Below are 72,089 nucleotides of genomic sequence, written 5' to 3'. Positions count from 1 at the left end.
TCCCCAGCTGGTGGAGCCCTAGGGAGGTGAAGCCTTGCTGAAGGAGGAGTGTCACTGAGGGAAGACTTCCAGGAGGCAGTGTAATGTTGGGGGTGGACTTATGGGTGTTAGAGCCAGTTTCCCCATGCCAGTTTTTGGCACACTCCCTGGTTGCTATTGCCCACCTATGTTGGCCAGAAGGTGATGTCCACCCTCTGCTCATGCCATCATGTTCCCCTGCCATCATGGAGCTTCTCCTGGAGCCTGAAAGCCACAATAAACCTCTTTTTCCTACAATCTGCTCTTGATTGGGTGATTTCTACCAGCAATGCGAACCTGACTGCAACAATATGTTATGATGGTATTGCACAGCGGATTCCTCTGAATTGAAAGAGGCTTAAGGGATTTAGGAAATCAAGTCTGGGAGACTGAAACTTAAAGGTCATACAACCACTCCCCAAGGTTATGCTAATTAGAAACTGAAACATTACTTCCTAGGAGGGGGAAGAAGGAAGTTCCAGAAACTCAGGAAGTCAACAATTCTGGGAGAGGGTTGCAAGCCCCTCCCCCACCTTAAGGATATATAGAGGGGAAAACCATTGGCTTGAGAGAAGAATCTCCAGTTGAGCTGCCTGCAGGTGGTGCACTGTTCTTAAGACATTATGACCAGTTGAGCTCCCTGCAGAGTATGCAATGTGTTCCTGGGACAGAGCTTCCATGATTTGTTACCCATGCTCCTATAAGCAACCCTCCAACCTTCTCTGTAAGTAACCCTAATAAACTCATTAGTTTGCCTAAACTGGTTTTGGTGTAATCATCCTTTGGTCTGTCATCTATGCATTCACCACTGGGCAGAAGACATGTGATCACCCCAGGGAAAAGGTTTCCCATGACAGATAGTCATTATTCAGTCTTCAATATCATATTTGATGGAGTTCATTTTTCACTCACATACAGGAAAACATGTAGTGGTAATTTGGTTATCAAGTCTATCTGTATCCTTACAAGACAAGGATAGGATACTAGCCTGCATCCCTTTTCCTCCCCACACTCACTTCTTGTTCTCTAACATGTGGCCTTCCTCCCCAGGGCCTCTTTAGGCTGTAAGTAATCCTATGAGTTGGCTATGGGCTGTAAGCAATGGTGTCTTTGGACTCAAGCCACAGGAGTATGAGACTGCTGTGAGCCTTGCACTTTGGAGACTCCTTCTCTGACCTTAGTACTGTAGTGTCTCTCCAGAAGGTAAACTCTACACGACATGAAGTGCTGACCTAAGTTCAAGCCTACCCATCCCATTATAGACTATATTCTGAGCCCCTACAATATTGATGATTTTTGGAAGAAATCCAAGTGTTTTCTCTCAAAGGTGGACACTATTGCCAAGATAGATTCTCACAGACCTAGAGGAGAATGAAGATGAGGCTATGTGAATTGAGAATTCACTGGAATGTAGATACTGGAATATTTATACACATGAGCTCTAGGCTGTACAAGATTTGGAAAGAGAAAGTGAGAGTCATGCATATAGACTGGGAGGCCAAGAAAAGGTTGAAAGTAAACTTGACCATGAGGATAGGGAGACAAAGCTAGGAATTATATGCATTGCTCTGAACTAAGTAGTAGCTTTAAAAAAAAAAAAAAAACCATAAGACAAAACTAATTATCAGTGGCATCTAAGTCAAAAACTTACAAAACAATTTATTCTTTCTCTTCATAGGATAACATCCAATCTGTATAAAACAGGAAGGAACTGTAACAAAGAGAGTCTGTTCTCTATTAAGATGTTTCCCTTTTTTTGTTAGTACTTTTTACTATTTTTTATCCCTTTTTATCTATTAATTGTACAAAATAATGGGTTTGATGATGGCATTTTCATGCATGTAGATTTATACTGATTATATGCATGCACTCACATGTGCATGCACACACACACACACACACACATACAAACACATCATTAAGTTCTCTTGTGGTATTAGACAAAAAGGTAGAGATAACTGGAGTAGCTGAGCAACTATCCTGTTAATTTCTAACATGATAAAAATACATATTACTTTCATACATATTTGGCTTTACTGTTTATATTTTGACTCCATAGTTTCTTCCTTGAAATTTAATCCTTGAGCATATTTTAAAGTATGGAAATATCATACACAAATTTTTATTTCCAAATTGCTTTTTATTTTCTTTTAAAAAGATGAAAAGAAAAACCTCCCAAATGTCCAATAATAGACAAATAACTAAATAAACAGCAATATGTTGAAATCAATATAAAGGGGCTTATAAAAATAATGTTTACAAATTGCTTTAATAATATGGGAAATCCTTATAAAGTTGAATAAAAAACAAAGCAATAAGGTAAAAAATTATAAGTACAATATGGTCTTAACTATGTAAAAATTAATTCTAAGGGAAAATGACTTCACGAAAAGAACCAAAATGTTAATTGCTCCCAGAAAGTGAACATCTGGGTTATTTTTATTATAATTTATAATTTAATTAACAAATTGTCTACAACATGTATTATGTTTGCAACCAGATATTTTTAAAGCCACACTAAAGAATAAAACGCTGAAGCCAATTACAGATGGCAGATTAAACACACATGTTTATTGGGTCCTTCCCTCAATCCCAGTGGATAACAGTAGAAGGGTGTTTGCAAAGGCATAAAACTTGAAAAGGAGAGGCCAGGACAGAAGACAGCAGTAAAAACAACTTTGGAAACAGACCTGAGCAAGGTGACTTTCTACCAGCAGTATGGGTGGGGGTCTTGGCTGACCCTTAGGCAATATAAGGATTTGGGGAATGGGGTTATTGTCTAAGAGCAGAAGAATGACCATACTGTATAAACAGAGATCAGGTGAAAAATCTCACAACACCAACAGAAGACAGCTTCACTCTCCAAGATTAAGTTGGAGATTATAGACTGCACAATAGGAAGAGCCCAGGAATGGAGCATAATATTGAAAAACATGAGTAAAGTAAATGGTGAAATTCCTGCTCATTCACTTCCTACAAGATACGGCATAAACCTCTCGGGCAGAAAGCTGACCAAATCAAGGAGAAAACATGTATTTTGACTTGTGGAGAGTCTGTCACAGCTGATCATTGGCACATCTTTCATATCCATGCACAGTGACTGACCAACCTTTATTTACTCATTCTTTTTGTAGCACTATGTTATATTTTCTTCTTTTTATATATTTATTGTTTTTATTTGCAAGACAGAGAGAGAGAGATAAAGAGAGAGAACTGGCATGCCAGGGCCTTCAGCCACTGCCATTGAACTCCAGATGTGTGCACCATCTGTTGTGTAGGCGCCACCTTGCATACATGCATCACCTTGTGCATCTGGCCTACATGGGTACTGGGGAGCTGAACCTGGGTCCTTTGGCTTCACAGGCCAGCATCTTAACCACTAAGCCATCTCTCCAGCTGGTGTTTTCTTTTATTTTTAATGTTTTACTAATGAATGAATTTATTTGAGAGTGAGAGGAAAAGAAGAGGCGGATTGAGAGAATGGATGCACCAAGGTCTCTAGCCACTGCAAACAAACTCACAACATGCACCACCTTGTGTATCTGGCTTACTTGGGTACTGGAGAATAGAATCTGGGTCCCTGGTCTTAGAAAGCAAGTGCCTTAACTGCTAAGCCATTTCTCCAGCCTATGTTTTTTTTTTTAATAAGTAATTATTGTTAATGTCTTACTATTCTTTATTTCTAAATTAAAATGTTACTTAGGTAAGTGTGCATAGAAAAAAATTAATATCTATATATACCATTCAGTACACAGTTTTAGGTGTCCACCTGGGTTTCTAGGAATATATGACTTACAGATAAGGACTAATGTATGTGATTAACAAGTCTGCACCTCTCTTGCAATTGTGGTTTTGATTGTCATGATTGATTTCCTTTTCCCTGCTCTCCTTCAGTGGGTTTTCAGAAGCTAAGTCCTTAGAGAAAAGTCCCTAGTAGGAATTGAAGAACATGTGAAGTGAAAAGAAGGCCAAGAATGTGGAGACATGGATCAGTGGTTAGGGTGCCAGCCTGCAGAGCTTTACAACCCTGGTTAGTTCCCAGAAACCACGTAAGGGCAGACGCACAATGTGGTGCATGCATCTGGAGTTCATTGCATGTCCATTCCTTTTCTCTTTTTCTCTCTCTGTCTGTGTTCTGTCTCCCTGTACTTGAGAATAAATTTTTTTAATTAATTTAATGAAACAAAACTTTGTGGTATATAAGTAGAAATTTCGAATAATCACTGCAACCCTCACAAAAATGTTAACACACTTAATCCATAAAATAAGAAACGAAGACTGTAAATAAGAACATGGGAGAAAAGAGAAATCTTTTAAACTTAAGACTAGTGTAATAGCAAGATGAAAACCTTCAGGAGAAGTATGGAAACAAAAGTAACCTTTCCAGATACACCTCAGAAACAACTTAAGTTTAAAGACCGGAATTCATTGCCCTGTCCTTCATTAATGCCTGTCTCCTGTCTGTTTTCATGGATGTTGCTGTAGTTTGAAGAATATTCAGCTGCAGCTTGAAGTGTCTGTCTCTGGTATGTTCTCTCTCTTTCTCTGTCTCTGAAGTGTTACATCAAAGCACTCACTTCTTGAACCACAAAAAGTTACTGCCAGGCCCTGGCATTCATCTGGAACTAGAAGAACAGTCCCTCTGTTTCTCCCCCCACCCCCGGCCCCATCCTTCTCAAATGTAGTCGATGTGATAATTATATAATACCTATTGCCCACTGTCTTCGTTGTTGCTTCTGGCAGGTGCAGAAATGACTGATTCCCTTTTTACAGCCTATGGAAATAGTAACTCAAATTAGGAAAAACCAGTGCCACGCTCCCTGTTGCAAGACACACCACCCTAGTAACTTCCATTAACACCAGCCATTGCCATCTGCACACAAACACACAGCCCCACCATGAGCCACCGTGTGCTCTGAGCGCTACACAATTTGCCTGAGATCATTAATTAATGAGCCACTCTTTCATCCCTCCGTGCTTCAGTTGTAGGTGCTGACAATACAGGCCTTGTTCCATTTTACGTGATTGTTTGAAGTTCTCACAGTGGCCAAAGCTCAAGATTGGATCTTTTGATTTATATTCAACTTTCTATACTGAATTGTAACAATGTTCAAGTACAGTTAGGACAGGTCTTGGAACTGTGACAAAACTGTAGAACAGGGTCATTCTCCAGCCAGGGGTCTAGAACATTAAAGACTTCTTTCAAAGGCTCTTACACTCTTAATTTGGCTATTCTGGAAGCACTAGCTTGTTTGTATTGTGTCTGAGACACACTGGGGTTCTGAAAAGACCAAACACTGGTATCTAGTTGCACTGAATCAGAATTAGCATGTTAAAAACATCAATTCATTAAAATAAATGTGCTTTTAAATGGCAGGGCAAGTATACCCGACAGTGAGAGAGTTTGAGTCCTGAATCTGCAAAGCCAGCATGCTGGAGGAGGTCATGCATATCACGAAGATGTCCAGTCAGAATTTACTTCAAAAACAACGTCCTTCACCCATCTAGTCCCAGACAATAGTTCATGAAGAATATATACTGTGCAATTTATAAACTACATGCTTTGAAGCACTTAAGTTTCCTTTAAAAAAAAATTTTTATTTACTTGAGAGAGAAAGGAAAGGCAGAGAGAGAATGGATGTGCCATGGCCTCCAGCCACTGCAAACAAACTCCAGACACATTTGCCACTTATACATCTGGCTTATGTGGGTACTAGGGAATCAAACCTGGGTCCTCAGGCTTTGCAGGCAAGCACCTTAACCACTAAGCAATTTCTTTAGCCCCTTAAGTTTACTTTTATGAGAGGTACACTATGGTTTAAAAATATTTTATTTTTATTTATTTATTTGAGAGGAAGAGTAGGCGGAGAGAGGGAAAGAATGGGCATGCCAGGGCACCCAACCCCTGCAAGTGAACTCCAGATGCATGTGCCACCTTGTGCATCTGGCTTACATGGGCTCTGGGGAATTGAACCTGGGTTCTTTGGTTTTGCAGGCAGGTGCCTTAACCACTAAGCAATCTCACTAGCCCTGAGAGGTACACTGTTTATCTGATAGAGTTCACAAAATAATATTGCATACATTATCTTTTTGATCATTTTTTTAATTTTTATTTATATTTTAATATGCAAACATATTGCCATATTCCCATTGGGCTTTATACATCCCCATTCCATTAAGGACCCTCTTCAGTGGGGTTAACAGTATTCACTGTGGGGTAATGACTATACCAGTCAGTCTCTATGGGAACAAGGCTTCTCTCAGAGTACACTTTCCTACCTTATGGCTCTTACATTCTTTCTGCTCCCTCTTCACAATGTCCCCCGAGCTTTGGAGGGCATATTATAAGTCTCTGTTAGTGTTAAACTCTCAGCAACCTCTGGTTTTCTGATTCGATAAGTTTTGAGTCTCCTCAGCGTCTATCATTTGATCCTACTTACAGGCCTTGTGAAGAATGCAACCAACTCTTTACTCTAATTCATAGATGATGAGATGATTTATATTTGTCATGAGATTAAGAAGTCTTCTTACAAATAAGTGCCCATCACATAATACAGTTTTTCTAACACTACCACAAGGCTAGATTAGGAATACCTTACTGAGTCCCTGGGAGGAGCGCAGAAGTTCTCTGAAGAAAAAAGTGAAAACCTGAAGAAAATGTTCATTTTCAAAATTATACTTTACAGAAGAGGTTTCAGGTTGATAGATGGCTCAGTGGTGGTTTAAGTGCTTGCCTACAAAGCCTAACAATCTGGGTTTGATTCCATGGTGCATGCGTCTAGAGTAAGTTAGCTGCTGGAGGCCCTGGTGTGACCATTCTCCCTCTCACTGTCTCTCCTTGCAAATAAATAAATAAAAACTTTAAAAAGAGGTTTTATGTAGAACGTAAGAATAAAATTTACCATAGATGCAAGCAAGGTGCTGTTCTCCTCAGTGAGCTGGAAGAGACAAAGAGCTCCTGATTCATATTCCAAACATGCCATGCTTCAGAGGGAAGGTCAGTATGCCTTGTTCAATCTTTATACTGTTCCTTCACCCAGAATTCAACAAAGTCGATAAATAAGGTAAAAAGCTAGCTGGTTTTGGGCTCCTAAGCAAATCTCTAGCCTGAATGACAACCTAGAAAACCAAAAGCTATTGAAGAAAGAGCCCTACTGTTTTGGGTTACACAAAGCAAGGTAAAGTATGCCAACAAAAGTATTTTAGTGTGGAATTATGTAAGTCTTTACAATGGCTGATTTTGTGTAAGTAGTTTTTGTGACCATGGTGGCTACATTGCTCCACAAGTCATCCTTCTAAGTACCACTGCTTCCACCACCTCAGTGCAGGCTGTGGATGCCATTCATCTTTGTAATGCCACCATCTGTCTCATACATGTATTGTGGGGACTTGATAAATATTTAGTGGAGAAGTAAACTAATGGCTAAATACACTGCTGTTGAATGGTTGCTGGGTGTCTCTTGGCAGAGGAAAGAGCACATGTTTTGTAGTCAAAAGTACTCGGGTTTATTTTCCAGCTCAGCCAAGCACTGGCTGTGTGATCTTCAGTTTCTCAACACCTCTGTCACTCTGGAATATCAACTATAAATGGAGAGTTTGCATGAATGACAATGCCTGCCTTATAGAGTAGCTTTGACAAGCTTATAAGATAGATGTAAAATAATCTACACATAGTACATCATATCTTTTAAAAAATGAATGATTAATTAGAAATATGTACTAATTGAATTTAATAAAAAGAAGAGTGCACGTATGTCATCATCCTCTAAGCACAAAAGAAGACACCTCTATGATTAGGGCTGTGTTGTCAGCTTATTAACTTTATTGAGAATGAAATTCCCTTCAGTTCTTTACAACCAGTAATTTTGTCCCAGTCATTTGTCAAAATTCAGATTCTGGGATGACTTTGTGTCAGCAAGCTGTACATAAGGAATAAATAGCTTGTGAAAAAGTTTGGAAATCATGTTTAAAGCCAAAAATGATTGAAAGAAATCAAAACAAAATATGTGCGAAGCCTCAGTGGGAATTTCCCCTCCATCACTGCGGAGGATAAAAACCTGCCTTGGTGTGATTTGTAATTCCCTAAAAGTCCTTCTGCAATGCAAATGTCATGTGGGGAAATTTGGCAATTGCTTTAGGGAAAGGTAACTTGCCCAGATTGCTAGAAAATGTTTGACATTTCGGTGACCCTTCCATTCTGTTTTACAAAAGAAGTTCCAATTAGGCTTGGGGCTTTCATCTTATTTACTACATTGGCCCTGGAAACGAAGGCCTGACAGCCAAATTCTGTGCTGCTCTGGGAGCCTGGTAGAATACCGCAATCAGGAGTAAGACTTGTAAGCCTTTCTCTCCCCAAGAAGATGAGAGAGAATCAAAACAGTTGCTGAGCTTCGTGACGTTTACCAGTTTCCCCACAGCACTGTTTTTATTTTGTTGTTGCTGTTTCTTTTCCTTCTTTTTTTCTCCCCCCTAAACTGAGGCCCAACACAAATGTTCACTCTGCCTGGCAGTATATAGTGAAGAGCCTAATTCAGGAAAGTTCTGGTTCTGGACTTGCTAATTGATGTAACCTGAACTAAGTCTCTTTGCCCCTTAGAGCATGCTTTTCTGTTTGTTGTTTGGTTTGCTTGTCTGTGTTGGGTGTGTGTGTGTGTGTGTGTGTGTGTGTTTGATGCATATGTATGTGCCCTTATAACAGAAATTGGGGTGTCCTGCTGCATTGCTTGCCTGCTTATTCTTTTTTTATGTTAATTTGTTTATTTGAAAGTGACAGAAAAAGAGGCAGAGAGAGAGAGAAAGAGAGAGAATGGGCACACCAGGGCCTCCAGCCACTGCAAACGGACTCCAGACACGTGTGCCCCCTTGTGCATCTGGCTGACATGGGTCCTGGGGAATCGAGCTTTGAACCGGGGTCCTTAGGCTTCACAGGCAAGCACTTAACCGCTAAGTCATCTCTCCAGCCCTTGGCTGCTTATTCTTATTTGAGTCATAGTCTCTTACCTGTTCTGGAGTTTACTGGTTTTTTTTTTTTTTTTTTGTTTCCAGGAGCTCCTACAATTCTCTGGTTTCAGTTCCCCTACAGGGCTGGGGATACAGGTGCACTTGGTCTTAGAGATATACTCACATGGCCACACCTGGCTGTTCATGTGGCCCCCCACCCCAGGATCCAACTCAGTCTCTCAGACCTCCTCAGTCCCTTATGCTTGCACAGGAAGTGCTCTTGACCACATAGCCATCTCTCTAGCCAGACCTTGTTTTTTTATGTTCTTGTTTTTGTTTCTCAAGATAAGGTCTTGCTCAAGCCTAGGCTGGCCTGTAATTCACTATGCAGTCTCAGGCTGCCCTTCAACTTGCAGTGATCCTCCTACCTCTACCTCCTGAGTGCTGGGATTAAAGACATGCACCACCATACACAGCTTTTGAATTTTTTTATATATTTTATTTATTTAAGAGAGAGAGGCAGATAGAAAGACAGAATAGGAACCCCAAGACCTCTAACCACTGCAAACAGACTCCAGATACATTGGCCACCTTGTGCATCTGGCTTATAAGGATACTGGAGAATCGAACCTGGGTCCTTAGGCTTTGCAGGTAAGTATCTTAACTGCTAAGCCATCTCCTCATCCCAAAACAGGATGAATTTTTGTTTTGTTGGTTTTCGAGGTAGGGTCTTGCCTTAGCCTAGGCTGACCTGAAAATTCACTATGTAGTCCCTGGCTGGGCACAAACAAATTGTGATTTGCCTATGTCTGCTTCCCAAGGGCTGAGATTAAAGGTGTGAGCCACCACACCTGGATGGATATAGGTTTGATCTTGCTTTCTTGTCTGGCAGTGAGTGAGCTGCTGTGGTGGACGTTTTCATGGTCCCTTCAGCCTCCAGGGTACTGTGAGGTGTGCATCTGTTATGTGGGAGGTGAGGCCATAAGCAGATTACTTGCTTAATGATGTGAGTCCCCCAGTGCAATCAACTGTCTCCTGCTTCCAAAAGTTCTCAGATGCAAGAGTGGCAAGACTGCATCCTCACTCAGATCCGGAGAACAGAAACTAGCCGGGGACCTTAGATTTTCCTTTGAGACGATACTGGATAAACACATTCCCACTTCTCTCAGGCTAATCGGTACTCTTGCCTTGCAGTTAATAGAAATCACACCAAGGTGGCTTAAGGATAAGGGTCATGTGGTAATGCAAATACACATGATCATATGCCAAGAAAGAACTGTGAACCGTGAACACCTTGGCAATCTCTGCAGTAGTGTATACTTTGAATCAGCATCTTTCTTTGTATATGGGTTCTGCCTCAACTCTCAATATCCCATCGTCCTTTTCTTCCTTTCCAAACCTGCTCCTCTCTTTGGCCTCCTCTCTCTGTAGGCTTTCTTTACTTTTACTGTCTATCCACATAAAGAAATATGGACCACCACAGTTCTTCTCTTTACAGGAAGGTAACTTGGCAGTCTGAGTCCAATTCCAAATTCCATCAACAGAGAGGCTGAATGGAGCAGATGCCTGCGACTTGTGCAGAGAACTGTAGAAAAGTCGGAGTCCCTCAGGGGCATGTGAGGAGATAACAGATATAAACCTCCAAGTGCAAGGCTTAATCTTACTCCACTGTCTTCAAATACAAATCACACTTCCATCACCGAGCTCCACCTGCCCACTGGGAATTAGTCACATGTGGTAAAATGGTTTTAAAACTGCCCAGGTAGATATGACTTAACTAATGCTATATAATTAAATAGAAGCACATTTAAAGTGACAGTTATTTTATTTAATTTTAGAAAGAGAGAGAAAGAATTGGTGCACCAGAGCCTCAACCACCGCAGTTGAACTCTAGATGTTTGAATCACCTAGTGGGCATGTGTGAACTTGTGCTTGCCTCACCTTTGTGTGTCTGGCTCACATGGGATCTGGAGAGTGGGACATGGGTCTTTAGACTTTGCAGGCAAGTGCTTTAACAACTAAACCGTCTGTCCAGCCCCTAAAGGGACAGGTTTTGAAATGCTTTGTAAGATCTTACTTGATTTAACTGATACCAGTTGGTGGCTGATTTCGTCTGGACTTTTTCTCTCAAAACAATCCATTCCTCGTGAATATAAAATACTATGCTTGGCTTCCCTCATAGGTCACATTTATAGCTTGTATTCATTGAGAACTCATGTGAACATCACATGGGGGATAACTTGAGGAAATGCCTGAAGGAAAAAGGAAAGGACAGAGATATGTCAGGCCTTCATCAGAGGAATGCCATTAGATCCTATGAGAGACAAATAAAGCCCTTCCTTTCTTAACTACCGATTATACCAATTTATCATCTACTTATTCCTTTATTCATCCAACAAGTACTTACATGCTATTTATTCTGCAAATAATAATACTAATAATTTGTAAGATTCTTTCATAGGCTATTAAGTTGGTCATTTGTTACCAAAAAGACTGTTCTCCACCATGCTCAGGTAAGTATCATTAAGCTTCTACAAGAAGTACATTTTCACAATTGTAACAGCTTTTTAATCCCCAGAATTTAAAATCCTACACTGTCAAAGCAAATCAAGTGCTATAGAAAAGGATAAAACAGAATACAAAAGCTTCCTGTTATAACTGTACTAGATTATCCTGTGCATATTCTAACACCAACTACATGTGCATGTAGAGTTCCAGATGTACAAATGTATGTAACACACACACACATTTTATAATAGTGTCAGTATGTACAGATCACCCTACAACTTACTGTGTTAAAAATGTTCATATCTACCTCAGTCTGTAAAAAAAAAAACAAAACAGGTCTCGTTGTAGTCTGTTATTTGGATGTAGCAAAATACCATTCAAGCAAGTGTGGCTAGCCTTCAAGTACTTTTGCTTTTTCTATATAAACAATGCTACCACAAATGCTCTTAAGTAGACAGCCTTGTACACTGGGGTCACTTTTTCTGAGGAAATGAAACAGCACGAATGGAATTACTAAATCAAAGGGCACGTAAGTAACATAACTGTCAAACTGCTTTTCAGAAAGTTTTTAGATAGTTATCCCCTATCTAGACTTCACATCAGTGCCTGCTCCCCACACCTTGGCCAGCCCTGGGTATCTACTAAGTCATCACTTCCTGACCAGATGGGGAAAAAAAAGTGTTTTTTCTCCCCAATGTTTTAGTGTACATTTTGTGGCAAACATATTTGTGTATGCATATTTGTGTTTCTTCTAGAACAAGCAATTTATTATTTTGCTCATTTTTTTTCCCAAGGTAGAGTTTCACTCTAGCCCAGGCTGACCTGGAATTCACCATGGATCCTCCTACCTCTGCCTCCCAAGTGCTGGAATTAAAGGTGTGTGCCACCACGCCCGGCTATTTTGCTCATTTTTTTAGATTAGCTTTTTTTTTATTAATTGACAGCTTCCATACTTACAGACAATTAACCATAATTCCCTCCCCTCTCCCATACTCCATCATATCTCTTTTCCCTGTTCTTAGTCTCTCTTTTATTTTGATGTCATCATCTTTTCCTTCTATTATGAGGATCTTGTGAGGGTAGTGTTAGGCGCTGTGAAGTCATGGATACCAATGCCAATTTCTGCCTGGACAATTGCATTGTAAGCAGTCATACCCTTCCTTCGGCTCTCATGTTTTTTTTTTTTTTTTTTTTTTTTGTTGTTGTTGTTGTTTTTCTGCCACCTCTTCCACAATGGACCCTGAGCCTTGGGAGGTGTAATGGATATTTTTCAGTGCTGAACACTCCACTGTCACAGCTTCTCAGCACTATGATGCCTTTGGGTCATTCCCGTGGTCACTGCCTTAGGAAGAGAGAAGCTTCTCTAACCAGAAGTGAGAGTAGCATTAATATATGTGTATGAACATTAAGTAAAGTGCTTACAGGGCAGTTTGGTGGGCATAATACATGCACTCAAGCACAAAAGAGCAGGCATTATACTCCTAAGACTCATAACCTCCCCCACCACAGACTTTTGATTATGTTTTCAGTACCCAGAATATATTCCCTCCCACAGAGCAAGCCTCCAGTCTAATTACAGAACAGTTGTTTTCCCCCATAACAGACATGCCACTATTGCACCCATTGGCTCATTTGGCCTGGCTGGCCAAACTGAGGCTCGCAGTGTCTACTGTTTTCACCACTGATGGCTTCTGTCTCCTGTTGGGCTGCACTCAGTGCAGCCTTTTCCAGCTTTCAATCAGCTGGTCTACAGGGAGGAGGTTTTCAGCTAAGCCCCAGTTTTGTTTCTTAGTGACCTTGCAGCCCAGGCATGGGGAGTCTTCAGCAATAGGGTCTTATCATTTATTCCTGGTGGGAAACCAAGAGCCCTGGCAATAGCCTATAATGGTTTTGGGGCATCAGGGACTTCCCTGGCCAACAACTCACTGGAAGATATTATATTAGTTTTATATCAATTTTATACTTTGGACATTATTGTTGTTAACCCTTTGTTGTGTGCATATAACCTTCTGTAAATTTTACTAGTCTTTCAGCAGGTTTATGGTATAGAGGTCATACCAAAAATAAGGTGAAAGTTTGGGGCCATGGAAATGGCTCAGCAGCTAAAAGCACTTCCTTTGCAAGCATGTTGGCCCTGAGTTTGATTCCCCAGCACTACTCCGCCCCCCACACACACACCTGTAACACCAGTTCTATGGGGGGAGGCAAACATGGAATTTATAAATCTTATTGGTCAGCAAGTCTAATGCAAAATAGCAGCTCCAGCAAGGCGTGGTGGAACATGCCTTTAATCCCAGCGCTCGGGAGGCAGAAGTAGGAGGATCACCATGAGTTCAAAGCCACCCTGAGACTTCATAGTGAATTCCAGGTCAGCCTGGGCTAGAGTGAGACCCTACCTCAAAAAAAACAGCCGCTCCAAGTTCAAGGAACACATAGATGAGTGATAACTGAGGACGCCCAACCTTCTCCTCTGGCCTGCACTCACATGCACACACACAATGACACACACACATAAGTCCACTACACACACTCACTCACATACACATTCATGCATGGGCATGCAAGAAAGGAAAAACTTTTATGTAGTGAAGAGAATCAGCTTATTCCATGTGGTATTTTATCACACTCATCTGTTAATCTGTTGTAACAAATTATCACATAGTGACTTGAAGGAGCACTGATAGATATTTCAGTTTGAGAAGTCAGAAACATCAGAAGCAATGGCCAAGACTGCATGCTTTCTGCAGGCTGTAGAAGAGACGCCACTACTGTTACTGGGCTCACACGTCACTCTTCGCCAGTTCAGCATGGTCACCCTCTTTCTCTCCAACGTCACTCCTGTGCCTCTACCTCTCTTGCTTCTGCTTCCATTTTCCCAGCTCTATCCCTCTGAGACTGTGATCTTCCTGGTTACATCATAAAGACCTTTGTGAGTACAGTGTGTGTCCCCAAGTTCTCTGGAACAATTTCTTAATGTCAGCACTTTCATTTATTTATTTTTAATGAGAGAAAGAGAGAGAGAGAGAGAGAGAGAGAGAGAGAGAGAGAGAGCATTGGAGTGCCAGGGCCTCCAGCTACTACAATTGAACTCCAGATGCGTGTGCCACCTAGTGCACATGTGTGACCTTGAGCTTGCATCACCTTGTGTGTCTGGCTTATGTAGGATCTGGAGAGTCAAACGTGGGTATTTAGGCTTCGCAGACAAGCACCTTAACTGATAAGCCATCTCTCCAGAACAATGTCTGCACTTTTAACTTCATTCTATTTGCAAATCCCTCGGCTATGTCAGGTAACATATAAAGAGACTCCGACACATCTTTGACAGGCCGTGACACTGTCTATCATACTTATCCACCAAAACATTACCAGTACCCTACTCACACGATCTTATCATTTTTGTTGTGTTAATTTTTATCATTTTAAGAATCTAGAACATGCTTCAATATAATATATAATTTACGTAAACTTGAAATAATAAGCCTGACTTACTGATTTCTCATATTCCTAGTGCCTTTTTTTCTTTCTTTTAACAGTTATATTATTAAAATCTCACACAACAGGCATGATGGAGCATGCCTTTAATCCCAGCACTTGGGAGGCAGGGGTAGGAGGATCACCATGAGTTCGAGGCCACCCTGAGACTACATAGTGAATCCCAGGTCAGCCTGAGCTAGAGTGAGACCCTACCTCAAAACAATAACAACAACAACAAAAATCTCACACAGTAAAGGTAGATGAATAGATGATAGCTAGATGATGAAGATACATAATAGCTAGGTAGTAAGTAGCTAGATTGACTAACAGACAGACAACAGACAGATGATAGATAGATGGAAATCTCTCTGACTATGACACTCTTCAGTTACTGCCCAGCCACTTGGTTTCACAAGGATTTTTCTGCTAAGGGGATGATTGTATATCCTTCTTACCACACCCTCACCTTTTACCCTTCATTTGGCCCATTGAAAACAAGCTCTATCTCTAATCACCTCTCACTTAACTTCCCAAGTGTCCTTCTACCTAAAGTGCCTTTCTCCATCCTAATGCTGCAGCCAGAGTGTCCTTCTGAAAGTCAACCCAATTATGTCACTTTGTGTATTAAATCCTAGAATCCTCCCCACCCCACTATGTATAATGAAGTGTGAACTTCCATGGTACCCAATGCTGCAGGCCTGGACCGGGGAGAAGATCGGCCAACCCTCTGCTCTCATCAAGCTGAGTAACTCATAATTCTGCCACTTCCTGATGCCTCCTTTCACCGGCCTCAGATGCCTGTGATCCTCTACTTGGAGTAGTCTGTCATTTCTCACATAGGCCACCATCCACCAAGACTCAACTTCCTTCATGGAATCTTTTGCCAGCATTCTCCCTACTTCCAAACACACATCACAGAGGAAAGGTAACCCCTTATTCGTACTTGTCCCACTTTCCCTAGATTGTAGAGACTAGTAAGACAGTGCAAAGGGTTGAATGGATTGTACACCCTCTCAAAATCAGTTGTGTTCATGGCAAGGCAATAAAAACCACACATGGTTGGAGAAATGCAAGTTGCTTGCCTCGTGAGTGATTTCTCAAGGACAGTTGCTTGTTACCTTCACTTTCCACCTAATTTCTATTCCTAACCCCCTTTTTATCTGTCCAATATATGGGCAGAGAAAAGGACTATAGAAATAAGGAGGGGACTAGGTTGGAGAGATGGCTTAGTGTTTAAGGCATTTGACTATGAAGCCTAAGCACCCAGGTTTGATCCCCCAGAACCCATGTAAGCCAGTTGCACATGGAGGTGCATGCATCCGGGATTTGTTTGCAGTGGCTAGAATCCCTGGCATGCCCATTCTCTCTCTCTCTGTACCTCTCTCACCTCTCTCTCTCTCTCTCTCTCTCTCTCTCTCTCTCTCTCTCTCTCTCTCTATATATATATATATATATATATATATGTATGTATGTATGTATGTATGTATGTATGTATGTGTGTGTGTGTGTGTGTGTGTTTAAAATATCCCTTTACAAAAAGAAATAAGGAGGGGTCTGGCAAAGAACTAAGTGCTTATAAATGGAGAACAGGGAAGCAGGGGGTGCCTTGGGAACTACTGGGTTCAAGAACATTCTTCCTTAAGAATCAGAAGCACTCCGCCATTAACATAATTGCTGCACTCACCACCACTGTCTTGGGGCTTGCATCTTGCAGGTGACAGGGGGATTTCAGCTGCTGGGACTGCCTTTCACAAGCACAGCCCCAAGCCTTGTGTGCCAGCTTGACCCACATGCTCATGGTCTCCATCTCCTTTCTTTCCCCAAGCTGCAGGTGAATGCACCTATTTGGGAAATCCTTTTATATTTCATTCACTATAAGGGAGTCTTGGAAAGCTCACTAATTTTTCCCCTTTCTTAGCACTTTGCAACACAACCCAAAATATTGAGGAGTAAGAGAAGATATAGAAATAGGTAGAAACAAATGTTTGGCACCAACTGACAACATAAAACTCTTGCCTCTTGTTTAGCTATTTTAAAGCTGACACTGCTCATTGCTGCGTACACAAAGATCTGAAGCTTTATAATACTTCACTGCAAACAGTTACTGTTTGTCTCTTCTTACCCTATTCTAAGGCCTTTGATGAAAATCACCTTCATTTCTTGATCTCACAGTGTCTCAAGAATAACAAGTCAAGCAGCAACTGGTAAGTGTTCATAGAGAAGCAGGCTACCCAACGTGGCAAAGCCCTCTCATCTCCTTACCCACCTCTCACTACACTTTAAAGAGCACGCATCAAGGGACAAGAAATCAAAGTGCTTAAGAGGACTTTATTCCTGGTTTTTCGAGGTAGGGTCTCACTCTAGCCCAGGCTGACCTGAAATTCACTATGTAGTCTCGGGGTGGCCTGGAACTCCTCCTATCTCTGTCCTCCAAGTGCTGGGATTAAAGGCATGCACCACTACACCCAAACAACCAAAAACAGCAACAACAACAACAACAAAAACCCAAGAGGACTGTATTCCTTACTTTTCTCATTGCTGTAACCAAACTGACAAGACGCAGCTTAAGGCAGGAAGGATTTATTTTGACTCACATTTCCAGAAGATATAATCCACCATGGTGTGTGAGAAAGGCATGGGGGGGGGCAGGTGCAGGAGGTAGAAGGTGCACTGTCCCCACAGTGAGGAAGCAGATAGTGAATAGGAAGTGGGGCAGAACTAGAAATCAGCTCTTCCTCCTAAAGGTTCTTCCCAAACCGTGACCCAGCCTGGAGACCAACTATTCAAGCAAACGGGAGAGCTTCCAAGGGACATTTTATATTCAAACCACCAGGGCGTATTTTGGAGCAGAAAGGTCTATATTCACATCCGGGCGTTCCTGGTCCTCATTACCTTTTCTTTTTAGAAAGGCATGGTGGAAATATCGAGGGAGACATACATGGAAACCTGTAACAGATGCTCTGCACGGCGGGTCTTCTCTTCCATCCTCACTGTGTCTTCCTCACCTATCCATCTCTCGCCTCCGCAGTGGAGGGGATAGGAACTAAGCATAATGAGATATGAAAGACAGCATGCCAAACTTTGATACAATTTTTTTTTTCTGTCAAAACTGATATCTTAACCTCTTTGCCCCATTAGAGCCTTTTATCAGATTTCAAAGACTTTACAAGCAAGAATTATGATACATAATTGATAACTACAGTAGCTGGTAACTGAGCCCTAGGGTTTGAGTGATTTGTCAGACTCCTTCCCATCCTCAGAAAGCCACCAGTCTACTGGTGTGTGTGTGTGTGTTAGGGGGGTGTTTTGCTATACTTTTTTTCTTAGTGTGTTTTAATTGTTGCTGTTTAAAAGCCAATTAATTATCTAGAAAGGTCCTTTTAAATTTGGTTGCTGGTAAATGATTTCTGCCACTACTTATTATGGGCAGAAAAGGATGAGAATTGGGGGAGAAAGGAACCAAACTACCAGGTAAATTTTCTGCTTCTGATCTGGCGAGCTTAGGGACAACTCTTGTACTTCATGATACAGTCTGCTTTCCTTCTGCCCCTCAGGCTTCCGTCTTCCACTAGTTAGGAACTAGAGGACTGTGCTGAGCGAGTCTCCAGGTCCAGGTTTTAATGTACTGCCTTGAAATTGATGGAAGTAGGTGAGCTCTGTTCCACTCAATGGCTCAGTGAGGTTTCAGGGCCAGTTCTAGGACCCTGAACACAGAGGTACACACTGTACTTTTCATCATTAGCACATAAGGAGCCAAAGATACCTTCCTTTCTGACCAGAAGTGGTAGTAGGTAGCAACAGCCAGAGATTGCTGTTTGTCCTTGCCAAGGCTCGTTCAGCAAAGTGGAAGGGTTGTGGCTTGAGTGGCAGGCAGAGGCCAAACAAGGCTCAGAAGGAGGCTACAAACACAGCTTATGGCCAAATTGCTGCGGCGCTCAGGGAAGTCTGTGCGCTTCCAGCCTGGCAGGCATCAGATACACACACCTGAACTGCTGATCTGATGTGGACTGTTTGTTATCTTTCTGTGCTTTAGTAAAATGTCAGGTAACTGAGTGGTATTTTCATGCAAGTATTTTCTGTATTATAGCTCGGCTCTTTCAATGGGCACATCTAAACTGCATAGCCATACAAAGAAAGAAAGGAAGGGAAAAAAGAGATTTAAGTAATAACAGCACTGTAAAAGGCACCTTTGAGAATAGCTAATCCAACTTTTATGGCCCTCTCCCTGTCCCAGTTTACGGATAATAAAAGTGATGATGACAATAGATGAATGAGTTTTCTCAAGGTCATCCAGCTTAGTCAGCATCTGGGTTAACGTAAGTAATTTGATTCCTAGCTTAAAGCCCAGTAGAGTGTGGGTCATCACAGTATGAACCTTTGTGAATCACATTTCAAACCCCCCCCCAAAAAAAAATCCCTCTCATACTAAAGCAAATATTCACACTGGCCCTAACCCATCCCTTATCCTATTGGTATGAACTTGTTCCAAGAGGTCCAGGCTGGATGCTCCAGAGGCCCGAGGGGCGCCCATGGATGAAGGCTTCCTACCTCTGTCTTCTTCAGTTTTCTTTTATTTTTTGAGGAAAGCCCAACAGATAGGCCGTGTGTATGCATGTGTCTGTGTGTGTGCAAGAGTAAGAGAGAGAGAGAGAGAGAGAGAGAGAGAGAGAGAGAGAGAGAATTGGAGTGCCAGGGCCTCTAGCCACTGTAATTGAACTCCAGACATGTGTATAATCTTGTGCACCTGAGTTACCTTGTGTGTTCGGCTTATGTAAGACCTGAAGAGTCAAACATGGGTCCTTCGGCTTCGCAGGCAAGCAACTTAATCGCTAAGCCATCTCTCCAGCCCTTTGGTGTTTTTGAACCACAGCCTTTGATAGGTGCTTCTTGTACTTAAAGATTTTCTCATGTAGCTATCACCGCGTGGAACAGTCTAGCTGGGGAATCAGACACTATTTATTTTTGAAATGATGCCATAATAACATTTTTTTTTGTTTGCTTTTTGACGTTGGGACTCACTCTAGGCCAGGCTGGCCTGGAATTCACTATGTAGACTCAGGATGGCCTCAAACCCACAGTGATACTCCTACCTCTGCCTCCCCTCCAGAATTCTGGGACTAAAGGCATGAACCACCACACCTGGTGTATAATAACATTTTTTTTTCTTTATTTACTTAGAGAGAGCGAATGGGCATTCCCGGGCCTCCAGCCACTGCTAATGAACTCCAGACACATGTGTCCTCTTATACATCTGGCTTTTGTGGGTTCTGGGGCTCGAACTTGGGCCCTTTGGATTTGCGGGCAAGCGCCTTAACCACTAAGCCATCTCTCCAGCCAAGTAACAAATTTCAAAAGACTGAAATGTTTATATGACAGCAAGCATTGTTTCTCAGCTATGAATCTATCCTTTGGCTGAGACTCCACCTGGTTGTATAAACAATCCAGATCTAGAAATCCAGTTCACATAGATGGCAACAGAAGCAAAAAGGCTAAATCAAAGCACAAAGTGTATTTAAGATGTCCTTTTAAAGGGTATAAATTATGTCCACCAACATACTAATGATCAAATAAAAGCCTTACAGTCCATGATGAGTATGGGGCAGAATCAAGCCACTTCCTTGGAGTCCTGGAAAGGGTGAGAAGAGAAGACAATCTCACAAAGGGTAGAGAAGATATGTGGGGAAAACAAAAACAATGCAACATACCACTGACAGCAAAATTTTATGCATCACCTTTCCTGGGATAAGGAATACCCAGACAGCTGGTGAATTATTATCTCCAAATGTGTTTGGGTGTAACTTTTAGTGTTTGAAGAAAAGATTAAAAGAATATTTACTCTCATTAAGGTGAGCACAGATCATTCAGTCCTTTGAGTGCCTGGAGTGGGGTGGCTAATGTGGATGCATTATCTCTGCCTCACTTTATCTGTCTACCTTCCCCTGTCCTTCTCCCCATCAGTCTTTCTCTGTAACTGGAGGTCCTGGTTCTCAGGCGTTTGAAAACAGTGACTCACGCGAGCACTGCCCTTTCCAGTTCTTGCGCTTTGGACTGAAACTGTAGAAAAGGAAAATTCCTCCATGGTTGTAGAGCTATGGCCTCAAGAGGAAGAGGGAAAGTCTATTGCATTGTTTTTCTAATTTCCCTGTCCTCACATCTCTTGACTCCAGACAGCAGTGTTCTGTTGGGATTGTATAGCATATTAAGGTAGATAAGAGTCTTATTTTTGGCCAAGGGTCCCAAAGAACTAGAAAATACCATGCAGATCACTGAGCATGGAGTGCTCATGAAATTGACTTTGTTATGTTACTTGTCATCCCTAGTACTCACTCCAGGATCCACTTGTGCGATCTAATCCTAAACAGCATAGCAAAGATCAAGATCTGAACCAGAGTGAAGAAAAAAACCACACAGTGCTCAGAACTGGCTACCTGGTCATCAACTTGTGAAAAAAGATCTAAACTACACAGCAAAGGCTTGAAAATATAAAGACCTTTGACAACACTTCCCATGGAGGGTTAATGAAAATATGCAGCCAAAACCCAGCTGGGTTGATTGTGTTTGGAAAAACAAGGGTCAATATTCTCCAGTAGACTGCAATATTGCATAGTATGTAGTAATATTTCAGTGTCTACAATACCTGAAATTACTCATATATAAAGGACTAGGAAAAATCCCAACTGTCATGGGCAAAGAAAACAAACAGATTTCAATGTCAAGTTCACATAAATACTGAAATTACTTGATAATTTATAGCTGGGAATACAGTTGAATGGTCGGGTACTTGACTGGCATACACAAGGCCCTGGGTTTGATACCCAACATCACAAAACAAAAGTAGATATTTTAACAGTGCACCAGCAAGAAATGTTAAGCACACTTGAAATAAATTAGCAAGAGGGTTTTAGAACAAAAAAAGACTGAGTGAGCACATTGATTTATACATATGATTCCAATCTTTGAAAAGTAGAGGTAGAAGGGTGGTCAGTTGAAGATCAAATGGTCTCTATGGTAAGACACTGTCTCAAAAACCTGAAGTAAATTTAAATAAATAAATGTTGCAAGAACAAAATAAAAATTTGAAGGCTAAAAACTTATCAAATAAATAGCTTAGTATGTTATCTCAGTAAAAAAATAAAAATGATAGCAGAAATCTTCAACAAACTTGAGAACAGATCAATACAAGTAGTCCAATCTGGACATCAAACAGGAGAATTATTTTGAAGAAATCATCCAGCCTATGAGACATGATGACTTCCAGGCCATCCAAGAATATGTGGTGAGACCTTGTATCAAAAAAATAAGAACTAAAGCCGGGCGTGGTGGTGCATGCCTTTAATCCCAGTAGTCAGGAGGCAGAGGTAGGAGGATCGCTGTGAGTTCAAGGCCATCCTGAGACTCCATAGTGAATTCCAGGTCAGCCTGGGCTAGAGTGAGACCCTACCTCAAAAAAAAAAATAAAAAATAAAAAATAAGGACTGAAGAGATTGCTCAGTAGTTAAGGCGCTTGCCTTAACCTGGGTTCAATTCCCCAGGATCCACATAAAGCCAGATGCACAAAGCGGCATGTGCACTGGGAGCTTATTTGCAGCAGCTGGAGACCCTCTCTTTGTCTGTCTCTCTTATCTCTTTCTGCTTACAAATAAGTAAATAAAAATACTTTTTAAGAATTACAACAAAATGACCATAGCTTCATGGACCTATTACCACAACATCAACATATTGCTATTTATGTCATCGGCAACTCAGAATAAGAGGAGAAGGAGCGGAGTGAAGAAAATAAACAAGGGATAAAAGTGTCTTAAATTTGATGACATACATAAGGTACGGTGAGACCTAAATAAAATAAATGTAAGGAAATTTATGTTCATACATACACTCAAACCGTTAAAAAGGAATCCCAAAGAAAATGCCTTGAAAGTAGCAGGGGAAAGGTTATCTCCATGGGAACAAGGATTTGAATCACTGTGGCTTTCTCATCAGTAACCACAGAAAACAAACTTGAAACCACATTTTTAAAGTACTGAGAGGAAAGAATTGTCAATCTAAAATTCTTGAAAATGAAAACTTTCTCAGATGACAAACACTAATAACTTGTGGCCAATGTCCTACCTCGCAGTAAAGGGTATGCTGAAGGAAATACTCAGATAAAAGGGAAAAGAGTCAAAAGGGAAAGCTGGTATATCAGGAACGGCAATTATTCCGATAAATAATTTACAATATTCTTTGCTTGACTTTCTTAAAACATACTTGGTGTTTGAAAAAAAAATACATGGCTGAGAGGATCTACATCAGTAGTTGAACTTTCACCTATTTGCAAGGCCCCTGGTTCAATCCTCATCATTGTAAAATAAAGACCAATCCAATAGGATCTTCAGTGCTTGTAGGTACAATATTTAAGACTAGGTATTAAAATGAGGAAAGAAAACAAAGGGACCCACAGGTGGTTTTCTGAACTATACTTCAACAGAGATTCTAAGCAGAACACAAAAGCTATGTATGTATGCATACCGTAATCCTTAAAGCAACCACTAAGAATAAAATTGGTACTGCATAAACCGTGAAAATAAGCAATAAAGAAAGCATGATCTTAAGTATTTTTAAGTTATTCAAAAAGGATGGAAAAGTGAGACAAAGAGAAAAGACATAAAAATAGACTTAAATTTGAATATTACATTAACATTAAATCTAAATTGTTTAAACATATTACTTAAAGTAAAAGATAACCAGTATTGATTTTTTTCTTAAAAAAAGAAAACTGCCTATATGCTGTCTTATAGAAAACTTGCTTTTGTTAGAATGATATAGAATAAACTGATTAAAAATAAAATGGAGCCTGGACTGATTGCTTAGCAGTTAAGGTACTTGACTGCAAAGCCTAACAATGCAGGGTCCATTCCCCAGAACCCATTTAAGCCAGATTCACGAGGTGGCACATTTATGTGTTCATCTGCAATGGCTAGAGGTCCTGGTACCCCCATTCTCTCTCTCATAAATAAATAAAATTATACAAAGTTAATGGAATGCAAATGATAACACAATAAAGTCAGAGTGACTATACTGATACTAAAATAAATTTCAAAGAAGGGAAAATATGGGACATTTATAAAAGAAGAAATAATCCAACAAATAAAAGGGAAAAAAGTCATCAAGATGTAATAACAGAAAGTGAGTTCTTCTAACACCATAGCTTTAAAATATATTAGAGGAAATTGACAGATTTGGAAGGAGCGACTGAAAAGTCAACATATACAGTTGAAGGCTTCAGTATTCTCAACAATTTATAGAACAACTAACCATAAAATCACCAAGGATATAGGACTCCACAACATCATCAGCCAACAAAATCTAATCACCTAATATTTGTTCAACACTCCACCAAGCAGCACTGTGCAGCAGACAGCTTCAGGTTCGCTGAGATGAACTTTCAGACCAGGTGCAGTTATAGAGGAAGGGCTAATTATGGAAGCTTACAGATCCAGGAGAAGTTCCATAATGACGGAAGAAGCTGGCCTGCCTTCACAGGTCCAAGCACAGAGACAGAAGCACAGGTCTAAAAGACACACAACAAAATATACTTCCGGAACTCCAGCTAGGCACACTTTCCATATCTTTAGATTGAAATCTGAAACCCACCACCTCACCTTAAGATCCTCCCAGTGACACTGCCTCCAGCCAGGTGGCTGCAGATACAAGCTACAAACTAATAAAAAGCTGAATATATTGGGGGCCATCTATTCAAACCACCACACACTGTAATAGAAATTATCTTCCTGTGCTCAGAACATACCATGATAAATCATATGCTAGGGCACGCATTCCACAACAAAGTCTTTGGCATTTGTGTGTGTATATGTAATGTCGTATGTCTGTGTACTGTGTGTGTAAAATGTATGTGTATGTGCAATGTGGTGTCTGTGTGTATGTAATATGCGTGGGGGGTATATGTGGAACATGGTTGTGTGTGTGTGTGTAGTGTGGTGTGTTTGTGATGATCACACATATAGCCACCTGGCAGTGCAACGTGCACATACCTGTGGTGAGGTGTGCAACGCTTTGGGGGACATATCAGAATGTGGGGTTGTCCCACTCAATTGCCCTTCTGCTTGGTCTTTGTTTGAACCCGGAGTCTTAATGATCCCAGAACTTGCCATTTTTTCCCCGGTGGGCTCAGACAATGCTTGGATCTCTGCTCCCCTATAGCAGTGGAGTTACAGGCATGTGGGGGGGGGGGGTAACTGGAGCTATTTATGTGGATCCTGGGAACTGAATTAAAGTGGTTTCTCAGATCTCCTCCGGCTTTCATGCTTGGGTAGTGTTGCAGTTACCTTCTAGCTGCTGGCACAAAGCACCTGACAAAAAGCAGCTTGTGAGGGGAAAGGGGGCGTTTATTTGGGCTAATAGACTCAAGGGAAAATGTCATGATGGCAGGGGAAAACTTGCCGTGAGCAGAGGGTGGACAACACCTCCTGGCCAATATCAGGTGGACAACCACAGAAAGAGATTGTGCCAAAAACAGGCAAGGGGGATCTGGCTACAATATAGATAAACCCACCCCCAAGAACACACCTGCTCCAGTAAGGCTCCAGTTCCCAAATTGCTACCAACTGGAGACTAAGCATTCAGCAGAATGAGTTAATGGGAAACATCTAATTCAAACTACCACATATGGGGAATATTCTTAAATACTGAGCCATCTCTCCAGCCCTGTTTTCAATTTTTGTAACTAATATTGTCTTTATCCACTAGAGTATAATCAACTAGATATCAGATTTGGTAATCCTATATTCAACAGACTGATAACAGGAAAACTCTAATTGAAAATTAAATAATATACTTGTAACTAATTGAAAGGGTCAAAAGTGGTCCCAAGAAAATTTAAAGTATACTTCTAATTGTATGTAAATGAAGATAGAATGTAATACCCACTGAATCACCAAGCTGGACTGTGGCACAATTATTACTTTGTTATTGGGACTCTGTCTTAAGTGAACAAATGTCTACCCATGTCACACCAGGGAAAAGGTTCATACAATAACCATGAATGAGCCCATATTAAGATGTTGTTATGAACAACTGATAATAGCTTAGAGTGGAGTTAATTCTGTGCTGTGTTTTTAGTTATTTTGAAGAAGTTTTATACACAATTATACCACACCCACAATATCTGTAAAATCTTTGACAATGCCCATAATTACACTTGCCTAAATTGTGTAGCAGTGTGATTGCAGTTCCATAGGAATGGACTAGTTCTAGAGGAAGACTATAGGAATAAGCAGTCAGCATTACAGCTTTAAATTGGTTGCAATTTTTTAATGATCTGTGGTGGTTTGATTCAGGTGCCCCCCCCCACCATAAACTTAGGTATTATGAATGCTAGTCTCCCCAGCTGATGGCAATTGGAAATTCAAGCTTCCTGGAGGCAGTGTTTTGTTGGGGGTGAGCTTGTGGGTATTAGAGCCTGTTTCCCCATGCCAGTGTTTGGCACACTCTCCTGTTGTGGTTGTTCTCCTAATGTTGGCCAGGAAGTGATCTCCACCCCCTTCTCATGCCATCATTTTCCCCCTACCATCATGGAATGTGCCCTCAAACCCATAAGCCAAAAATAAACCTCTTTTTGCCCACAAGCTTCTATTGATTGAGTGATTTCTACCAGCAATGCAAACCTAACTACAAAAAGATCATTAATTTAATAAATTATTTCTATGGCTTGAATTAAACTCCTCTCTCCTGCACATACATGAAAGAGAGAGACTGGACTCTCACCTACCAGGACTGCGTAATGACTGTATTTGCAGATTGGGTCTTCCTAGAAGTAACTGAGTTAAAGTGATTAGTATCATTTCCAAATTAAACAAATACATATAGGAATGGACCTGAAGAGACAGATATAGACCTAAACATAGGAGCACCTCTGCTGCTCGGTCTGCACAGCACAGAGGGTCCCAAGGTTCTGGACTTGAAGCCCCCAGCCTCCTCTCGAGTCTTTCTGCCACCACCACGCTCACAAGCTATGTAAGTGAGCTGGACGGTGTAGGTTATTTATCAGGCCGACTGACGCTGTGTGCAAGTTCTCCAGGAAGCCTGACCCTGCTCCCAGTCTGCATGGGTTTCCTTCAGCTGAGCCTCCTCAGCTCTGACTCTCCTTCCATCAGATGAGCTAGAACACATGCCTCTGGGACTGGACGTGTGACTGACCTCCTCGGGAGGTCACGGGGACTCTGCAGATTGCGGCCCCTGCGCCAAGGCCATGCACACATGCAGAGCCATCACCAGGGCCAAATCGTGGGAGACGGGTGATGGGGTCTACCTTCCTCAGCAGATGGAAGATGAGCTGCCCTACCGCCAAGATGCCCTGCTCAACTCACTGCTAGCCACATGGCAGATGCCTTCACAGATGCCAAGGGGAGTGCTGGGATGGTCAGTTTTGTCGTGGTTTGAGGCAGGAACTATCCCTGTAGTCCATACTCAATGGGAATTCACTGGGGAGTACAGGTTGGCCTTGACTTCACAATGACCCTCCTACCTCAGCCTCCTGAGGGCTGGGGTTTTGGGTGTGAGCCCCCACACTCAGCTGCAGGATGGTGACCCCAGGGCCTGGTCAGCTGAAGGCGGCCTGCACATAGAGAGGAGTGAGATGGCCTCCAGGCCATTCTCACAAACTTTTCCATGGGCCTGGCAACTTCAGCTCATGCCCAACCCCAGGAGCATAGAAACCCTGGCAGCACTTTAAGAAACTCACCATCACAGTCCAGTGTGGTGGTGCCATGACCCAGGTCCCAGCGCTCAGGACGCTGAGGTGGGGGATGAGCATGATGTCAAGGCTTAGCCTGAGACTACAGAGTGAGGCCCTGGTGACCTTGGGCAAAATTGACACCCTGCCCATAAAACAAAAAATGGGAAAGGAAAAAAATTACCATCTGTTTAAAATCCTCAGTGGAATAAAAATCCCTGCTGAAGTATCACCTCTTTCAGGTCAAATTATGCAAAAAAATATATGTATACTGTGTAGTGTGTACACACAGCTCTGTGGTCAGGATGCACAGAGAAAGCCACACACAGTGACATTAACCTTGTCTCCATCCCTCCCAAGTGGGAGCATGCCCCAGTTTGACAGAACAAGTGCCCTAAACTATGTTCGAAGTCTCTGTCAATGCGACTGGTTGGCCTGATGCCATACTTCATGTCCTTAACCATTGCGTGCACTACCCGGCCGAGGGTAGTAATCCACTGCGGAGGGCATCTGTGGTCCTTCAAGGCACAGGCTGCATTCTTTCACTCACACATTCCCGTCATGCCCCCCATGACTGCCAACCTCCATGAACCAGGAACTTGTCTTGGGGCAGCAGTCTAAATGCTGACCTTGCTAGAGAATGTGCATGCAAGGAGTCGCTTCATGACCTTGAGCCAGGCAATTAGAGTGAACTATATGATTTTATTTAAAACAATGAATGAATGGGAATACGTCAATAAACTATATAAATGAACCTTACAAAGTAAAATAAGTATCTTTCCTAAGAGGGTATATTGTCGCAGAGGCAAGAACTGCGACTGCTAAGTAGAGGCCTAAAGCACTCAAATATCAACTTTGGGAAGTGACCAGAGGTGATCTGGCTCAAATAATCCTGTCATAGACTGATGGCGCTTCTGAGGATTTTGCGCTTCTAAACGCATAGATGGAGTGGGGGCCAAAGGAGGCAGAAGATGCACTACACCAACGGTCTTCAGGAGAAGTGCTGGGGTACTTGCTGCCGATGTTCCTGCAACAAGATCACTGGATGGTTCCAGCTCCTCCTGGAGTCCTGCTGTTCTTCCATCCAGTGTTTCAGCCATCCCAGATGAATCATTGGGTGCCTGGAGCTCGGCATCTCCTGTGTCGTGGAGCCCCAAAGCTACGGAGAGAAAGAGACTCACTTTAGGTGGATTCACCTCTACAAGTCAAGGTAGTATAGGAGTTCCAGGGTGACAAGAGTTTGTCAAGAACACTGTGTTCCCCAACTTTTTCTAAAGCCACACAAGACCCCTTCCTGCTAGAGAATGTCCAGTCCCTATCCCCCCCACAGGACACCTCACAAGCCTGGGGTCCAGCTCTGGTTCTAGGCCAAATGCCACCTTCAGGTGCCTATTTACAGTACCCATCACTGAACCATCCTCTCACATTCTCAGGCACCTACCACGTGCCGGTTCCTGTGAGGCACTGGTGTCATTGTTCTTTTCGTTTAACACTGGGAATAGAGACTGGAATTGCTTGAGTAGTTCTGAACCGGGCGTGTTGAGGTTCAGGTAGTCCATCAGCTTGTTCACCACGGTCATATCTGGATTCTCAGTGAAATCTTGTGGAAATTTTTCTATCCACTCTGACAGGAAGTAAATGTAGGCACTGTGGGAAGGGAGACCGGAAATAGAATCAGAAGCCTGATCTCTTCCTTATATATCACTGTCACATGGTTCTGCATGGACAGTGACCCCAGGTCATATGCAGCTGGACATGGTGAGCAGGGCTTGGTGTCCATGTGGACACCGGATCCTGATGCCCTCTGTCCCTGGCTTGAACAGAAGACAGTACTGTGCACACTGGCCTGGTTTAGACTATGGTGGGCATGGAATTTTGTTTTCAGCTGCCATCCTCCCTCTGCCCGCTAGCACTGAAAACTCCACCCACAGATCTCTGTTTTTCTTTGCCTTTGTGAAGACCCAGGCTTCAGTCCTCTCGTGGAAATCACGAGAAGAGGGTGAGGACCATTTCCCAGGCCTCCAACAATAGCTCCTCAGCCATCCCACACTGCAAAGGGAAGCTTACCTCTCTCTTTACCCAAAGCCCACTCACATGTTTTGATTCTCCTCAGATTCATTATGAAGCTGAAAACGTGGGTACCTAAAGGATGTCAACAGGGTATCAGTTCATAGATCCTCTGCCCCCTTCTACCTCCCCCCCCCACAAGTCTTAGGACATCTAGAGTCACAGATTAACAGCCCAGAACAAAGACAGCTGGAAAAGTGGTGTGTTGATTATTCTCTGTGTTACATGTTAAGTGCCTGGAAAATTGCAGGCACATGTGTGACTGAGTGTCTGGGCCATGAAAGAACCCAAGCTTCCCCTTCCTAGACATCTCCGTGTGTCTGGACAGAGCTCCTTGGAGTGCCCTAGGTGAACTCTTTGATCATGTAATATTTAGGCTAGGTATGCTAGATGGTATCTGTTATCTTCTTTTTTTCTTATCTATTATGGACTCTATTGTATGAACTAATCACATGTTGGTTATACCTCTCTTATGTTATCCTCTTATATATCCCTCTTCCACACCCCTGTTCCACAGTGGAACCTCTTCAGAGGGGTTACTGTCATTCTCTGTGGGGTAATCAGTCAGTTTCAAGGGAGTGTGTACTTCAAGATACCCCTTCCCACCCAGTGGCTCTTACAAGCTTTCATTTCTTTCTTCCACAATGGGAAAACTTTATAAGTGAGGAAAGGGCTTTTCCTGAGGCCTAATAAAGTGTGGTCTTGAGCAGTGCTCTTTGGGGTGGGGGAAAGTAAGGGGACACCAGCTATGAAAACCCCTGTACCTATCTGACCCAGGCCCAACATTGCCAGTGTGCAGCCTTGGTTATCCCTCACCACAGTCTAGGGGAACAGCCTTAGGATGGCAGAGGCCTCCCAAGACTGCAGCAGGAGGGAGTGGGCTGGGGAGCAATTAAAAATGTTTCCTTGTAAAATTTGGTGGCCCTGGTTCAAGTTCCCAAATAAAACCGGACATATAGAAGTTGTACATGTGTCTGGGGTCCATTTGTAGCCACCACATGCCACTCCCTCTTTGCCTCACTTATCTCACCGCAATAAATACATAAAGTTTTTATTTTAAGAAAAGAAATAAAAAGACACAGGAAAGGGTGAGCTCCTTGGCCCTTGTCCACAGGCACTCACCGCTTCATTATGAGGTCCAACAAGTCCCAAGTGGTAGTGTACTCTGGATAGACAGCCAGGAAATTGGCGACAAACTGAAAATCACTATTCAGGACAGCAGGTGGCAGATAATCGACTAGATTCTTCACATAGTTAGGGTTTGAGGGATCAAACCTGCCTCTCCATTCATGTTCCTCCTGAAGAGGGATCAAGGAAGGATGGTTAGAAAATATTAACAAACTAAATCACTCATTGTTATATACTGAAGTGGAAAGTGTACAGAAAGAGATTTTCCTCCATGTACACACACACACAGAAAGAGAGAGAGAGAGAGAGGGAGGGAGGGAGGGAGGGAGGGAGGGAGGGAGGGAGGTAGGGAGGGAGGGAGAGAAAGAGAGAGAGGGAATGACTGGGACAGCCCAAGGTGCTGAGAGAGTTTTCTTGGTCGTCACGGGCCTTACTTTGGGCCGTCCAGTCTCACTTATATGTCACTTACAGTAGGTGGGGAGAGACATTTGGCGCAGCAGCAGCACAAACACCATCTCAAGAGACGACAAGGGCCCCTTCGCCAGACTCTCCTAAGCCTTGCGCGCACAGACCGAGAGAAAGGGAAGAAACACATCTTTCACTGTCCAGGGTCTCTGGACAAATGTTAGGTTCTCCAGGTAACGCAGTTGCTTGAGGTCACCTCTCCATTGTGACTGCATGGTTACCAGCCCTTCAAGTTCTGATGGCTGTTGTCAAGGAAGTGAGGTCACTCCTGCCCTCCATTAGCCTGAGTCCCTTGCTCACACAAGACCTTCCTGAAGGACCCTCAAACTGCAGACTTCTCTCCTTTGTGTCAGGGATAACAGGACACAGTTACAGCAACATGCCTCACCCCCATGCCACTGTCCTGCTGTGCTTTGAACTTCAGAACTTCTGTAGTCTGTATCCGCCCTTTTTTAGGCAAGATTGTGTGTGTGTGTGTGTGTGTGTGTGTGTGTGTGTGTGTGTGTTGAAGAGGCATAGCTGGGTCCCCATTCATCCCCTCCTTGATACATTTGTCACCATGCAGAAGTCATACTGGGTCTTCGAAGTTCATCACCTGCTCCGGGACATCATTCAAGCTTCTACTTCCAAGTATGTCACCAGCTGCATGTGACTTGTTACCTGTGAAGTCCCAGGGTTGTGTGACCCTCTGAGGCAAAGGCAGAAGCAGGCAAACAAGCACATCCTCATACGCACAAGCTGACACAGGTGACGAGGCTCAGAGGCACATATGCTCATGTACACGCATTCACACAGGTATGGGGACAGTCACCCTACAAGTCCCCCTGAAAGCAGTTAGCCTTAGCTCGTGATAAGAGTTTGTTTCATGTGAGAGTTGGCCAGATTGGGGTTAGGATTGGGGTGTCAAGTGTCAGGAAACAGTATGCATCTGTTTTTATTTTTGCCTTTCCCTTGGGGGAATGAGACACTTTTTTCCTCCCTGTTTCGTTGCAATCTGGGTTATACTTCTCTTGAATTCGCATCTCTGACAGCATGTCTCTCACATCTTCCTGACATAACTGCAGTCTGTCTTCTCACTGCAATACGTGTGTGTCACGCTTGCGTTCACACCTGTTCTACCGCTAAAATGTATGCATCAGCTTTAGACTTAGATCATGTGCCCCAGTGGCTCCCTTATGAATTTTGTGACTCCTCTTGTAAATTCTGGCCCAAATAAACTCAGTGTGTATAAATGTATAATTCAGTGCTGGTACACATTACAGAAGTTCTTTCTTTCTATATGCAAGATTGTGTGTGTGTGTGTGTGTGTGTGTGTGTGTGTGTGTGTGTGTATGCACACACGTGTGTCTATATAAGTAAGATAGGGCCCTAAGAAACTACAAGGTCAGTGTGTCTGACTCCCAGATCCTACCTAGGTCCATGGAAATTTTCTAAATTAATTCTGATTCGTGTACACTCAGAAAGTCTCATGTAGCGAGCTTCATGCATTTCTAAAGTTCTTTCCTTTTCAGAGAAGTATCTTTATAAATAGAGAAATATTTTTGTGCAGCTTTCAGATGCCCAGGTTAGTATAAGATAAAAAGAAGCAGAGACATGGCTGGGCCAAGTCCTCCAGGACCATCTATCATTTCATCACTTTAGCACAATGTTAAGAAAATGAAACTAGTGAAGAATGGTCACAGTCCTCAGGGGCTGGAGACACAGCTCTGTGTTAAAGGCACTTGCCTGCAAAGCCTGAGAACCAGTGTTTGATTCTCCTGTAGCCACATAAAGCCAGATGTACAAGGTGGTGTATGTGTCTTAAGTTCCTTTGCAGTGGCTTGAGTTCCTCCCACACTCATTCTCACTCTTTCTTTCTCTCTCTCTTCCATCTCCCTCCTTCTATCTCATTTGCTCAAACAAACAAAACATTTAAAAATAATAAAGTCCTATAAAATGAATCAAAGTATGTTATTAAATTATTGAATTTTAAGTCAATATTGGTATTTCTATGAGTGGCAATTCAGTAGATTCTTAGGTCTCTTCAAGAGGAATCAAAATGTATAAATCTAAAGAACTTGCTGAATGTGGTGGTGTGCACCTTTAATCCCAGCATTCAGGAAGCAGAGTTAGGAGGATCTCTATGAGTTTGAGGCCAATCTGAGACTACGTAATGAATTCAAGTTCTGTCTTGGCTAGATTGAGCCTATACTTTAAAAAATAAATAAATAAATAAGAACTTTGTGATATGGTGCATGCCTTTAATCCCAGCCCTTGGGAAGCAGAGGTAGGTGGATAGACAGAGGTGGGTGGATCACTGTGAGTTCCAGGCCACCCAGAGACTACACAGTGATTTCCAGGTCTGCCTGGGCTAGAGAGTGAGACCCTACCTTGAAAAAGTAAACAAAAACAAAACAAACAGAAAGAAAACAGCAAAAGTAAAAAAAAAAATCTAAACAAACAAACTAAATAGATATTATAAAGTTAAAACAGTACAAAGCAATTTGAATTTTGTTTTCATATTGAGTACCATTCCCATAATCAAAAGCATCACATTTTCTGGATTTAAGCCAATATTAAAAAAAAAAAAATGACTTGTGAAGTCAGTCTACAGTTGTTGCTTCTTCTGAAATCCTTCCTTAAATATTAAGATGAAGTTCTGAGATGGAAAAAAAGAGAGAAATAGACAGAGAAAGAGGGTATGAGAGAGAGAAAAAGAAGGAGAGATAATCAAATACGCCCTATCCACATTCATCGTCTAGACTGAAAACAATTAGAGTACAGGTGGTATGTCAGGAGAACCAGCTGTTACATGCACACTCCTAAGGTTTCACGACAGTAAAGAGGAGGGAATGTGGTAGAAAAGAAGCTAACTGTTGAAATCATTCACCGAGTTACTGTAACAGTCAATTGCCAAGGACTAAACTTATCTTTGCAACAGATGGAAAAATCCCAAAGAGAGAAAGGTCCAGAAAGGGCCCAGAGAGATGATAAGAAGGAAAGACAGTTTAGGCTAAAACAAAATAAAATGGAGTTCATTATTGGGGGGGCCTGACTATAGAAATTATTGATATGCAAATTGCCTTGTTTTTTAAATTACCCCTCCCCTCACCCGTGAAAACTACAAAATGAAAATAAAAGTTAAGTTTGAGGTCAAATTTTCTTTGGAGAGCTATCTCAGGTTCTTTGTCCCCAGAGTGAAAAAATGCCTCTGCTTTCAGGTATCTTGCCAGAGACTTTCTGCAACATCACCTTTAAACTTGGATAGTCAATCATATGCCCCAGTGACCTCCCTCAAAAAAAAAAAAGAATGAATGAATGAACAGATACAAAAATTAAAAAAAAAAATCTAAACAAGCAAAAGATATTATTGACTCAAAAGCAACATAAAGCATTTTGAATTTTGTTTTCACATTGGTCCCATTCCCATAAATGTGAATCAAAGCATCACTTTTTCTGGATTTAAGACAACATGAAAAAGTGAATTGTGAAGTAAGTCCCCAGTTTTTCTTCAGAAAGCCTTCCTTAAATATTAGGAGGAAGTGCTGTGATAGAAAAGGGAGAGAAATGGTTTCTATGGCAAAAGAGAAAATATACACAAATTCATTATACACAATAGAAAAAAATTCAATGACCAAATCAAAGGCATGAATGTTTAGTCTGTGAAATAGACTATTGAGAAGGAAAGAAATGCTACAGAGTAGCAAAACAGTATTTGCAAATCACATATCTAACAAAGAATATGTAACCATAATACTCAAAGTACTAAATGCCCCACAGTTTAAAGAAAGAAAAGAAAACAAGAAGACCAGTTCTCCTATGAGAAAAAGATGTCATACAAGAGGATGGAGGATGTACAAATGGCAGTTAAGCACCTGAAAAATATTCAACATCAGGCTGGGGAAATGGCTTAGTGGTTAAGGTGTTTGCCTGTGAAGCCTAAGGACCATGGTTTGATTCCTCAGGACCCACATAAGCCAGATGCACAAGGGGGTACATGCGTCTGGAGTTCGTTTGCAGTGGCTGGAGGCCCTGGCATGGCCATTCTCTCTCTCTCTCTTTCTCAAATATATAAAAAATATTTTTAATAAATAATATATATTCAACATCACTAGCAATTAAGGGGATGAACATTAGAGCTACAATGAGATATTGTTACACATCTATGAAGAGACATGGGGTTTTCAAGCAGGCAGAGTAACTGGCATGCTCAAACATGGCTCATGGGAATGTCAAACATGACAGACTCTCTGGAAAAGGGTCTGGCAGCTTCTTACAAAACTAGACTTACACTTGCTTTGCAACCCTACATTCCAGCTCAATTTAGGCTCAGGAAACAAAACTTGGGTGCATGTACACACACATACACACACACACACACACACACACACACACACACACACACTCACACCCCAAACATATGTATAGCAGTGGGACAGGAGCTACATGGGAGAGAAACAAAACAATATGCAAAATCCCAGATGCCTTATTGCCAGGCTCCTCCCTGGCAGGTAGGTGGTGCTGAGGAGGGACCAGGCTTGCTGGTTCCTCCCAAGGGGTTGAGGAGAAAGATGAGCATTGGACAACTCAGAACCTCTCCTAGTCACCAGAGAAAAACCACACTGAGTCAGGAGTCTTGTCGAAGCAGGAACTCGCTTTATTGTTACAAGCAGTTGCCTATATAATGTTGGAAACAAAGGTGGGATTCTCGCATGGGGGAAGAGGTAAGGGCCAATAGCAAACCATGACTTTTGAGATGATTGGTCCCAAGCATGGCGGGAATTCCAACTCCTATGTGGAAGTAGCAGGCCAGAAGCCATTAGGCGTAGCTGGCCGGAGGCAGATCAGCAAACTTTAGCTAGGCTCAGGAAGTTCCACTAGGCCTCACTCCGGGCTTCTCAAGGCCCAACACATTATGCTGAATGAAAAAGCAAGTCTCAAAAGTTACATCTGGAATGATGCTATTATATGATTATTTCAAAGAGAAAAACAAACCCAGCCAGTGACAAAGGAGTACTTAGGGTTTATGGGAAAGGGGCCATGGCTAAGAAGTAAAATCACACAGAAGTTTTGGGGTTGACTACCTTGGTTTCAATTGAATATAGGCCCATGATAAAATTCTCTGATACATCTACCAACGATATACTTCAGTATAATTCATTTCAAAATTGCTTGTGAGATGCCTTAAAATTCATGAGAAGGGCCTCATCTTCAAGTGAAGAGGATATGAACATCTTGAAGACGAAACTCACTAAGTCATTTATTAATTGGTGTATTTATTCATTCGTCAAACACTTATTTTATTTATTTTATTTTTTTCAACAAACACTTATTGAGTACACACTTTTTTTTTTTTTTTTTAAGACAGAACCAATCACTGGATTTAACAGTAAGTCTGTGAAGGCCTTGGTTTGAAACATTTTCAGTGCAAGTTAAGAGCACAATTGTAGAATACAACTTTTGAAAGGAACCTCCATGAGCAAAAATAGTACAATGTAAGCATTCTACTGTCCTCTGTTCTGTCTTGAGTCTAGGACAGGTTTTAGAAAACATAGAAGAATAAGTGGATTGCCTGCACTTAAGAATTGGTTCTCTGAGCTGAGCTTTTAATACACTGTAAGTGGCAGACACTTTGAGATAATACTCCTGGTAAGTACCTGGGGTGCTGTATTCTAAAGTCCCAGATAAACCCAAAGCCACTTACTTTTTGAGTCAGCTCAGCTGGGGGTAGAACTGCGGTTTTCTTACAAAAGCTGAGGACTCTTATAGGTGCTCAAGTCCTAACCGCAGCTCAGAAAGGTTGGAGGAGGTATCGAAGGAGCGGTCATGAAAAGCTGTGTGAAGGACTTACAGAAAGTGCCACACAACGTTTTTATACATCCAATAGAACTTAGACAGTATCAAGTATCAAAAAAGAAACCATAAGCTGGTCAGATTTGAGATCCGTCCCAAGAATTATTGAGGTTTGAAATACTAACTACGTAGTTTGTTCCATGAGTTAAAAGATTTATAAGTCATAATAACAAAGATCATTATCAGCAAAATGCATTTAGTGCTGAAAATATGAAACATCATTTCCCTCAATCTTTTTAACATTTTTCTAAGTTAAGTACTATTGTCCTTCCCATTTCACAAATAAGCATCGTTCTCAAAGCTATATATGTAAGAATAGCAGGTTTGGTCTTTAGAGAGTAGGCTTTTAAGCAAGGCCAAAGACAGCTTTAATTTAACCATTGGACACACATAGAAATCCATCCGAAGTCTTTCCTATTGACCTTGTAGTAAGGTACAAGTTCTAAATTTTAAAAAAAAAAAAATCCATAATTGGGAAAAAGTAGTCTTTAGAGAACCTACATTACTATTTGTTCTCTAGAGAAATAAAACCAAAATATTATGTGAAGGACATGTTTATGTATAGCACACGAGTTCTACCAAAAAAAAATCCAGAAATAACATTATTTCTGAAGGTTTTTCCCAGGTGGTAAAGTCTCACTAATAGATGTTACTAATGGAATAAACTGTGCTTACATTTTTTCCTTCTCTAGATGAATAACAAAATCTGGCGATGCCTCCTAGAGAAAATCAACTAGGAACACACTTGTTGAACAAGCTGGATTTATTTTCCATCACAATAAGGAGCCCACATGCCACGGAGAACCACAGGACATCAAAGCAGGGTGATGCTAGAGAGAACACACTGCAATAGGCAGGCTGCAGTCTGTGATTTAAGGGAAATTTCAGGAAGTCTGAACTGGATTGGATTTCTTAGCATTTCCCTTACACAGTCACCTCAGGCTATTTGGGTGTAGGCAGGGTTATAAGTGGTTGTGTGTGTGTGTGTGTGTGTGTGTTTATGTGTGTGTGTGTATGTTTATGTGTGTGTGTGTGGTTCCCCTCATCCTAGTCTCTGAGAAGCCTTGCTCAATGCTAGTGTTCAATGACTTATTGATGTTTGGTTTTTTGTTTGTTTGTTTGTTTGTTTGTTTGTTTGTTTGTTTGTTTTTGTTCTCAACAGAAGAACAAATACCTTGCTGTGAAGTCCAGGTCAGCTCCTAGCAATATCTAGGCCACCTGGTCAGTGGTGCCAGGGCAACTCCTAGATGTCTTACCATTGGTAAGGCTCTTTATCCTTTATGAAAATATTTAGAGGACTGGAAAGATGGTTTAGTGCTTGCCTGTGAAGCCTAAGGACCTGGGTTCAAGGCTCGATTCCCCAGGACCCACGTTAGCCAGATGCACAAGGGGGTGCACATGTCTGGAGTTCGTTTGCAGTAGATGGAAGCCCTGGCGTGCCCATTCTCTCTCTCTCTCTCTATCTTCCTCTTTTTCTCTGTCTGTTGCTCTCAAATAAATAAATAAAAATAAACAAAAATTACAAAAAAAAGAAAAAATTTAGATACATTTAAATAAATTGCACAAAGGCCTGCTTCTCTTCTTTTCTATTTCTCAAACTTAATCTTCCCCTTTTCTCATGAATTATAAGCCTGGGAAAATGTCTGCAGTGCATCACCTAGTTAATTGGCATTGAGTTACCTTTCAGATGGAGTGTCTTAGAAACTAATTAGCCTATAATTTTAAGAAAGCAACATTGCTCTTCAACCAAAGTGAGATGGATCTACCCTTAACTAAACAGGCCATAGATTATATAATGGTAGGCACCTATTCACACAAAAGAAACAAAATCCATTTTAGCATTTTTCCTTGAGATGGAGATCATGAATCATATATTTATTTATTTAGGCATATCTAAATGTTTTCTTAAAGCATAAAGACTCTTCCAAGGATAATTGTTTGTAGAGTCAAAGAAAAATTTAAATTTTAGTAAAGGGGAGTCCCCAGTAATAAGTACTTGTATTTGGGTTATGAATCAGTATGTGTTTAGGAATTGTATTATCTTTGTCTAAGCACAACTTCCATTAGATTGCATAAGCTTCAGATTTTATTTAAACATTTTTATGATAGTTGTAATAATTACATTTGCCATCATAGGCTAAAGATAATTGAGATAAAAATAAACACTTTGTAATATCTCAAAACATTAAACACTATCCAAATTATTGCATATATAAAATATTATTTATTAAAAGATCAAGTATTTATAGAAGTCAAAGAAATTATTGCTCTGTTAATTAAAAGTGTATTAAATGAAGGCTGAAGAGGTTGTTCAGTGGTTAAGAAGCTTGTCTGCTAAACCCAAGGACCCAGGTTTGATTCCCCAGGACCCACATAAGCCAGATGTACATTGTGGTACATGTATCTGGAGTTCACTCTACTGTCAGGAAAGTTAGAAAGATTCTCTGAGAGTCACGCAATCTATGTGGCTCAAAGCCATTAATGTAAAATAAATGACAGGTGGTATCATATTGATTTATTATTTCATCATATAAAAAATATGCATGTCCTTCTCAGAGAAGAATACTGGGACTAATTTGAAATGAAAAGCACTGAAAATGACTAGAATTTAGGAAAAAGTGTGAAGCAAGTGGTTCAGCCAGCAGGCATATATAAACAGATGCTTGGCAGCAGTAGTCTCTCCTTGACTCTTAAGGTGCAAAACTCTAAAAGGAAGACAGAAACAAAGCAAATCAAGGAAGGAGCTATGAAATGAATCTCAATGAACAAGAGCATATTGAGGAGACAAAAATAAACACATGGATACTGACTGAACTTGGGACACGAAATGTTACGTTGAAGACACTGCAGACTAGAGTGAAGTCATGATGCGTAGATGGCCCTGCCTCATCTCCAGCTGTCCATTGCTACTGACAGGAGCACCATAGGTGCAGTTCGAGATCACACGCTCACCTGAGTGATGCCCACAGAGATGAGCAACACCAGCTATTCTCTTCTCTGGTATTCAGAGAGGATCTCCCTTTGACAGCAGTTAGCACTGATCAGTGGCTACTACACCAACATGAGTGTCATCAACTGAGATGCAAAAGTTTGGTTAGTTTTTTATCAACCTCAAATCAATATAAAATCCTCTTGCCCCAAAGAACCAATGAGCTCTAGATCTCTATGATCCTGCAAAGCAAGACACCTGGAGAAGTTAAAGATCATTTAAGAGAAGCCCCCACATCTAGAATTAGCTGAAGTGGGAAAGGTCTAGCCTGGTATCTCCCCCAGATAGATATGTAAACCTTTAAAGTGAATAATAGAAAAACATAGAATTCCCATTCTTCTCCAAATATCCTAGAAGATTCCAGATTTCCTAGGTAGCCACTATCTTTTTTTGTTTGTTTGTTTTTTGAAGTAGGGTTTCACTATAAGCCCAGGCTGACCTGGAATTCACTCGGTAGTCTCAGGGTGGCCTTGAACTCACAGCGATCCTCCTACCTCTGCCTCCCGAGTGCTGGGATTAAAGGCGTGCACCACCACACCCGGCTGGTAGCCACTATCTTAATCATTGTTAATTATTCTTATTAAGAAAGAAGTCAAGAATGTTACCTTTGAAAAGATAGACCATGGTGAAGTAATCTTTTACTTAGCTATTACATATAGCTATTTTTAAATTTTTTTTTTTTTATTTGAGAGGGAAAGGAAAAGAGGCAGAGAGAGAAAGAGGGAGAATGGGCACAACAGGTCATCTAGCCACTGTAAACAAACTCCAGACACATGCGCCACCTTGTGCATCTGGCTTTATGTGGCTACTGGGGACTTGAACCTAGGTCCCTAAGTGTCTCAAGCAAGTGGGTTAACTGCTAAACTATCTGTCCATCCCTATAGCCAGATTTTAATGTAAGCTGAACATCTGAGTGACTGTTCACATTCTATTAGTCCTCACTAGAGAGGATTGTTTCCCTTTCAGAATGGGCACTAAATATTCTATGCCAACCATAACTATCTCTTTACCTACCTAAGCATTCAGAAGACAGTATTTCCCAAGAAATCTCCATCTGTTCAGGTTTAGGTGAGTGATTGAAATCAGGTCAATGAGACATCAGAGCGCAATTTCCAGAACCTTCTCAGCTATAAAAGGAAGCCGTAAAGGAAAGGCTTTCTCTCTTTCTCTCTGTTCTAACAAAGTTATTAAGGAAACAGGAAGTTTCATGTGCTATGGCACCACCTTAATGAACACCAGGATCTAGTTACAGCATGGAGCCTACACTGTAAATGACAGAGACCTAGAAAGAAGATCCTTTGTGATAATCTGAAGCTGCTAGGTCAGCCAATCCTGTGGCAGGCCTGCTTTTGCTTTTAGATCCTGAATGTTTTCCAAGTGTTTTCATCAGCTAAATCATGTCTCTGTTACTTGTGACCCAAAGCCAGTTAATATATACATTTGGCTATGATGCTATATTAAGGGGTGCTATATTTTATAGCACTAGGGCCAAAGTTACTTCCTACACATTTTCATCCAAAAAAACAAATGTGTCACGTTCTTGTCATTCTTCTGCAGTTGAGACATATCCCTCAGATTTAAGAACTATCGAGAGTTGGAAGAGCTCAGGCAAGAATCAGTTGAAGCCCTCTTCCTTGACGCTACAGCAGAGGGATGCAGTGCATGAAGCATTTTCTGGAAATAAGAAGTGACATGCAATTAGGAAGCCAGCAACTGAGGAATTAAAAGACTTCCTTTCTGTCGTGAGGGTTATGTCAGAATACAGGAAAACCAAGATTGTGAAGCTCTGCCTATAACTTCCTGTTTTATACCTCTGTTTTCCCTTGGCAGTAAAATTGCTGTTTGACATCTTTAGGATGATTTTTGATGAGAAAAATCAAGACCTGTTTTTTAAGGATGAAAGTGCTTCTCTAGTGGTATTAGGAAGTAAAGGGTGAGGTGTACAATGTTCACTGGAGGCGCTCTGGGTCCTAGGTTTCCTTTTGCTGATGAATATCATCTTCATAACACCCTGACAGCTTAGAGGCTATGTTGAATGACAAGCAAAGCAAGCTTAATATCTTGATGACAGACTGCTTACATCCCCCACATAGCATCTGGGTGGTTCACGATTTCTTAAGGGATAGCCCATGGTCACAGAGGTGTTGTCCAGGATGCCCATAACAGTCTTGGGCACCATCAGGACCCAGTCTGCAGTGCAGACCTACTGGCAACTCACATACTGGGTCAGAATGCCAGCTTTGCAGACGTTAAGACCCTGACCGCCCATTTTGAAACACCTTGCAGATTCTCATTTCAACAGAAAATCGATATATGGAAAGTAATTCGTGGACCAGCACTATCAGCAGATCACAAAAGGAGAGACTAGTAAAGTAAGCATTTTTTTTTTTATCATTTGGAATAAAAAAGTAAGTTATAGCAATTTTTCACACTCCTTCAGCAAAAGAAAACACAATTTAAGTGTGCCAACCTTCGCTGGCTCACTGCAGATCTATATAACCTTATTATCCTCCTTTGGAGCAATTTTACTTTATCACAAGTATGCACTGGACTAATTTATTTTAAAAAAGTCTTTAGAACTACCTTGTTGGGAATAAAACCAAGTTCTAAAGGAGAGAAAAAGAAAAACCCTAAGTCTAAAAATACTGTACACAATTTAACAATGTAATTATTATTTTTTTTTAATTTTGGCTGGGCATTTATGTCCCCAAGTAACTGTACACCTTACCAGTTGCTTCTTATGCAATTTTAACTTGGAGAGACAAAACTATTTCTGAATACTACATGGCTAAAACTATCAACTTACTGTTTTGCTTTGGAAATGTCTTTGAATTCCAAATATATACTTTTTCTTTTTTTTCTTTTTTTCTTTTTTTCTTTTGCTTTTTCAAGGTAGGGTCTCATTCTAGATCAGGCTGACATGGAAATCACTCTGTAGTCTCAGAGTGGCCTCGAACTCATGGCAATCCTCTTACCTCTGCCTCCCAAGTGCGGAATTAAAGACATGCACCACCATGCCCGGCTGTACCTTCTTTTTAAAAATTAAGCTTAGGTACAAAAGTTGTGTTCTTTGCCCTCAACTAAAATTCATGATTTATTGCTATTTTGAAGTGAACTAAAAAAAAGGAATACTCCTCTTCAATTGCCCCAGCTATGTAATTTTTTTAACATTTATGTATTCAGTTTTAAGGAGAGAGACAGAGAGAGAAAATGGGCATACCAGGGCATCCAGCCACTGCAAACGAACTTCAGACACATGTGCCACTTTGTGCATTTGGCTTTACATGGTTACTGGGGAATTGAACTTGTCTTGTTAGGCATTGTAGGCAAGTGCCTTAGCTGCTGAGCCACCTCTACAGCCCTGTACTTTTTTTTTTTAACATTGGCAATATTATGTTAGGCTTTTGACATATAGAATAGATATTCACAATTATCAAAAGAGTATTTCTCAATTATGCCACCCTTTGATTAAAAATGAAAAGCTACTCATCAAAGCAGGAATTTGTGGTTATAGTGGACTGAGGTTTCTGGTTATTGATAGTTTCGTTATTTGTTGGTAAGTCGGTTCACAGAGCAGTAAAATATAGGACACAGTGAGACCAATTTTCAGCACAGTAAGCCGTTACATGGTTTCACAATGCAGCTTGCAATAGCTTTGGCTCACAATGAGAAGTACATTTCCACCCAGCAAGCTGGGATTGATGCTGGTACTCAGAATGCAGTAAAGCTAAAATAGGTGGGCTACTGCATCTATAACTGGGGAGAGAACTGAGCATCTGACAGACCCCAGTCAATTTGGTCTCATCTACTTTGCTGACCCCCTGAGCCACATTACCAAGGAATAATGAAAATAACAAGGACCATGTAAGCAAAACCATTTAAATTTCAAAGTGGGCAAAGGCACTACTATTCATATTGGCCAAGTTAATCGTGTAATTGGTAGGTACTAGTTGCAATAGTAAGCAGTTCTGTAGATGCAATTCAGACACCTGGATTTTTGTTTTTTTTGTTGTTGTTGTTGTTGTTTGTTTTGTTTTTTTTTTTGCTTTTTGCTGGTCTACTAAGATTGCTAACATGCTTGTGGGAAAAAAAAATGGGTATAGAAGCTTGTTTCCCTGATTCCTTAGACCCCTATGACAACCAAGAAATTCAGCCACCAGATTCATCTGTCATAACTGATTCCTTGAAAGAGGTAGAACTAAAGTAAGCATCCAGAGATCCATGTCTTTTCCTCTCACTCGTGGTGGAAACCTACTTGTAGAAAGCATTGCAGTAGGGAATTAGAGTGACCATCAAGTCTGCTGCCCCATGGCTACCTCAGGAGAGTCAATGCTGTCCATTCTCATTCTATAAATAACCACAGGAATATATCACTGCCTGTAGAGCTTGAATCCCAGTCTAGGCTCAGATCTCAAGTATTTATTATTCAAGTCCCTTGGGATAGTTGCTTAATTTCTGAGCCTTGACATAAATGGGAAGAGAATAACAATACCTACTTATCAATGACTTGTAGGAGTGAGGTAATCTTTATAAAATGTCAGGGAAGATGTGCAGACAAGAGGATTTTTTTTTTTATTCACATAACGGTGATTATGGTAGTAGTAGGTGTGGTGGCAGTAATGATGACAAGATTTAAATGGGTAAGGAAGTTAATTATTAGTCTTTGGGGGATAATTAACTATAACCTTCCATGCATAAATTGAAGGGTAGCAGAAATATCCTGGCACTAACCACTAGTGGGAATATAACGTATCTGCATGCACTTCTTGAATTAAGACTTTATGTCCTGTTATAAATTCAGATAAGTCAGGGATAAAAGATCAGGCATACTTTTACTCATTAAAATCTCATATGAATAGCTTCCTTTATCCTAAGAGGAAGGCCTACTTGACAAGATTGTCACTTGTAGGCAGCAGAAATGGTAGGCCAAGAGTAGAAGACATTGTTACTGCACAGTCAGGAGTACGAAGACCCAGCACAAGTACGCAGCTAAGCAGGGGAGAGAGGAAAGAAGACAGCCAGGGGTAGGTGAGCATTTCCAAATAAGACTGGCACATGGAAAGAACTATTCTAAAAGCACTGCCTTCCTATCTACTGCGCTGTTTTCAGTCATCTTGTTTGGCAAGTACACTCATGCTTCCAGTTTATGTCTGAGGACTTGGAAACAGAGACGAGAGGTAACTTCTCCAGGATTCATGGGATATATGTCAGCCATGGACAGATTCACCCTGGGGCTACCTGACTCCAGAGCCCTCTCTTAGCCACTGACCTGTGCAGGTTCATGTAACCCTAAGCTGTATCACTGTTCAAAACTGCCTCTGATGAGAGTTAGCTAAGATTCTCAAAGTTATCTGGACATGCCCATCTTCTGGGTTAATGAGGAAACCTTATAGATTGGGAACGTCATAAAAATGCAACACAAAAGACAATACAGTAGAAGTAAGACTGAAGGATTCTGGGTCATATTATTTTAGGGAAGATGTCTGAAGAAGAGTACACTATGTGCTGACACCACATGACACATTTGGGAGCTCTTCTTAAGGAAAGGACAACTGCTTACTTTTAAGCACAGCTGTTGGGAGTAAATAAAAGAATGCTTGCTTACCGGAGACAAGGCCAGACATTGTTGCTTAACAACACCGAGCTCCCAAATCCATTTTCTTGGTTATAATAGCTGGAAAAGGAACACTACAGGTTCCTAATTTATTTTCTGGCAAGACATAGAGCTTGTGGTTCCATTAGAAACTGGGACCTCAAACCTGGGCAGAAATTTCCATGATGCAAGATTTAAGGATATGGGTAGAAAGCTGGAGAAGAAGGGAATATTTTTAGCTAAACACAGGGGCAGCAGGGAAATTTCTTACAGTTTGGGAATTCAGTGTGTTTCTCCCTATAATTTTAATTCTCAGGAACTTGCTTGAGTTAAAAAGTAAAATGAATCCCTTGCCCTGGAGACAGACCATCTGCCCTTTACAATTTCTAACTTCAATTCGCAGTTACTTCTCAGTCTTATTAATGTTCCTCTTTGACTTTTAATAACTTCAGCTGACAGAGCTATGATGTTAGCCCTCCTGGTAAGATGGATTGGGGAATAGAGGACAGGGATCAAGTAGCACTGTCTGTACATTTTAACCCAATGTTCAGTCTGTGGACAAGCATGTGAAGTCAGGAAAATGAATGAAGAAGCTTGTTCTTTCAGAACGCTCTATAGACCCATGCAGACATCAAAGCCAAGATAATCCCTGGCAATGAACTTCACCTGATAGTTAAAAAAATGCATACTTGCCGGGCGTGGTGGCACATGCCTTTAACCCCAGCACTAGGGAGGCAGAGGGCAAAGGATCGCTGTGAGTTCAAGGCCACCCTGAGACTACACAGTTCATTCCAGGAGAGTCTGAGCTAGAGTGAAATCCTACCTTTGCATTCACAAAAATCTATGCCTGCTACCTTGACAATGTTCTAAGCTGTTATGAATTAAGAAACTTATAAGGGCTTCAAATAAAAAAGAGTGAAGCAATGAACATGTGACATCTCTATATATAGAGAGAAACTCTTCAACAAAATTTTTAATCATTCAATACACAGCAGTAACTACTCTATGAGAGAGGATGCTTTTGAAGACATAGAATGCTTTTGAAAGCCTATTCTTTATGGAAATAATTTTTACTGTCACAAAAGTTTCCAAACCATACTAAGGTAATGGACATAAAACTGTGAAAGGATCCAAGAACTTGTCATTATGAATAAATCTGCTGTTACAAAAATATACACCCCTTTCTTTTTTTTTAATCATAAAGAGTTCATTTTATGAGCATTTTTAATGACAACAAAACTGAGAGAAAGGTGCAGAGATTTCCCATATTTTTTTTCTGTTCCCATAAATGTATGCCACCAGCTTCCTCTAAAATTGTGCATTTATTACAGGTGATGGCTCTGGAATTCACTCACGGTGTTTGTGCTAAGATTCCTGAAAAATGTACAATGGTGTGTAACCACCATCGCAGCATCAGATAAAAGAGTTTCTTACCCTAAAAAAAAACTCCTCTGTGTTCTGCCCATTCACTTTTTGTTTTCAAACACGTACCTCTTCAAGAATCTTTTCCAAGGGGCTGGAGAGATGGCTTTAGTTAAGGCATTTGTCTGCAAAACCAGAGGACCTAGATTTGATTCCCCAGGACCCACATAAGCCAGATGCACAAGGTGGCACATGTGTCTGGAGTTTGTTTGCAGTGACTGAAGACCCTGGCACATCCATTCTCTTTCTCTTTCTCTCCCTGTGTCTTTCTCTCTCTCAAATAAATAAATAATAAAATATGTTCAAAAGAATTTCTTTTAAGCAGAAAGAGCACAGTGATGCAGTCAGAAACATACCTGATTTGAAGCCACTATTTTTTGAGGTAGGGTCTTGCTCTAGCCCAGGCTGACCTGGGATTCACTATGTATTCTCAGGCTGGCCTTGAACTCACAGCGATCCTCCTACCTCTGTCTCCCAAGGGCTGGAATTAAAGGTGTGCACCACCATACAAGGTTGGAGCCACTTTTTAAATGCATAGTAAGGTTAATATGCAATAAGATACTCAACTGTGAGACTGTGGTGAGCCTAAAGATGGTTTCCTACATCTTTACATTATAAAACTCAGACTTTCCAAACATTTTGAACCTGGAGAGCATATTTGCCCCTTGAAGATTGATGATGCTCTCATAGGAAATGGGTAAGGAAGTGTAAAATATCCCTTCTTTGCTAATGTGCCTTGAAGATCAAGATCCAAGATCCCCAAAAAGATCTGGTGTGGGTCTGGTGAGACGGCTCAGCAGTTAAATCATTTCCTGCAAAGACTGATAACCTAGGTTCAATTCCCCAGTACAAATGTGAAGCCAGATGCAAAATGGGCACATGCATCTGGAGTTTGTTTGCAGCACCTGCAACATGCTTCTGGCATCCCATTCTCTTTGTCTGTCTTTCCTTTCTCTCTCTCCTTGCAGATAAATAAATAAAAATTTTAAAAAGATCCAGTGTGGGAGCGCAAGTCAATTCCTGTTTCAAGGTCGATATGGGATAGAAACAGATAAGCCAAGTGGACAAGAATTCCACTGTGGAAAATTTGTGTTCTTAATGTCCCCAGATCAACACACAATGGTCAAGCCATGTGTAGTAATTTTTCACTCAGGAAATATGGTCACCATATGTTCCGATTTCAGTGTTTTACTAGCTCTGTTTCTCCCCTCTCCCTTAAGTTTATGGTTTCTTTTCACTGAAAAATTGCCAAGTCTTCATTTATAAAACATTTACTAACTATACAGTAACCATAGTGAGGAGGAAATGAAAACAAAGAAATGAGAAAGCAAAGAGAAGTGATATATCAAAATATTTCCTGACACAGAGATATGATCTGCTTCCAGCTGTCATGACACAACAGCCCAAAACACTGAAGGAGAACTTCTCAGAGGCGAAAGCCACCATGTTCTTCGTTTTGTATTTCTTGGGCAAGAGGGCAAGAATAGAGATTTACTCAGTTTTCAAACAAGTTAGGTTCCTAAAACCATGGCAAAGGAAGTGATAGGTTTCTGGGCATACTTAGAAAGAACATATTTTCTGGCTCTATTTTAATTAAAATAAAAACCAACTATCTTGAAGTGGGAAAAAAAAAGGAAGTTTTCAAATAAATCCTGGTATTTAAGGGTCTTAGCAGAGACATCCCATGGGTCATTCCTCTCTCCTTTGTCTCAGTCAAGTAGAGAGAAAAGAAGAACTCTCTCTCTTTCTGGACAGCTTACACCTTTTGTCGTCCAACTTAATGAACAAAAAGAAAACAGAAAGCAGAGCCTCCCCCTGGAGGATCTTCCCGTTCACCCAACTTCCAGACACTTACAGCTCTCCTACGTCTGTCCTTTGTTGAGTCTGACCCCAGCACAGTGCGCACAGTGCCCGCACTGGAGGCCCTGCCAAGGACTGTCCAAATTCACTAGTACAGATTTGACAAAGAGAAAGGACTTCCTATCCTGACTTGACAAAGCTCCATTTATTCATCTAAATATCACCTCCCTAAATTAAAGAAAATCTCGATCATAGAATAAAAGAAGCACTTCTCATAGCCCAGAGAATTGCCTCCTTACCTATAGCTTAAGAATATGAAGAATAGGGCTGGAGAGGTGGCTTAGCAGTTAAGCACTTGCCTGTGAAGCCTAAGCACCCCAGTTTGAGGCTCAATTCCCCAGGACCCATGTTAGCCAGATGCACAAGGGGGCACATGCGTCTGGAGTTCATTTGCTGTGGCTGGAAGCCCAGGCATGCCCATTCTCTCTCAATCTCTCTCTCCTCCTCCTCCTCCTCCTCCTCCTCCTCCTCCTCCTCCTCCTCCTCCCCCTCCTCCCCCTCCTCCCCCTCCTCCCCCTCCTCCCCCTCCTCCCCTCCTCCCCCTCCTCCCCCTCCTCGCACTCGGCTCCCTCCTCCCCCTCCTCCCCCTCCTCCTCCTCCTCCTCCTCCTCCTCCTCCTGTCTGTCACTCTCAGATAAATAAATAAAAATAACAAAAAAAAAAAAGAAATATTAAGAATAGGGCTGGAGAGATGGCTTAGTGGTTAAGTGCTTGCCTGTGAAGCCTAAGGACCCTGGTTGGAGGTTCAATTCCCCAGGACCCACGTTGGCCAGAGGCACAAGGGGGCGCTCCTGTCTGGAGTTTGTGCAGTGGCTGGAAGCCCTGGTGCGCCCATTCTCTCTCTATATAGATCTGCCTCTTTCTCTCTCTGTTACTCACTCTCAAATAAATAAATAAAAATAAACACATTTAAAAAAGAATATTAAGAATAAACTTCACAGAAACAAGTGTGTGTGCATGTGCGTGTGCCAGAAGAAGACCAAGCAGGGCTGGGTGGCACACGCCTTTAATCCCAGCCCTTGGGAGTCAAGAGGTAGGAGGATCGCCATGCATTTGAGGCCACCCTGATACTACATAGAAAATGTAAGGTCAACCTGGGCTAGAGTGAGACCCTACCTCAAAAAACTAAAGCAAAAGAGAGGGCTGCCAGAATGCACATATCAAACAGAAGTCACAGAAACAGCTTCTGACAGGTGGTTTGGCATGGCTCGGGAGAAGCTCTGGGAGTGACAGATGGGGAGGACTCTACCATTCCTTCCACCCACCCACAGACTTCCAGATTAGTTCATGCTGTTATCTCCCCAAACTCACGAGGGACTCTGATGACGGCACTGGATTCCCAGGTTGCTAGGAGTTTGGGGTACTGTGCTAAGTAGAAGGCACAACCATTGGAATGTCCCCCTCCTTCAGCCTTAACTTCTCCTTCTCATTCTCATGAGTATATAATGACGATTCAGTTGGTGTCAATTTATCGGTAAGAACTTTGGGGTCCCCAGCAGTGCTGGATGCTGAAGTCCTGGAACTGAAGGAACGAAGAGTGAGGAACGCGTGGACATATTGTCAAAGCTCAGATGGTCTGAAAGACAAGAACCCTCTTAGGATGTGAGCGTCGATGACCAACTTTGGCTGCACAGAACAGCCCTTTCAGGGGGTCAGAAACCTGTGCTCAACCACACCCTTTCTAATCCTTCTTTGCTTTCTCTTTACACCCACCGACCCACTAGGCTAGTCCCCACTTCCCAAAATGCTGTGACCTTATGATCTCCACGCTTTCCTCAGATCACCCTTTCTAGAATTCCTTTTGTCTGGCTGTGCTCAAGAAGTCGGAGGAGCCGGGCGTGGTGGCGCATGCCTTTAATCCCAACACTCTGGAGGCAGAGGTAGGAGGATCGCCATGAATTCAAGGCCACCCTGAGACTACAGAGTGAATCCCAGATCCCAGGTCAGCCTGAGCCAGAGTGAGGCCCTACCTCGAAAAACCAAAAAAAAAAAAAAAAAAGTCAGAGGAGAACTTCTGAGGATGGCACCGCCTCCTGGCACCGCCTCCTCTATGATGAGGAAGTCCTCACTGAGGTGGAAGGAAGGGGAGGGTACCAATAAAGGAACTGAGCTGCAGACAGTTGGAGGATGACCCGGGTAGACGGGATAGAGTAATGAAAGTAGAACTTTACATAAAGCAATGGTAGACAAAAAAGATTTCCAAATAAATGAGAGTAGAGAAAGAAAACACATAAGAAGAATCAGAACAGGGGCTGGAGAGATGGTTTGGTGGTTAAGCGCTTGCCTGTGAAGCCTAAGGACCCCAGTTGGAGGCTCGATTCCCCAGGACCCACGTATGCCAGATGCACAAGGTGACGCATGCATGTGTAGATCGGTTGCAGTGGCTGGAGGCCCTGGTGCGCCCATTCTCTCCCTCCCCCCCCCCCCCTCTAACTCTTTCTCTCTCTCTGTCGCTCTCAAATAAATAAATTAATTACTTAAAAACAAAAGAACCAGAACATATCCTGAGTAAATATCTGAGGATAAAGCATGAGAACATGTGAACAGTGCAATAAAATCCACAAAACATAAAAAGAAAAAAAGAAAGGAAGCAGGCAGAACACATTGGAGGCTCAGGACACGTCACAGTTACAGAATGAAGCTGAGCAAGGGAACTGGTGTGTGGAGGGGAGCAATCCCATCACACTGTGATGTGCAGAGATCAAGGGAAGTTTGAGGAGTTGCAGCCTGGTTAACTGTGGCGCAGAGCTGCCATTGGGTTGCGCAGGCTACTCCCTCGCTGCCTCGATATTGTTATCAGTATGGGTCTGTCTAGGTATTTCCAGATTCTTGATATCATATTAAAGAATTGGAAAGGTCGCATAAATAGTGATGCAGCAAGGGATTTTATTGGAAGGTAGCACAAAAGGGCAAGTTTTGGATGCTTGGCCAAGAGGGGCAGCGGGCCGCCTGAGTGAGAGTTCTCAAACCTCCCAGCCTATTGCCTGCAGCTTCCACTCAGGCAATCTAGGGGGAAAGAGGAGCAGGCTGCTAAGGTTGTAGTTTGGGTGGCTCTCTGTTTTGATTGACTTGGATTAGAAATGCTTTTACTAAGCATATCCCTCCCCATGACATGTCTGACTTGAACCGTCTGTACACCCAATACTGCACAAACATAAGAGGGCAAATAGGGGGTTCTCCCTAAAAGTTCACCCAGAGGCCACAGTTTGCCTTATTTCCCGTTTATCCAAAACTGGTCAGGCCAAATTAGCAACTATATCCCAGAACATATTTGAATAGATACAGGCATGGCCAGTCTAGAGGGTAGTAGAAGGGATGACTTACTTCCTTGTTTAAAGTGCAGATATGTGCAGTTTGGCCCAAGGGGTTGTTATGCGCATTGTTAGGACAGGGATGTGTGGACTGCCCAAGCCAAGCAGGGTTCCTACTTAGTAAGCATTTGCCCATGTTTGCCTGCCTCAGTGCCACACTTACCACACTAGGGATGGTGATGAGACCCATAGGAAGCTCACCCAAGGGTCACGTGAACTGATGTACTTAAAGTGCCAAGACATCTTTGATGTAATCAATTGACATGATTTCAAGGGATCATAGACATCATAGTCAGTATAGAACATAATCTTTGACCAAAAGAGTGACAATACGTTAAAGAGACAAGGAGAGAAAGGGCCAACAATGTTGCTTTTGTTTTTCCCTATGCCGGCACTAAGAGTAGAAAACAATTCAATATATCAAATTTATGGATAGCTACTATTTAGATGTTAGGAGCAGGTAAGATGAAAACCACAGTTCTAGTCAAACTCCAGAGAGCACTAAAGTCCCAAGGACATTTCTGTAAAGATTAATTTTGATTGTCATCTTAGATAGATTGAGAAAATTGGTAAGGCATATTTCCTTTATTTTATTTTACTTTTGTTAATTTATTTATTTGAGAGAGGTAGAGAGGAAAAGGCAGATAGAAAAGGAGAGAATGGGTGCACAAGGTCGTCCAGCTACTGTAAACGAACTCCATACAAATGCACCACCTTGTGCATCTGGCTTGCGTGGGTCCTGGGGAATTGAACCTGGGTCCTTTGGGTCTGCAGGTGAGGGCCTTAACCTCTAAGCCATCTCTCCAGCCCAGTAAAGCACACTTCTTAGTGAGTAATTGTGAGTAATTGTGAGAGTTCCCCAGAAATAAATCACTATAAGGTCAGCAAGCAGGACAGAAGAGACACAGCCTGAATGTGGATGGAACCTCCCAAACACCTGGGATCCAATAAAATGTTATCAAAAGGTGAAGTTCACAGGGTAGAAAGATTAACTCTCTTTGAGTGAGAGCCCTTTTTTTTTTTTTTTTTTTTCTGCTGTCATTGCTAATGGACATCAGAATCTGGATTCTTTAACCTTGAACTTGCATTTGTACCAGTGAATCTATGGAGTCTCCGGGTCCTCAGCCTCAGATTGGTGTGGCATTATTGGTCCTCTTGTCCCAAGACTTTGAACTTCTTGAACTGAACAGGTCTCTAGCCTCAGCAGGCCATTGTGAGATGATCTCACCTCTAATAGTATAGCCAGAACTAACAACTCTGGGATAGAGAGAGGGCTTAGCCTTTAAGATGCTTGCCTGTCAAGTCTAAGGACTCAGGTTTGATTTCCCAGGACCCACATAAGCCAGATGCACAAGGTGACACATGCATATGGAGTTTGTTTCAGTGGTTGGAATCTTAATAGCATCTGTTAAAGGTTCTATCTATTAGCATTGTATTGGTTGTGTTCCTCTGGATAACACCGCTCTGTTTGAAAACATGGAATTACCCTGTACCTATCTGAAGAATTTAAGGTATGATGTTAATTCTTTCCAATTCTGTGATCTTGAAACTTGAAAAGCTTTAATCCTTAGCTTCATTGTTTCTGTGGTATTAAAAAGTAATGTTGTGTTAAATTTATGAGGTAATTAACTCTTTCCACAAGAACATTACGGAAAAGCTAATCTAAACAATGCATGTCATTACTTTAAGTAAGAACAAATCATGCTCCCACAAAATAATTTTGCCTTAACTCTGGCCATCAATCATCTCATAATTAGTGAGGAAAATGGTTTTTTTCCTCGCTAATTATGTAAACCCTCACAACGATGAATAAAAATGGGAAATAAAGTAAAGATTGATTATAAGAACTATAAGAAACTTAAATTTTAAAATGACTATAGCGCCGGGACTGTAGAAATGGCTTAGCAGTTAAGGCATTTGGCTGTGAAGCCAAAGGACCCAGGTTCGATATCCCCAGGACCCACGTAGGCCATATGCACAAGGGGCACATGCCCCTCTCTCTCTCTCTCTCTCTCTCTCTCTCTCTCTCTCTCTCTCTTTCTCTCCTATCTCTCGCTCTGCTTCCAAATAAGTAAAATAAAATAAAAATGTTTTTAAAAATGACTATAGTACCAGGTGTGGTGGCGCATGCCTTTAATCTGAGCACTTGGGAGGCAGAGGTAGGAGGACCACAGTGAGTTCGAGGCTCATTTCCAGGTCAACCTGAGCTAGAGTGAGACCCTGCCTTGAAAAACGAAACAAAACAAACAAACAACAACAACAAAAAGAGACTATAGTGCTTTGTTTTCCCAGAATTTGGTATACTATTCTGTTATATTCTTATTCCATAGCCTTACAAAGCTTCAATTCACATCAAAAGTATAGCTAGGTGAGCCGGGCGTGGTGGCACACGCCTTTAATCCCAGCATTTGGGAGGCAGAGGTAGGAGGATTGCCTTGAGTTCGAGGCTACCCTGAGACTCCACAGTGAATTCCAGGTCAGCCTGGGCTACAGTGAGACCCTACCTTGAAAAAAAAAACCAAAAAATAAAAGTATAGCTAGGACCTTAACCTTGACTATGAAGGTTCTCTTTGTCTTTATGATGACAGCTGCTAGAGCTTAGCTGGTCACCTGTTATCAATTATTTTATTTAACAACTCAGAGAATAATTTGGCTTGCTTTGTAAAGCCTTTTGAGAAAGGCTTGACTGACTGGAATGACTTCATTTCATTTTTCTTTCTTTTTTTCACTTTAAAAATCATAAGAAACTATGACAGTGGCAAAAAAAATTATTTTTATTTTTGTCAGGTAGTTAATGAGTTACATTTGTAAAAATTTGTAAAAATGCATCAATCACTTTTTCCACCAGCACCATCCATCGACCGTTTTGTTCCAGAACATGCCCAGTAGGTGTGTAAGGGGCTGTGAGATTGTGGTTTGCCAGTTTATCCGTGCCATGCTCCACTAGTCCTTCCATCTTCGTGTCTCTGTGGGTTCTCTTTGTAGGGGACATTTTCAAAATGCTAATAATTTGTGTCAAGCTTTAAAGACTTCAACAAACTAAATAAATAGCAAATGGATCTACTCTTTGAGAATCACTGAGGTAAGAGAAATAAAGACTGCGCCAAGTCATAAGTCCCTATTTTCAATGGCATGGGCTTAACTTGGAAAACAAACTGATAAACATAGCAAGAAGAATTAGATACTAAGCAGTGGGAAGCTGTCCATAAATGCAATCAGAGTGGAAAAAGAGGAAGTCAGCCGTGAGGAGCAGAAGTGAACATTCACTTTATTAGAAAGGAACTAAGCCTTAGGAGGCTGTCTTCCCATGGTAGGAAAACAATGGACAGAGAGAAATCACAGCCATCATTTCTGCCAAGGGGGAGCAAAAGTAGGACCTAGGAGGACATCCAGAACTGGTGGGAGGACATGAAGTTTGTTTGTAGTGGCTAGAGGTCCTGGTGTGCCCATTCTCTCTCTCTCAATCTCTCTCTCTCTCTCTCTCTCTCTCTCTCTCTCTCTCTCTCCTCCCTTCCAAATAAATTAAATAAAATAAAAATGTTTTTAAAAATGACTATAGTCACAAAGACTACTACCAGCTCATAGATTTCACTTTTCATGTAGAAGAACAGAATTTAATTTATATCTTGACATTTTATGCCACTTTCTAACCCTGCTAAATTTAAAAATATATATATTTCTTTATTTACTTATTTGAGAGAGAGTTGGGCACACCAGGGCCTCCCGCCTCTGCAAAGGAGCTCCAGACATATGCACTACCTTGTGCATCTGGCTTACTTGGGTACTGCAGAATCAAACCTGGGTCCTTGGGTTTCGCAGTTAAGCGCCTTAACTGCTAAGCCATCTCTCCAACTCACATGGCTAAATTTATTGATTAAATGAGAAATTCCTCATAGGGGCAACCTAACCACCAGGCCAAAAAAAAAAAAAAAAAAAAAAAAAAAAAGAAAGAAAGGAAGGAAGAGAGAGATAGAGAAAAGAAAGAAATGTTAAAATGTCTATCTTCCGTTGAAACTCATCTTCCTCTACAGCTCATTATGTGATGGCAAACTGTTTTCCAAACATACTTCTCCTTCTCATTTATCTCACTGACATTGTTCTGTACACACTATCTGCCCAGCATAGCCCAAGGGTGTACAGCTCCACAGCCTTCTGGCCAGGGGCCATCCCAGGTTCACAGTTGTGGTACTGGAACTGAGCCAACCCTGGCTGCATATATTGCTCACAGACCTAGACAGAACTACTGACTTCTAGGAGACTATAGAGGCTCACAGTAACATATTCAATTCTAAAAATAAGTACACTCTTAAAATGGTACAGCTATAAGAGAAGGTATTTGTCTTTCTATATCCTCTGCCCAAGCTTGGAAGCTGTGAAAAAGAAAGAAAGAATGGTAGTACTGGCAGTGAGTGGATGAGGAGCATCATATTTCTCTAAATTTTGTCATTATTTTAAAGACTATTTTGTTTATTTGAGAGAGAGGGAGACAGACTGGGCATGACAGGGCCTCTAGTCACTGCAAATGAACTCCAGATGTATGTGCCACTCTGTGCATCTAACTTTACATGGGTACTGGGGAATCAAACCCGGATCCTTTGGCTTTGCCAGCAAGCACCTTGACTGCTGAGCCATTCCTCTAACTCTCATGACTATTTTTTAACAAGAACCTTATTAGAAAGTCTACTGGAATTTTATTCCTCTGTGTGTGTGTGTGTATGTATATGGAAACCATTGAAACTCACCAAGTAGTCTAGATTGGCTGACCAATAAGCCCTAAAGATCTATCTGTCTGTGCACTCTAGTTTAAGAAATAAAACCATGCACAGTTTTTTTTTTCATAGATTCTAGGGGTTCAAACTCAGGTTCTCATGCTTGTAAAGCAATCATTTTACTGCCTGGGCTCTCACCTCAGCCCTGGAATTTCATTACTGAGAAGGTAAAATATTCACTGGACTCCAAAATCCAAGTATATAACAAATATATAGAGAAATGTCTTGCTTGTACTCTATCCCAAAATATTTGATTCCCCAGTAGTCCCACGACTGCATGTATTCTCCAGAAGTTTCAAATCAAATGACAGCACATTGGAACACATGCAATTATTCTCTGCCCTTTGTGATTGCAAAGCCTATAATTTAAAAAAAGTAATATGGGGGCTGTAGAGATGGCTTAGCTGTTAAGGCACTTGCTTGCAAAGTCTAAGGACCCATGTTCAACCCTGCAGGTCCCAGGTTAGCCAGATGCACAAGGTGATGTAAGCATGCAAGATCTCACATGTGCACAAGATGGCACACACGTCTGGAATTAGATTTCAGTGGCTGGAGGCCCTGGTACACCACTTCTTTCTCTCTCATAAAAAGTAATAAAAAGATTTTTAAAAGAATTATAAAAAGGTAATATAGTCAAATAGTCAGGACTTTTTTAAAAACAGTATTAGTTAAGATTAGGTTGACAGTCACTATACAGAACTTCCCTTCCCATCACCACTACCAAACTCACCAGTTGGTGAAGTTTCATTGGGGATGGGGTAGAAGGAAGGTCTCCTGCTGACTGATCCCTAGCTTTCTGAGTCATTGACCTAAACTTGACATGGTCTCCTCTGTACTCAAGCTTGTGAATCCTCTGAGCAAGTAGGCACAACAAGGGACTTGAAGGACACTTCATCAATTTATATTCTGCCCTGTATCACATACCAGACCTGGCCCATGCTGTGACCATGGGATTGCTAACCACTGTTACTGTCTCTTCAGCTTTTCTTTCTGTGACCCCACTGATGAGTCAGAAATCTTACAAAATATACACCTTAACATTTGAATTTTGGTTGTCAAATTCTGTTAGGTGCATTGAACAACTGTTTAATATATTTTCCCCAGCTAGCTGGGATATAATAGTACTGCATTTTAAAAGTCCAGCAGGACTGGTGCTTAAGATTCTGTTCCTTGAGGCAGAACAGGCACTAATGGTTTACAGGAAAATAAATTCATTCCATGCACAGGCAACACAAATTCCTTTAAAGAAGTATGCATATCAACCTTACTATATTTTTTAACTTGAACAGTGGTATTTAGGAAATAACTTTTCTACTCAATGAACACCAGCAATCTTAAGTATGTCAAATACAGATTTCTGACTAAATTTACTAATAGGTCTCATTATCAGAATTTTATTTTCCATCACTGAATAGGCACATTGTGTAATACATCATCAATAAACAAAATCACTCTCCTCTCTCTCTCTCTCCATATATATATGGATATATATATATATATATTAATATATATATATATTAATTATAATCATATAATTAACATAATATATATGTAATGTATATATATGTATATAATGTATATATGTAATGTATATAATGTATATATGTAATGTTAACATATAAACATAATATTTTGTCTAACCTCCAGTATTTATATTAATTAGCCTTTCTAGTTCAAATATACTTCTGCTTTCAGTATTTCATTTGCAGTGGCTAGAGGCATGTCCATTCTCTCTCTTTCTCTCTCTCTCCTTCCCTCCCTCTTTGTCTCTCAAATTAATTAACTAGAAAATAAGGGCTAGAGAGATGGATTAGTGGTTAAGGCATTTTCCTGCAAAGCCAAAAGATACCAGTTCGACTCTCCAGGACCCATGTAAGCCAGATGCACAAGAGGGCACATGCAGCTGGAGTTGGTTTGCAGTGGCTGGAGGCCTTAGCATGCCCACACTCTTCCTCTCTCTCTCTTTCTCAATCTCTCTCTTCCTCTTTTTCTCTCAACTAAGTAAATGAAAATATTTTTAAAATAAATAAAAAATTAAAAATATATAAATAAATGAAGGTGATAAAGCCAAAATGTAACATTATATATGGTCCTGATAAAGAAGTGTATTTCAGTTAATACTGCTCCTCTGTCAAGCTCACTATTTGAAATTGTACTATGGATTTGTTCCCAAATCACAGAGAAGCTAAAATTTGAGCAAAAAGTCAGTAAAGGTAGGAATAACTGTGTAATGGATGCCAGTCTCACCATACAAAGGAAGGTAGCTATAATCATCGAGGTCATGAATGACCAAGAAATTGTTCAGTGACCTTTCCATCAATGAGATCAACATGGGTTATGTACTGTGGGAAACACAGTCTTAGAGGAAAGAAAGATAATTCCTTGATTTCTGGTGGACTGACACTTGCGTAAGAATACAGAATAATTATGGTCTCACTGAGCAACAAGGAAAGCACAAATTTGATTTTAGTCTAGGCTTGTGCTAAATATAATTTAACTGAATATTTAATCTCTTCAGGACCATTTCATGTTCTGAAAACAGGGAGATTAGATTAGATCCTCATTTAGACTCCTTAGAGCTCTTAAATGTCAGTGGGTTTAGAGGTTTTTTTTTTTTTTTTTTTTTTTTTTTTAAAGTACAAGAGATTAGCTTGTCTTTTAGCCTTAAACAGGGCATAAAAACCATACCCTCCAATACTCAAGGAGATTTTTGGAAGAGGGAGCAGAAAGAATGTATGACCAGAAAGATGAGAAGAGGGGATGGGGAATGCTGTATTCTGGTTACAGAAAATCTACTACATTCACGGGCTCATAGCAGATGGGGGTTTCCTTTATACAACTAAGCCTACGGATATGTCATCATAGGCTAAGGGAGGAGTGCAAAAGACCCCACACCTCTCAGAATAAACTGGAAACATGATTGCTGGGAGAAGGGAAGTCATGTCCATTAGTGATGTAGCTATTGGAAGTTTGTCCATGCTCCTGTAAATAAACTCCCACCCATGATTTTACAAGTAATCTTAACTTAAACCAGGGAGGCAAAAAATATTAAATTAAGTTAACAAGGTGTGGAAGTAAGATGAGGATCTAATGGGAAGAAGGGTTATAGTGGGAAAAAGAGTTATAGGGGGAAAAGAGAGGGAAAGTGGGAGGCTCAAAATGCATTGTGCACATGTATGAAATTGTAAAAAAAATAAATAAATGGAAAAGTTAGTAGGCAAAGTAACTCAGGTTTGTCATTAAAGATAGATAGATAGATAGATAGATAGATAGATAGATAGATAGATAGATAGATGGTACTAAGGAAGTTCAGAGTAAGGGCCGGTCACCACAACCCAGCCAGAAGACTCCCATGTTGAGCAGAGCAGGTGAGATATGAATGACAGCAACAGCTGGTCGTGAAGATTCAGGGATTCTGGAGGCCAAGGTCAGAGACAAGTGAGCAACAGCTGTGTGGTGATGCTCAGCCAGGAGCTCCTTAACTAACTTGGCCATGGTTAGGCTTCAACATGGTGCTGGGTCCAGGCTGTAATATGTTATATTAGTAAGTTGTCACGTACAGTTAGAGCTTGTTGAGAGCTGACTCTGGGAGAGGAGTAAACCGCGTAGTCCCCTATCTCAGACCAAGCATGTTTACAGCAAGCCCGACGACCGCAAACATTGCACCTTCGAGAACCGCTGGAAGGTAAATCATGTCCCAAACTGGCTGGTCCCCTCTCACCCCAAAATCTTAAGACTAGAGAAGAGGTCACCACTGTTTATCCCACAGCCGTGGTGGGCATTGCTAATTGGAAGCAGAGGAGAGGATGTGGTGTGGCTGGTAGGCGTGATCGATCATCAACTCCAGCTGACTGTACCACAGGGCTTCTCCCGTCATTTCTTCTGGATGTAGTTCAACGCTTGGCTTGATGTTCTATTCTTTATTTGTCCTTTGCCATTTCTTGTTTTATTTTTATTTTTTGCTTGCTAGAACCTTAATCAAGTTACTCACTTGAACCTGAAAGCATGGCTATTGGGTATCATTTTTTCTGGATAAAGCACAGGCTTGCTGTGCTTAGGAAGCCAGTGACCACACCTTAAAGGGACAGGCGAAGTTTCAAAGCTCAGGTCCTGGGCCTCTTAACAGGTTACTTCTTTCCCATTGTGTTCAGTAGATGAGTTACTGAAACAGAATTCATTTTAAACTGAGTAGAGACAAAAATCCAAATTCCATTTCCCAACATAGTATGCATAATCTTTACTTTCTATTTAAGCAGTTATGCCACATTCTTTTCACTAGATAACTCACAAAAAATACAACAGATTCAGGAAATAGACTGATTTAAAAATCAAAGGACCTCAAGAAATAGGGCATGCAAGTATTCCTTTTCCAGTTCCCCAATATGTTCCCGAAACCCCGAGATTATGGACATCAGCGTCAACTCGTGGATTCTGTCCTGGTGTGGGACTTCCGTGTCTCTAACCACATCAAGCCAGCCTCCTCATTCCAAACTCCCGCCCCATCCTGAAGGCCATGAGCCAGCCCCAGCATGGGCGGGACCTTCACATACCCTTCACATGAGGGCACTATGGGTCTTAACCAGTGTGTCCCAGCTGAGCCCTTGAGGGCCTCTGTCTCAAGACTGTCATCTTACCTTTGCACTCCACTGCGTGTCCAGCTTTTGTGACAAGGTGGCTTCTCTCACCTCATTAGCATTCAGGTTCCCTCCTCAATGGCTCCTGCATTTTAATCTAAACTCCAGCGGGTTGTGAGGAGCTACACTTCAATCTCATCTGTAGCAAACCTCTATTTCTAGAATTACTAATACAAGAGGCTGAAAGTTTCCAATTAGAAGGGTCTCTTTAGCCTATGCCCATTACTGCCAGTGGCGGCTCCTGTCAATATGTTTATTCCAGAACTATCAGGAAACAGCCCTGAGCAAGACTCTAGGGTGGCTTCAGGTGCCCATTAACGGCACAGCAAATTCTTCAATTGCCCCTTAAGTGTTTGGCAGCTGGCAGAATTTGTTTTCACTGCTAGCTGAGGTCTGTCTGCAAAATGATGGTTGCCAGCAGCTCTTATAGGGGAGAGGATGCTAATGTCATTTAAGGAATGGTTCTTAACTGTTAGCTTCAACTCGAAGAGGAGCTTATAGAGTTCTACACCTATCTGCATTCATTTCTATTACTATATTTCAAAGAAACTTGGTGAGTTAGAACACCCTCTGTTCATTACATACTCGTCATAAGTCTGGGAGAATCTGATGTGCTCTCTGCGTTGGCGGAAATAACGATATTGCCAGGGCTGGGCTCTTCTCTGAAGACTGTGAGGAAGAATTGGCTTTCAAACTCAGGCAGGCTGTTGGAAGACTTCATTTCCTTGCTGTTGTGGGTTGAAGTCTCTTGCCCTGCTAGATGCCAACCAGAGTCCACCTGTAGCTCCCTATTTCCTGACTTAAGAGCTCACTCCCCTTCTTCATGCCAGGAGGGGATATCAGAGCCCACCCATGCTTTCAATGTTTGATTCCTTTTGCCAGCAACCAGGAAAGGCTCTTTACTTTTAAAGGCTTACATGATTATATTAAGTCTACCGGGACAGTCTCCCTTTTCAAGATAAATGGTGTTCAAGTATGATGGCCTGTATTGTTCCTACCCCTCAGTTTTCCTTTGGTGATTTCTTTTATCTTATTTTTGGTTGTTATTGTTACCCAATATTACGATGGCAAGCTCAACCCTTGGCATGCTTTTTATTACTAAATGTTATTACATAGTATTTGTCTCATCTATTGTGAAAAATACCCGTAGTCATTAACTTTGCTGTGTTACAAAACAAAAAAAAAAAAGGAGGGGGGTTTGGGTTTAAGTTCCAATCACTGAAGAGCTCACAAGTTGTGATAGCTTTACACAGGAAAATCTCTAGATGTCAGAAAATAACAACTTTTCTTTGGCCCATCAGAAAATGGAAGATCAGGAAATGACCATCTGACTATCTGGATACACAAAGTAGCATCCAGAAGGGAACAGCTGAGATCTGTTGCCTGGAATGAACAAGGTGTACTTGAGCCGTAAACCAAATTATGACTTCATTTTGGCAAGTTGGTAGTGAATGAATGTGCTCTGGGAGTAAACAGTTCTTTGAGCTTCCACAGGCTCCTTCCAGAACCTCACTACTTTCTCATGGTGAGAATATGAGAAAGATCCTTTGGTGGTACTGGTAGGGAAAAGGGAAAAAGTAATCACTTTTAAACACCAGGTCTTCTTAGGACAAACACATTCTCTGCAGGTGTGGTAAGAATATTGTCAGAGACTCTCCTAGATGGATGGAAGCAAGATGGGAGGGAGGGAGGAAGGAACGAAGAAAAGAAGGAAGGGAGGAAGGGAAGGAGGGAGGAGAAGAATGACTCCTGTTTATCCCTATAAGCTTCTCATCTCATCCAAGCAGTGTGGAAAGGGAAAACCAACAAGGATCAACTTTGAAGATTCCTTGAGAATGCTGTGTCTAGGAAGGGAGTAGAGTGATGATGAAGGAAGTGCCCTACCACTGCAGAAACACCTGTGAAATATGCAGTCCCAACACCAATCCCTACTGCAAATCTGAGATTTCACCAGAAGATTGTGAAGTGCTTCTGTCTTGCCACATTTTGCCACCACATCACCAGGGCTCTAGAAAGATAACAGTGCATTACAGTTGGAAAAGCTGCAAGATATAGATTTGTTTTGAGAAAGAATAATTGTGGAAACCCAACTTAAGAGTGGAGGCACAAACTAGGAAAGTATAGAAATTTAAAGCTTCTAAAATTTACAGCCCAGCAATCATAAATAATCCTACCCAGATTGATAAAAATGTTCCTGCTACACACTTGTTACCTCAGTTCCTATAACCTTATACAGCATGGCCAGATTACAACAATGAAGGAATCAAAAGTCGTGTGAAAAGGCAGAGAACACAATCTATAGAGTAGAAGCAATCAACAGAACCAGACAGACTTGACGTAGATGTGGATGTTATCTGATGAGGTCTTTAAAAATAACTACATTGTTCATGGTTCTAACAAAAAAAAGAGACAACAACATGTCAGCAAAAGCAAATGATGACTATAAAAGCCACATAGCTGGAGACTGTAGGGAAGAATTAAAGAAAAATAAGCTGAGAGTCAAAAACACCATATCAAGGTTTCAGTGGGCTCATCACTCACAGGTCATTGTAGCAAGTCAAGAAACTTCAAGATATGTCTATAGAATTTAGCAAACATGGCCACAGGAACTAAATAGAAATATGAAAATACATAACCTCCATACTGCAATACTAGGGTACAAGAGAGAGAGAAGAGTGTGTGAAATGTTAAAATTAGCAAATGATATATATGCCTGCCTATTGTTGCATAAGCATGCAAGTCTCCATCAGAATAACCTAGCTTCTTAGTTTTTATTTTTATTTTTTGAGAGAGGGAAAAAGGCAGAGAGAGAGGAGAGATAATGGACACACACCAGGGCTTCCAGCCACTGCAAGCTAACTCTAGACACATGTGCTAACTTGTACATCTGGCTTACGTAGGTCCTGGGGAACTGAGCCATGGTCCTTTAGCTGTGCAGGCAAGCACCTTAACCACTAAGCCATCTCTCCAGCCCAGTAACCTAGCTTTACTTATGAAGATAATGTCAAGTCGAGTTCCAGAATTTGTCCTATCATTTGTCATTCTTCCAGCAATATGAGAGCTCCATTCCCTCCACATCCTCACCTGTCTGGCATCTCACTCTGCTCGACGACAGCCTTGCTGGCTACTTTGTGATATAACCCATCTCAGGCATCCTCTGGTAAAGCACTACTCCACATCAGTTGCAGCCCATTTCATTGTCTCTCTGTAATGTTTTATTTATTTATTTATTATTTATTTATTTGAGAGAGAAAGAGAGGGAGAGAGAGAATGGGTAAACCTATGCTTCTAGCCAACTGCAAATTAGCCCCAGATGCATGCACCACCTTGTGCATCTGGCTTACATGGGTACTGGGGAATAGAACCTAGGTCCCCAGGTGTTGCAGTCAGGTTCACATTGCTGGCAGAAATCATCTGACCAAGAGCAGCTTGGGGGAATAAAGGTTTCTTTTGGCTTACAGACTCAAGGGGAGCTCCATGATGAAAGGGGAAACAACAGCATGAGTAGAGGGTGGACATCACCTCCTTACCAACATCAAATGGACAATAGTAACAGGACATGTGCCAAACACTGGCAAGGAGAAACTGTCTATAACAGCCATAAGCCCACCCCCAAACTTATAAGTCCCCATATTTTTTTTTTATCAATTCTAATGATGCTCAAATATCCCCATAATCCAAGGTCTTTTAAATGAGCCATAATACCAAAAAATAACCTCAAAAAGCCCATAATGGCACAGAATAAACATTCACACTGCAAAAGATGCCATTGGGCATAACAAAGAAATATTCAACCAATACAAGATTTAAACAGGACAAACATCAAACTCTGTAGCTCCAAGTCCGGCAACTCTAGTCAGTGACAAATCTTCAAGTCCGATAATTCTAACCACTGACAAGTCTCTGGAGTTCCAATTCTGCCCCTATAGCTAGGCTACTCACAGACTTGGAAAACTCCATCAGGGCTGGCAGCTTTCCTTAGCAGCCATCACATGGTCCTGGCATCTCCACTGGGTCTCTACTGCAACCCATGGTTCATCCTTATGGCTCCATCAGGTCTAAATGCAGGCATCCAGCAAACCTGCTTCACACTGTCCATGGCTGTTTCCAAAACACAAGACTGTGTTACAAATTCAATGACCCTCTCTTTCCTGCAGTTCTTATACTTCATAATACCAGGTAGGTTGCCAATTTGTTAATCCATGGGGGAAATAAAGCAGGCTTTGAAGAACAGGACATTCCTTCAGCATTGAGGTTCCCTTCAAAAGACTGTATTCTTTCTGTTGTCCCAATGCAGGTCACCTGTCCAAATCTCAATGGTTGTAATCTTTCATACAATTACAACTGAACAGGAAGTAGTTTGGGCCCAAAGATTTCATTTTTCTGTGCCATATTCCTCTTCTCACACCAGTATATTTCTATGTAATGCAACCCTGCGCAAATTCTCAGGACACAGGCATAACAGCAAGCCTCTCATATAAATTGCCTCTAGCTTAGTCCAGGCATAGGTCTTTCTCACTCATAACCCAAACCTCACAGTTCATAGTTCTTACTGCATTCAGGTCTTCCAATTCTGACCAGAATAGTCCATCAAGCTGTACTTACAGCACTATAAGGCATGTTAGGCCAAGGTTTCCTCTTGAAAATTAGCTCCAAAAGCCCAAAGCCACACAGTTAGGTCTCAAGCAGCAATGACTCTATTCTCAGTACCAACTTCACTGCTGCAGTCAGGTTCACATTGCTGGGAGAAATCGCCCAACCAAGAGCAGTCTGTAGGAAAAAAAAAAAAAAAAAAGCTTTATTTTGGCTTACAGACTCAAGGAGAAGCTCCATGATGGCAGGGAAAATGACAGCATGAGCAGAGGGTGGACATCACCTCCTGGCCATCATCAGGTGGACCATAGCAACAGGAGAGTGTGCCAAACACTGGCAAGGGGACACTGGCTGTAATATCCATAAGCCTGCCTCCAACAATACACTGTTTCCAGCAGGTGTTAACTCCAAAATCTCCATCAGCTGGGAACCTAGCATGCAGAACACCTAGGTTTATGAAGGACACCTGAATCAAACCACCGCACCAGGCTTCATAGGCAAGCACCTTAACCGCTAAGCTATCCCTCTAGCCCGTGTCAGTCTTTATCTTAGCATCTGTAGGAGCTCTTTCTATATTGTAGGTAGAAATGCATGTCTGATCTGCTTCTGGTTTACCGTGGACCTTTGCTTCTTTAACTTTGTCCCTTCAGTCTCATGGAGCTGTGAAAAGTGTTGCTGTGATCTTAGCCCAGCCTTTCTGCTGCTTCTTTCACAATCAGTAAATAAACCTTACAAGGAAAACTGGTGCAAGTGCTGAGTTTACCCCACTGGGCTTCTTCATAGCCCAACCCCATAATTCCTTACCATCCTGTGAACCCACCAATGCTTTCAAGCAAATATGTTAATTCTTTTCCTCCACTTTTCTAGTTATTTTCAGCAGCAGAGTTGAACTGAATCACCTTATCAGCCATTACCAGAAGTGGAAGTCCCAGTCAGATGAAACCTGCAATCACACTTTTTAACCTTTTTTCCATTTGGCTGTGAAGAGCCTGAGAGGGTAACATACTCATGGTTCAACATGCAGACTCCATGTGAGTAGTGAATTTGACCCTCCTTAATCTTCTCATTGGTCCATTATTCCTTTATATGTAGTACTTACAACTTCAACATTTCAACTTTCATTTTACCTTCTAGAAACACTAAATGAATAGTTGCATCACTGGGTAGAACTAAGCATCGTCCTGGGAGCCTCCTTTTATTGTTCAGCAATTTAAGCAATTGAAAGACTTTCCCGACCGTGTAAATACAGGCAGCATTAAAACACTGAAGTTAACATCTCAAATAATAAACTCTCATGTAATCTCAAAAACGGCTTCTTCCTCTTTAATGGTTCTAGTGGATGCACCTATGTACATGCACACATGTATGTGTGAGCGTGTGGGCATGGTAGCAAGAGGTCGATGCCAGGTGCCTTCCTCAATTACTTGCCACTTTATTTTTTGAGACAGGGTCTTTCAAACTTGGAGCTTATTAATTTGGCTAGACTAGCAAGGCGGCAAGTCCCAGGGATATTTCTGTCTGCAACCACCGCTCCCCCACACCCAATGCTAGGATTACAGGCACCCACATGTATGAGTGCTGGGTATCCAAACTTAGGTCCTTGTGTTTGCATAGCAAGCACTTTCCTGATGGTGTCATCACCCCAGCCCCCAGTGGCTGCATTTTTTTAAAGAAAGAGTAAAAGTCAGCTCATTTAAAGGGCATCTCTTACATGTCAATGCCATGGGTAGAGTGACTACATACACAGTTGAAGGAAGTAGGAATAATGAAAGGAAGCAAAGGAGTGATATGAATAACTCTAAGAAGAACATTAACATTATATTACTGAGGTGGGAAATGCACGTGACTAGGAAGAGGAAGCTTTTTTAATGTAATGGATGAAGCCATGGTCTCTTCTTAATCTCTGTAACTCACCAGACACCACGAACATAAGGAACAACTTTCATCCACAGATTAAACATATTCAAATAGTCACTGTGTCCTGTTGTACACCAAAACTAAGGCCTAGTGATGATTAGAGTCTTTGTGGACACAGGGCTGAGATCAGCCTTTCTCTCCATCTCTGACTATGTGGCCTAGGGCAAACTACCCAACATTGCTGGTGCTCTTGTCCTTCTTTCTGAAAGGCCAGTGATCTTTTTTTTTAAAAAAAAAATGTTTTATTTTATTATTTATTTGAAAGAGAGAAAGAGGGAGAGAGAGAGAATGGGCTTGCCAGGGCTTCTAGCCACCACTAATAAACTCCAGACGCATGTGCCACCTTGTGCATGCATCTGGCTTTCATGGGTCCTGAGGAAGCGAACTGAGGTCTTCTGGCTTTGCAGGCAAATGCCTCAACCACTAAGCAAACTCTCCAGCCCAAAGGCCAATGATCTTGTAATTGCTAAGAGGGCTTCATAAAGATGCATGTCATTGAATACGTAGCACACTATCTGGAACTTAGAGATGTACACATGACAGTGATTGACATAAAATAAGTGTCTGCTGTTTGCTACAATGCCCCACATTAAATATTAATTATATTAAATATAATATAAGTAATTATATTAATAATTTATATAATTATAATTATATTTTTAAAATATACTTAAAATTAGTTTGAAAAGATGGCCCCCAATATATCCAGCATTTTACTAGTTACTAGTTTGCATATGAAGCCACCTGGCTGGAGGCAGTTTCACTGGGCAGATCTTAAGGTGTGGTGATGGGTTTAAGATTTCAATCTATAGGTATGCAAAGTGCCTAGCTGGAGTTCCTGAATGTACTGTGTGACTTTTGGCTTAGGGCTTCTCTCTGTGTGTTTGGTCCTGTGAAAGCAGGCCAGCTTCTTCTGCCATTATGGGACTTCCCTTGGATCTGTAAGCTTCAATAAATCCCTTCCTCCACAACTGTGCCTGGTCTGGAAGTTCATCTCAGTGAACCTGAAGCTGTCTGCTACATCTTATATATGGTGCTGTTTCTCCAATAGCCCAGATTCATGGATCCAGGAATCAAAGGGTAGAAATGGGAATGGCTTAAAGGTCTTGGTTACAGAGGGGGGAGATCCTTTAGGACATTTTTTGGTATTTCCATGCCCTGTTATCAAAGTCAATGGACATCTGCAACAACCCAATTAAGGCAGTGTGATAAATGTCCCAGATACTTCAGGAATCAAGGTATGGGTCACCCCTCCACGTAAAGAACCAAAGCCTGCTGAGGTGCTTGCTGAAGGTGGAGGAAATATAGAATTGGTAGTAGAAGAAGGCAGTTACAAATACCAACTAAGGCCACATGACCAGTTACAAAAACGTGGATTGTAACTACTATGAGTGTTTCTGTCTTACCTTGTTGAGTGTTTATATATATCTATACCAATATTAAGATGCTTTTGTTCTTCCACTATTTCTGTATTAGGCAATTAATATTGATTAAGATCATATTGCTAGTTAACCACTGTTGAATTTACATTTGACTTATAGTAGAAAATGAGCATTCCTCGTGGAACCTTGGTTTGTTTGGGGGAGTATGATTGTGCATTTCCCGTTGTATAAAGGATAGTAATATCATGTTAGGCAGAATTATGACCTTGTTACTGTCTTCATTTGGAAATTAAGAATGATGTAAGAAGATAGGTCTGATGTCAAGTTGGCAAGGGGTGGACTTGTGATGGTTAGTTTTATGCCAACTTGATCTGTTTAGGAATCCACAGACATTTCTCATAAGTGGGTCTCTGAGGTTGCTTCCAGGAAGGATTAACTAAAGGAGGAATCCTTCCAGAAGGGTGAGCCTTTCCCCAGAGTAGGTGACTCCTCTCAGAGGGGAGTCTTTATCTAAAGAGCTCTAGGAAGGAAAGTATCCCCTCCTCCTACCTGGCTGCCAATACTGCTTGCTGCTTTCCATTGTGGACTGAAGACCAGCATGGACTGAAGAGCAGCGTCTCTCCAGGATTCCTCCAGGCCTTCAGTGCCAGACTGGGACTGCTGAGGCATCCAGCCTCGTGGACTGATCCGCTACCAGGTTCCTTGATGCTCAGGCCTGCAACCTGCTATAGCTGGACTGCCATAAGTGAATCCAATAAATTCCCTTTTAATACAATTCATTCTATTGATTCTGTTCCTCTAGACGGCCCTGACTAATACATATAGAAACACAGTCCAGGGATCTATGAACAGGGAGAAAATAGAAGTAGGTCTAACCAAAGAGTTGGAAGTACTCTTGATAGTGACATTCTATGAAAGGAATCCAAACTCCCAGGGTGCTTATGGAAATACTTCATTTGAAGGCTTTTTATCTAAGTGTGACACGCTTGAGAACTATAAACACTTTCTACTGAGGACAATTCTGCATGTAAACTGACCATACCAGTGATGGCTCAATAACTCAACCTAATGGATTTCAAAAGAGCACTACAATGCAAGATTATTATTTCTAGTGGGGGAGAGTTCTTGGCTTCAAGGGACCTATTTCTTGAACTCAAAGAAGACTCTGGAAAATAGCAGAGATCAATAATGATGATGATGGTGATGATAATTAATAAGAGTAATTTCCTCTCTGGTAGTTGAAGACATCATATTGCCAAGGATTGTCTTCCGGCAAGCAGTGATGTGACAAGTTTTACTCTCAGTTGGCAATAAACCAGAGTGTCCGTGTTCTAATTATATGAATTTATTTCATTTATTTCTCCTTTAATGATATATCATATTTGCTGTTTGGTCCTGCTCTTGTACTCTGTAAAACAGCAAAATTGACATCATTTGTGTGACATTCCCACATAGAACAAATGTGCTGAGGAGTCCAGAGCTCCACATGTGATCAGCAATTATGGGAGTCTATCTGGAGACTGGGATTTCAAATAAAGATCTTTAATCCATTTTCAATCCTGAGCTGTCGAGGCTGTGAATGTTCTCAGGATCATCTATGCCAGCCTTTTTGTCTAAGAAGCGAGACAACTGAACTCAGGAATGAGAAATGTTATATACGAGGTCATACAACTCGTCAGAAGCAATACAGAGACAGCAACCCAGACCTCTTGACCCCACAAGCCACATTCCTAACAGAGGATGGAAATCAACTTAAGCCTCTAATAGACAATAGATTTGCAAAGAACGTCTTTGTATGAATCATAAAGTAGCCAAGAAGGCACATAATCAGAATCTTAAGGAAATCAGGAGAAGCTTAGTGGAAATTAAGAAGCTAGGCTAATGATGACAGGTTGAAATCTGAAAATAAAAAGTTAATACAAGAAACTCATTCTCTCCTGCCTTTACATTTGATTGGCTTAAAGGGAATTTGTCATGGCAGGGGAGCTACAGCCAGGTGAAGATGAATCACATCATCCAGGCTAGGTCTTTGAGATTCTAAGAACCTGTAAATACCAAGGAACAGCAGGAGGAAGTACAGTAAACACAAATGGACAAGCACACAAATTTGAGAAATTTTAGTCAGAGCCCAAGCCTCAACAGTGATTTGATAACTAGGTGTTCTACAAACAGAAAGCGAAACAATCCTCCATTGCCGAAGACACTTACATTCATATAAGGCTCTCAGGCCAAACTCACGCAGAATATTACCATCTTTTCACAAGGTTTCTTGAAAGATATAGCTTCAAAGGCAAAGTCAGTAAAAACCCCAATTCATGTACATATTGACAAAATTTTAAAAACTCAAGTTCTAGCGCAAGCAAGGGTCTCAGCTAACTCAAAACCAACGAGCCTGACGAGATGCGCACACCACTGCAATGGTGACATCCAGTCTGTCAGTGTGGGGCTGGTAAATGT

General features: G+C 41.4%; 1 protein-coding gene across 1 annotated transcript; it reads right to left on the bottom strand.

The window, feature by feature from the left end:
* Positions 1-28,512: 28,512 nt before the first annotated feature.
* On the bottom strand, positions 28,513-55,293 carry LOC123459408 (ral guanine nucleotide dissociation stimulator-like). The gene is made up of 5 exons (XM_045146025.1): positions 55,141-55,293; positions 30,860-31,035; positions 29,765-29,812; positions 29,112-29,317; positions 28,513-28,829 (listed from the first exon to the last, which is right to left on the bottom strand). Exons 1-5 carry the CDS (start codon positions 55,291-55,293, stop codon positions 28,513-28,515), a joined length of 900 nt encoding a protein of 299 aa, XP_045001960.1.
* Between the last annotated feature and the right edge of the window lie 16,796 nt (positions 55,294-72,089).

Source organism: Jaculus jaculus, chromosome 3 (assembly GCF_020740685.1).
Source record: "Jaculus jaculus isolate mJacJac1 chromosome 3, mJacJac1.mat.Y.cur, whole genome shotgun sequence".
Classification (NCBI taxonomy): domain Eukaryota; kingdom Metazoa; phylum Chordata; class Mammalia; order Rodentia; family Dipodidae; genus Jaculus; species Jaculus jaculus.
The sequence above is the reverse complement of the archived record's forward strand: the minus strand, read 5'-3'. Positions and strand labels throughout refer to the sequence as shown.

Bases quoted from the DNA above. Each gene is read 5' to 3' on its own strand.
- LOC123459408 (XM_045146025.1), bottom strand. From the start codon at position 55,293: ATGGAAGGACTAGTGGAGCATGGCACGGATAAACTGGCAAACCACAAT. The intron at 29,318-29,764 runs GTGAGTGGGCTT...CCCTTCCCACAG, and splicing joins TCTGAGGAGAATCAAAACAT to TGCCTACATTTACTTCCTGT. The intron at 28,830-29,111 runs GTAGGTGCCTGA...TTCTCTCCGTAG, and splicing joins CTCACAGGAACCGGCACGTG to CTTTGGGGCTCCACGACACA.